Here is a 72,089-nt window from a genome sequence, read left to right as displayed (position 1 = left end):
CAAGATCTAACCGCAAGGCAGCAGCGAGGCTGGGGGAGGGGCGCCCACCATTGCTGAGGCTTAAGTAGGTAAACAAAGCCGCTGGGAAGCTCGAACTGGGTGGAGCTCACAGCAGCTCAAGGAAACCTGCCTGTCTCTGTAGACTCCACCTCTGGGGACAGGGCACAGCTAAAAAACAACAGGGGAAGCAGCAGAGGCCTCTGCAGATGCGAACGACTGTGTCTGACAGCTTTGAAGAGAGCAGTGGATCTCCCAACACGGAGGTTGAGATCTGAGAACGGACAGACTGCCTGCTCAAGTGGGTCCCTGACCCCTGAGTAGCCTAACTGGGAGACATCCCCCACTAGAGGCCGTCTGACACCCCACACCTCACAGGGTGGAGTACACCCCTGAGAGGAAGCTTCCAAAGTAAGAATCAGACAGGTACACTCGCTGTTCAGCAATATTCTATCTTCTGCAACCTCTGCTGCTGATACCCAGGCAAACAGGGTCTGGAGTGGACCTCAAGCAATCTCCAACAGACCTATAGCTGAGGGTCCTGACTGTCAGAAGGAAAACTATCAAACAGGAAGGACACCTATACCAAAACCCCATCAGTACGTCACCACCATCAAAGACCAGAGACAGATAAAACCACAAAGATGGGGAAAAAGCAGGGTAGAAAAGCTGGAAATTCAAAAAATAAGAGCGCATCTCCCCCTGCAAAGGAGCACAGCCCATCGCCAGCAATGGATCAAAGCTGGTCAGAGGACGACTTTGACGAGATGAGAGAAGAAGGCTTCAGTCCATCAAACTTCTCAGAGCTAAAGGAGGAATTACGTACCCAGCGCAAAGAAACTAAAAATCTTGAAAAAAGAGTGGAAGAATTGACAGCTAGACTAATTAATGCAGAGAAGGTCATAAACGAAATGACAGAGATGAAAACCATGACACGAGAAATACGTGACAAATGCGCAAGCTTCAGTAACCGACTCGATCAACTGGAAGAAAGAGTATCAGTGATTGAGGATCAAATGAATGAAATGAAGCAAGAAGAGAAACCAAAAGAAAAAAGAAGAAAAAGAAATGAACAAAGCCTGCAAGAAGTATGGGATTATGTAAAAAGACCAAATCTATGTCTGATTGGGGTGCCTGAAAGTGAGGGGGAAAATGGAACCAAGTTGGAAAACACTCTTCAGGATATCATCCAGGAGAACTTCCCCAACCTAGTAGGGCAGGCCAACATTCAAATTCAGGAAATACAGAGAACGCCACAAAGATACTCCTCCAGAAGAGCAACTCCAAGACACATAATTGCCAGATTCACCAAAGTTGAAATGAAGGAAAAAATCTTAAGGGCAGCCAGAGAGAAAGGTCGGGTTACCCACAAAGGGAAGCCCATCAGACTAACAGCAGATCTCTCCGCAGAAACTCTACAAGCCAGAAGAGAGTGGGGGCCAATATTCAACGTTCTTAAAGAAAAGAATTTTAAACCCAGAATTTCATATCCAGCCAAACGAAGTTTCATCAGTGAAGGAGAAATAAAATCCTTTACAGATAAGCAAATGCTTAGAGATTTTGTCACCACCAGGCCTGCCTTACAAGAGACCCTGAAGGAAGCCCTAAACATGGAAAGGAACAACCGGTACCAGCCATTGCAAAAGCATGCCAAAATGTAAAGACCATCGAGGCTAGGAAGAAACTGCATCAACTAACGAGCAAAATAACCAGTTAATATCATAATGGCAGGATCAAGTTCACACATAACATTAACCTTAAATGTAAATGGACTAAATGCTCCAATTAAAAGACACAGACTGGCAAACTGGATAAAGAGTCAAGACCCATCAATCTGCTGTATTCAGGAGACCCATCTCACATGTAGAGACGTACATAGGCTCAAAATAAAGGGATGGAAGAAGATCTACCAAGCAAATGGAGAACAAAAAAAAGCAGGGATTGCAATCCTAGTCTCTGATAAAACAGACTTTAAACCATCAAAGATCAAAAGAGACAAAGAAGGCCATTACATAATGGTAAAGGGATCAATTCAACAGGAAGAGCTAACTCTCCTAAATATATATGCACCCAATACAGGAGCACCCAGATTCATAAAGCAAGTCCTCAGAGACTTACAAAGAGACTTAGACTCCCATACAATAATAATGGGAGACTTCAACACTCCACTGTCAACATTAGACAGATCAACGAGACAAAGTTAACAAGGATATCCAGGAATTGAACTCATCTCTGCACCAAGCGGACCTAATAGACATCTATAGAACTCTCCACCCCAAATCAACAGAATATACATTCTTCTCAGCACCACATCGCACTTATTCCAAAATTGACCACATAATTGGAAGTAAAGCACTCCTCCGCAAATGTACAAGAACAGAAATTATAACAAACTGTCTCTCAGACCACAGTGCAATCAAACTAGAACTCAGGATGAAGAAACTCAATCAAAACCGCTCAACTACATGGAAACTGAACAACCTGCTCCTGAATGACTACTGGGTACATAACGAAATGAAAGCAGAAATAAAGATGTTCTTTGAAATCAATGAGAACAAAGATACAACGTATCAGAATCTCTGGGACACATTTAAAGCAGTGTGTAGAGGGAAATTTATAGCACTAAGTGCCCACAAGAGAAAGCACGGAAGATCTAAAATTGACACTCTAACATCACAATTAAAAGAACTAGAGAGGCAAGGGCAAACACATTCAAAAGCTAGCAGAAGGCAAGAAATGACTAAGATCAGAGCAGAACTGAAGGAGATAGAGATACAAAAAACCCTCCAAAAAATCAATGAATCCAGGAGTTGGTTTTTTGAAAAGATCAACAAAATTGACAGACCGCTAGCAAGACTAATAAAGAAGAAAAGAGAGAGGAATCAAATAGATGCAATCAAAAATGATAAAGGGGATATCACCACCGACCCCACAGAAATACAAACTACCATCAGAGAATACTCTAAACACCTCTACGCAAATCAACTAGAAAATCTAGAAGAAATGGATAATTTCCTGGACACTTACACCCTCCCAAGACTAAACCAGGAAGAAGTTGAATCCCTGAATAGACCAATAGTAGGCTCTGAAATTGAGGCAACAATCAATAGCCTACCCACCAAAAAAAGTCCAGGACCAGATGGATTCACAGCTGAATTCTACCAGAGGTACAAGGAGGAGCTGGTACCATTCCTCCTGAAACTATTCCAATCAATAGAAAAAGAGGGAATCCTCCCTAACTCATTTTATGAGGCCAACATCATCCTGATACCAAAGCCTGGCAGAGACACAACAAAAAAAGAGAATTTTAGACCAATATCCCTGATGAACATCGATGCAAAAATCCTCAATAAAATACTGGCAAACCAGATTCAGCAGCACATCAAAAAGCTTATCTACCATGATCAAGTGGGCTTCATCCCTTGGATGCAAGGCTGGTTCAACATTCGCAAATCAATAAACGTAATCCAGCATAGAAACAGAACCAAAGACAAGAACCACATGATTATCTCAATAGATGCAGAAAAGGCATTTGACAAAATTCAACAGCCCTTCATGCTAAAAACGCTCAATAAATCTGGTATTGATGGAACGTACCTCAAAATAATAAGAGCTATTTATGACAAACCCACAGCCAATATCATACTGAATGGGCAAAAACTGGAAAAATTCCCTTTGAAATCTGGCACAAGACAGGGATGCCCTCTCTCACCACTCCTATTCAACATAGTGTTGGAAGTTCTGGCTAGGGCAATCAGGCAAGAGAAAGAAATCAAGGGTATCCAGTTAGGAAAAGAAGAAGTCAAATTGTCCCTGTTTGCAGATGACATGATTGTATATTTAGAAAACCCCATCGTCTCAGCCCAAAATCTCCCTAAGCAGATAAGCAACTTCAGCAAAGTCTCAGGATACAAAATCAATGTGCAAAAATCACAAGCATTCTTATACACCAGTAACAGACAAACAGAGAGCCAAATCAGGAATGAACTTCCATTCACAATTGCTTCAAAGAGAATAAAATACCTAGGAATCCAACTTACAAGGGAAGTGAAGGACCTCTTCCAGGAGAACTACAAACCACTGCTCAGTGAAATCAAAGAGGACACAAACAAATGGAAGAACATACCATGCTCATGGATAGGAAGAATCAATATCGTGAAAATGGCCATACTCCCCAAGGTTATTTATAGATTCAATGCCATCCCCATCAAGCTACCAATGAGTTTCTTCACAGAATTGGAAAAAACGGCTTTAAAGTTCATATGGAACCAAAAAAGAGCCCACATTGCCAAGACAATCCTAAGTCAAAAGGACAAAGCTGGAGGCGTCACGCTACCTGACTTCAAACTATACTACAAGGCTACAGTAACCAAAACAGCATGGTACTGCTACCAAAACAGAGATATAGACCAATGGAACAGAACAGAGTCCTCAGGAATAATACCACACATCTACAGCCATCTGATCTTCACAAACCTGAGAGAAACAAGAAATGGGGAATGGATTCCCTATTTAATAAATGGTGCTGGGAAAATTGGCTAGCCATAAGTAAAAAGTTGAAACTGGATCCTTTCCTTACTCCTTATACGAAGATTAATTCAAGATGGATTAGAGACTTAAATGTTAGACCTAATACCATAAAATCCCTAGAAGAAAATCTAGGTAGTACCATTCAGGACATAGGCATGGGCAAGGAGTTCATGTCTAAAACACCAAAAGCAACGGCAGCAAAAGCCAGAATTGACAAATGGGATATGATTAAACTAAGGAGCTTCTGCACAGCAAAAGAAACTACCATCAGAGTGAACAGGCAACCTGCAGAATGGGAGAAAATTTTTGCAATCTACTCATCTGACAAAGGGCTAATATCCAGAATCTACAAAGAACTCAAACAAATTTACAAGAAAAAAACAACCCCATCAAAAAGTGGGCAAAGGATATGAACAGACATTTCTCAAAAGAAGACATTCATACAGCCAACAGACACATGAAAAAATGCTCATCATCATTCGCCATCAGAGAAATGCAAATCAAAACCACAATGAGATACCATCTCACACCAGTTAGAATGGCAATCATTAAAAAATCAGGAAACAGCAGGTGTTGGAGAGGATGTGGAGAAATAGGAACACTTTTACACTGTTGGTGGGATTGTAAACTAGTTCAACCATTACGGAAAACAGTATGGCAATTCCTCAAGGATCTAGAACTAGATGTACCATATGACCCAGCCATCCCACTACTGGGTATATACCCAAAGGATTATAAATTATTCTACTACAAAGACACATGCACACGTATGTTTATTGCGGCACTATTCACAATAGCAAAGACTTGGGATCAACCCAAATGTCCATCTGTGACAGACTGGATTAAGAAAATGTGGCACATATACACCATGGAATACTATACAGCCATGAAAATGGATGAGTTTGCGTCCTTTGTAGGGACATGGATGCAGCTGGAAACCATCATTCTTAGCAAACTATCACAAGAAGAGAAAACCAAACACCGCATGTTCTCACTCATAGGTGGGAACTGAACAATGAGATCACTTGGACTCGGGAAGGGGAACATCACACACTGGGGCCTGTCATGGGGAGGGGGTAGGGAGGAGGGATTGCATTGGGGAGTTATACATGATATAAATGACGAATTGATGGGTGCTGACGAGTTGATGGGTGCAGCACACCAACATGGCACAAGTATACATATGTAACAAACCTGCACGTTATGCACATGTACCCTAGAACTTGAAGTATAAAAAAAAAAAAAAAAAAAAAAGACGTGTTATTACCCTTATTCCTCAGAGAATGCAAACAATGAGAGAAGGAGAGTTTATTTGTAGACCTTTTCTAGGAAGTCTTGTGGATGAAGAGTGTTAGGAGGATGAGAGAAACAGAACAAGATAAGAATTGCAGATGGTTGGTCATCCTGGAAACTAAGCCTCGATTTAGGTGCAGAATCTGGTCACAACATTTAGAACTTCATTTTATTTGAAATAAGTAGCACGATAAGATGTTATTTTCTTGCTGAGTGAATGAGTCCTGAAATTCAAGTCTTTGGGAGTAAGTTCATAGATCACTCTATTTTTCTATCCATCTATTCATCCATTTATTCATCCAGGTGTTTAATACGCATTTTGTGATGATTCTGCGTAATATACTATGTTAATCTCTATGATTGCAAACATGGAAAAGATAAGGTTTCTGGTTTGGAGAAGCTCAAAATCCAGAAGAGGAGATGTATAGCAATTACAGATGTGGGTGGTCTCTTTTTCTTAAATAGGCAAAACCTCAAAAGAAGGCCAGATGAATAAAACTAAACGTGGTTTCTAGAGCCACTCTAGAAACTTGGGTAAACATTTAAAGGCTATTCAGTACCATATTGAGAGGTCCTTGACCATGCCCTCTTGTTTCTATTATCAGGTTGTTTAGTTTTATTCTAATGTGGCTAGCACGTAATTCCTATTTCAAAACCTTCAGATATATTTTAACTTTTTTCTATAAAGTCAAAACCAGTCCACTATCTGAAATAATTGTGCTTGAGCATCTTTTTTTTTTTTTTTTTTTTTGAGACAGAGTTTCACTCTTGTCACCCAGCTGGAGTGCAGTGGTGCCATCTTGGCCCACTGCAACCTCTGCCTCCTGGGTTCAAGCGATTCTCCTGCCTGAGCCTCCCAAGTAGCTGGGATTACAGGCGTCCATCACCACATCTGTCTAATTTTTGTATTTTTAGTAGAGACAGGGTATAACTGTGTTGGCCAGGGTGGTCTTGAACTGCTGACCTCAGGTGATCCACCCTACTTGTCTCCAAAAGTGCTGGGATTACAGGTGTGAGCCACTGCCCCAGGCCGCTTGAGTATCTTTTAGTAAATAGGCCCAGTTACCAGACTCAACAAGAGTCTAGTGAAATAGGACTAAAGCAGGACCTTCCAAAATACGTGGATAGAGGGCAGGCTAATGAGTAGTTTCCATTCAAAACATTTCCTTTGAGAATATGTTCTACATTTATCTAATAGGGTTGAAGGAAACTCAAGTAAGGCATGTTTTGTCATGGTTTGTTACTTTCTCTTCTAGGGAGGGGAGTTGATCATTTTATATTTGACTAGTTATACAAAAATTCATGTGTAGAGAGCAAAGTTAACTGGCAACAAGTTTTAGATTTCCTGATGTGATGGTTTAATAATCTTTGTAGTTTGGTACCTGCTTACCTGGCTTGCCCTTAATGTGGCTCAGAAATGAGCTATGTATATTCTTATCTTTTATACTTTACCTCTCCTATAAGAGTAAAATTATCATGCATTAGGGCACAATCAGATTTCAGTCTTATCAGTATTATACCTCTTCCACTCACTCATCCTTACGAAATGTTTACTAAGTCACTATAAAGTACAGTGGACTACACTTAAATTAGGCTTCTCTTCCTTTTTCTTCCCACCCTCCCTCTCTCTCTTTTTCTTCCCTCCTTTCCTATTCCCTCTCCTACCCTTTCTTTCCCTTCACTTCCCTTCCCTTCCCTCCTTCCTATAATGAGAAATTTTTATCAGAGAATATTTGAAAACTACATAAGAAAGTAAAAATTTCTGAAGAAGGTAAAGATTATATTTTAATGTGTTTCTTTCTACTTGCTATATAAGTATATATCCATAGGTAAGTGTGTATGCATGCTTTCTAAAAATATGATTTTCTACTGTTTTATAACCTTTCTTGTTTGTTTAAAATACGAGCATCTTTTTAAAAACTATTTTCTGCAACATAATTTCTTGTCTGTATTCCAGTGCATGGCTTTACTAAGGCTAATTTACCAATCCTGTGGTTATTTCTAAATTATAAACTTTTCTGGGACCTCGTTTGATTAAGATTTTACGTATATAAATACTTTTTTTGTATGTGGTTTTGAGATGGAGTCTCGCTCTGTCGCCCAGGCTGGAGTGCAGTGGCACAATCTCGGCTCACTGCAAGCTCTGCATTCTGGGTTCACGCCATTCTCCTGCCTCAGCCTCCCAAGTAGCTGGGACTACAGGTGCCCGCCACCACGCCTGGCTATTTTTTTTTTTTTTTTGTATTTTTAGTAGAGACAGAGTTTCACCCTTTTGACCAGGATGGTCTCGATTTCCTGACCTCATGATTCACCCACCTCGGCCTCCCAACGTGCTGGGATTACAGGCGTGAGCCACTGCGCCCGGCCTGTATAAATAATTTTATTTGAATATACATTCCTATAAATGGAATAACTAGAACAAAGAATATTCATATATGAGGCCTCTATTGGGAATACAGATCTCCAAATTCTCCTGTATAAATATACAAATTTATACTTCTTGCATATGTATGCCTGCATCACAGTATCAAACTCCTGTTTACAAAAGCTGACTCATGGTGTGTCTTATCCATTTTTAAAGAAAACAACTTAATATTCATTGTAGAAGAAAAAAATTAATTTAACTCAGTTTTATAACAAAGAAGTGTAACTTCCCTTTAATAAATATCAGTGGTCTATAAAGGCAATCTAGTTGAAAAGATAAGTATTAATTATAATTTCTTCAATAATGTGAATTGATATGAAATGATAAATATGAACAAAAATTATTAATATCACAATTTTTTGATAGGAAAACTGACTATAAAAGAAGTTAAAAGTTTTGCAGAACATTGTATAGCTTGTTGGCAGTGGAGCCAATAAGAATTCAGGAGGCTTGTGCTCTTTCTGCTATATGTATACCTTACTCCATTCCAAATAGTAGCTTATTTAATACTCTACCTAATTCACTGATTTTATTTTTTTCATATATGAGAATTAAAGTGTAAAATGAGCAGATGATTTGGACAGTCTTACCCTCTTATTTTTGGTAGAATCCCTATGATACCTGTTCTCTACTATACATCAATTCTTTTTATGACTAGGGACTTCTTTTGATTTATGTATACTTCTGTAAAACTGAACAAGGGCATATATTTATGTATTCATTCAACAAATATATCTTGAGTGTCTCCTCTGTGCCATGTGCTTGTGCTATGCTATGGATAGAGAGCGAAAGTCAGATCTCACGAAACTCATAGCCTACATGTGAAAATACTGATATGGGTAATTGCGATAAACTGGGATAGCCCCTAGACAGAGACACACACTTGACTCTGGAAATACCAAGAAATATCTAACCTGCAACAAACCTTTGTCTAAGATATGAGAAACCTGATATTCAATCCAAGTTGAATATCAATGGAGGCATGAACAAAAGCTATGTTCTGAAGCTTTAGTGTTGTGCTAATCGCATAATTCATCACTTAATTACATTCTGTTTCCAAAACACTGTTGTAAGGTGGCTATGTGGATAGTGTTGAGTATGGTTTCTGAGATTAATTTCTTTTTGGCTAAAACCTGTTTTCCTCCTGGCTTGGGCAAATTTCTTATCTTTTTAAAGCCCCATAGTCCTCAGTTTTAAAATGGAAATAATGGTTGCACCCACCTCAAAGGGCTATTTTGGGGATTAACCGAAACAATCTATACAAAGTATGTTTTAATATGTTTTCTGTCCTGCAGTCAATAAGCAATATATGCTATTATTATCACTTCTCTCATATACTATAAATTAATTTTATTGTAGACATGATACAGCTTTTTCATAGTAAGAGAACCACTGGGATGAAGGCTCAGAAGTGCATTGATTCTTATTCTTATTCTTGATGTGTTCACTTAATTTTCTTGGAACACCTATTTCTTTCTGAAAATTGGAGATAGGCCTGGAGAATGAGATTGGGCTACATGGTCTCATGGGTTCCATTGATACCTGCCTCATTTGTCTTCCCGATAGGCCCTAGCATTCTGCACTACTGTAATAACTGAAGACATTCTAAGAAATTAATCAGGCAAGAATAGCAGGTTAGGGCAGCTGATAGTGTGTTAGAAGCAGTTCAAGTCTATAACGTGGAGGTCTTTAGATTGACAATAAGTACAATGTTCGCCAAAAGCTCTGACAAGCCTGATAAAGGGTTAATGGGGCTTTAGGCTGGCACATAGACCATGGTGTCTTCCTTTTGCTCAGAGCCCATGTGGAGGCTGAGTCTAGTTTTGGGTAAGGAATTATGCAAGGCCAGTGTTGGCAAGGGTGAGATGGCCAGAGCGGAGGAATGGAGCATCGGAATGGTGAAGATTCTGGGAATCATATTGTGTTAAGAAACTGGAGCTTGTGAATTTAGGAAAAGACAAATTCAAGGAGTAGAGGGCTGGAAGAACACGGAGTATTCTCTAACAGTTGAACACTTTGGCAAAGGGTTTAGATGTACTCAGAGTGGTCCTCAGGCAGAGCTATGGCTAATGGTGGAGGTTCCCGGGAGAAATATTTTAGTTCAAGTCAGTGATATAATTCTATACAATTAGAGCTCTGGTTTTTTTAAACTTATTTATTTAAACTTTTTTCTTTTTAAAAAATTGGTGGATATACTTTAAGTTCTGGGATACATGTGGAGAACATGCAGGTTTGTTATGTAGGTGTACGTGTGCCATGGTGGTTTGCTGCATCCAGCAACCCGTCATCTGCATTAGGTATTCTAATGGTATCCCTCCCTTTATCCCTCACCCTCCAACAGGCCCTGGTGTGTGATATCCCCTCCCTGTGCCTATGTGTTCTCATTGTTCAACTCCCACTTATGAGTGAAAACATGCCGTGTTTGGTTTTCTGTTCCTGTGTTAGTTTGCTGAGAATGATGGTTTCCAGCTTCATCCATGTCCCTTCAAAGGACGTGAATTCATCCTTTATTATGGCTGCGTAGTATTCCATGGTGTACATGTGCCACATTTTCTTTATCCAGTCTGTCATTCGTGGGCATTTGAGTTGGTTCCAAGTCTTTACTATTGTGAATAGTGCTGCAATAAACATACGTGTGCATGCGTCTTTATAGCAGAATGATTTATAATCCTTTGTGTATATACCTGGTAATGGGATTGCTGGGTCAAACGGTATTTTTAGTTCTAGATCCTTGAGGAATTGCCACACTGTCTTCCACAATGGTTGAACTAATTTACACTCCCACCAACAGTGTAAAAGTGTTCCTACTTCTCCACATCATCTTCTCTGTTGTTTCCTGACTTTTCAATGATCAGGTTCTAACTGGTGTAAGATGGCATCTCGTTGTGGTTTTGATTTGCATTTCTCTAATGACCAGTGATGATGAGCTTTTTTTCATATGTTTGTTGTCTGCATAAATGTCTTCTTTTGAAAAGTGTCTGTTCATATCCTTCACCCACTTTCTGATGGGGTTGTTTGTGTTTTTCTTGTAAATTTGTTTAAGTTCCTTGTAGATGCTGGTTATTAGCCTTTTGTCAGATGGATAGATTGCAAAACTTTTCTCCCATTCTGCAGGTTGCCTGTTCACTCTGATGATAGTTTCTTTTGTTGTGCAGAAGCCCTTTAGTTTAATTAGATCCCATTTGTCAAGTTTAGCTTTTGGTGCTATTTGCTTTTGGTGTTTTAGTCATGAAGTCTTTGCCCATGCCTATATCAAAAAACAAAACAAACAAACAAAGGAACACAAAATTTAGGGGTGTCAAAGTAAGTATCAATATTATTTTTATATTTATAGGCTCAATGTTTTTACATTGAAAGTAGACCTAAATAGTTTTGTTGTCTGTTTCTCATCCATTTCTAATATTTAAATATAACAAAGTCTAATTGAAAACATGTAAGAAGAAGTTTCCTCACACTGGAATTGCTCATCTGGGAAAAGATAATATTAACTCTGCTGTGATAAAATTGAGCTAAGACTGAGTTTTAATCCTTTGAAAATTATCTGTAAAGTCCTAGATAAAAGTCGTCTTAAGAGAATATTATGCAAAGATAAAACTATCTTTCATAAATGAAACTTCTCACTAGAACTCTAAGAGTTTAGGAAGCCAAGGTCCTGCTTTAATAATTTTTAAAAAATTACTTGGTTTATCTACTGTAGCCTTGTTGCCATAAGCACAGTGAATATCTACTTGGGTTTTGGTGACTGGTCTAAGTATGAAAGATTAGGAGGAATGAGCTTTCATTCCAAAAATCTCTAATCAAAGAATGGCTTCTCCTACATCCCTTGGAATAGAGCCACTGCTTCTGTATCCTCCCTTAACAGGGAGAGAAAGAGATAGTACTAGAATCATAAGAGGGTCTTTATGATTATTCTTCAATCTGCATATGGTCAAAACAAAATTTAGAAGAATTAGAACATTTAATAGGGCCTGGGGCTTCACAGCTCTGGTTATTGACTTCTGTTCCCTGACATTCTCTTTTTCTGACTTCTTTGCCTGGTGAAGATTCTCAAAATTGGTTTCAGCTATACTGTGGCTTTGTGCTACTTTTAAGTCAGTTAAGCATTACCAGAAAACATTAAAAAACACACAGGAGACAGCTGTAATTGCAAATTGTTCACATTTATAACATGTTCATTTCTACTTGGAGGAAGAGAAATGTGCTGAAGTATATATCATCAATTTAATAGGCAAAGTCAATAGGTAGATATTATGTTCTGTTAATGGTTGTGGGGGAAAACAGTCACCCTCAGTTGTTTGCTTCTGGGAGTGTAATTTTGTATATATGTCTGTATAAAGAAGTATAAGCTAGTATAAACATCGATTTGGCAATGTCCATCAAAAATAAAAATGGGGACTTTTGACCATTGATTAATTCTACTTGATCTTATCTAATATCTTGAACATGTGTGAAATAATGTATGTATAAGAACATTCACTGTAAAATCATTTGTAATAGTAAACAACAAAATACCATGAATTGGTTGTTAAAAATAAAATTTCTAACATGTCAATAAAGTGAATTTTTGGTACTAAAAAATTGGTGGATAAAATTGTTCATACTTATTGTGTGCAATATATTTTGGGTATATATACATTATAGATTGACTAAACCTATCTAATTAATGTGTGTATTCTCTCACATAATTATAATTTTAGTGGTGAGAACACTTAACATCCACTGTCAGCATCTTTCAAGAATACAATATATTCTTATTAACCACAGTCACCATGTTGTACAATAGATCTCTTGAATGAATTCCTTCTATCTAACTGAAATTTTGTATCCTTTGACGAACATCTCTCCAACTTTCTCCCCTCCAACCACCCCAGTTCCTGGTAACTACCATTCCACTCTCTAGTTCTATGAGATCAACTTTTTAATATTTCACTCATAAGTGAGATTATGTGGTATTTGTCTTTCTGTACCTGGCTTATTTCGCTTAATATGGTGCTTTATTAAAAGGTTTTTTTGGTGGGGTAATAAGTAGCCTGCACCAGGAGTGCTTTCAGTAAAGATAAGATTCTCTCAAACCTGCTCCATGCAAAGAATAACTAGGCTTCCTCATAAAAATAAAGAATTCTGGACTCTCCACTAGAGTTCTGATTAAGTAGATCAGAGAAATGTCATAGGTATAAGTAATTTTTATCCTGTGTATTATGAAATTTCTATGAGCAAGAAGGTTTGGGAAAGACTTCACTGTTTATCTGCCAGGAATGTAATAAGACAGTTCTTCAGTTTGTTGGGAGTATTTTTTCTATGATGTTGAAGACTCATTTTAAATTTCTGATAGATTCTTAATATATTTAGCAATCAACTTTATTATAATCATTGTAGCAAAAATATTTTAAAAAAAACATGTTAATTTGATACACAGCAAGTAATATACCCACGTGGAAAATGTGTTTTATCTTGAGAAAATAATTTTAGAAAGTTTAGAAATAATTTAGCCCTCAATATTCAGGCTTGAAAAAAGGCACATGTTTTCATACTTTAAAATGTGATTTTCCTGTATGGCATCCCGCAAAAATAAATGTGTTTTGCTAGTTAATATGATGGATATTTTAAAAAATGATACCCCAAGGTTTGAAAGACATATAGGTTTACAGAATATAAACTATTAAAGTTTGAACAATTTTTATATCCAAAATTTGGAATATACTTTTTTTGTGTGATTGAGAAAAAATTAGTTCCTGACATTTTAGGCTGTGCAAGTGATGGCTGTTAGAGGAAACATCCACTTTTAAATTATTGTTTTACAAGGTTGGCTACAGTAACCATCCAGGGACCTGTGTGCATCTGACTTTGTGTCAGATTTATTTCTGTGATAATTGAACCAGCCCTGGAGTAGTGTCAGAAATTTTATTTTGCAAAATGAAGAAAAATGTGTTGAACTATAAACTAAGGGATCATTCAGAAATTCCTTCCAGTTATCAGTAACAAAACCAATTTATCAGTGTAAACTATTACTTTCTTTTGCTTCCAGAGGAGGTAAAGTGGAAATTTAGAAATAAAAACACCAGCATTTATTCTGGAGAAACAATAGAAATGAGGAGGATTCATATGCTGGCCGTTAGGTAAAACAAGGAAGCTTATGAGGTAGGGGAAGTGACAACTAGGTAACTTAGAAGACAATGTAACAAATCGCCTCTGCAATGCTGTCATGGTTTTACTGACTCTTAAACTCTCTCAGATCACAAGTGTGAGGAAACTCAGGCAGCCTATTCAGAGAACCACCAGACAAAGAACTACAGTCATTCACTACAAGTCAGTGAGACACTGAAGGTTTCCAAGAACTTGAGACGGGATCCTTCTTCCCTTTCAGACACAAACTCATGAAAGACCTTGAGCCAGAAGCAACCAGCTAAGCCCTTTCAGAATTCCTGACTAGAGAAACTGAGATAAAAACTGTTTTTTGGTTTAGATACTAAGTTTTCAGGTAACTTGTTATACAACAATAGGTAACTAATACAGTCATTTGCCCTCACTGGTCCCTTTATGTACCTCTCAGGTAGTCTTTTGGGCCCAACTTTTCTGTCCAACTTAATTATTGCATCCTTTAAAATAAATGTTTAGGTATTGAGAGATGGTTCAAGAAATATTTTAGAAGAGCTTTTAGATAAATTTATACTCCCTCTAGTTTAAATCTTATCTCTGTTATGAAAATGAAGTACGCTACTATATAAGGGAGAATCAAGAAGTACTTCTATTTTGTTTTCTGATATAATTAATTGTATATATGGGGTTAGTAAAAATACTCTTATTTAATGTAATTTAGCTGAAAACACCCCAAATTATACATTCCAATGAATTCCAATTTACCTTGTCTTTATATAACTCAATTACATATTATACTTTGAGAGATGATTAGAAAGAAATCTTGAGATTCTTGTGAAATGCCTTTTTTTCCCACCTATTACCAGGAGAATATTTTTGCTGCATTTAAGGTATCTTATTCTTGGCAAGAGTATTCTAAAAGTGATGCTATGCCCTTCTCAGTGTATCATATCAAGGATTACATGAAATCCATATTTTTCATGGTTGATAATGCCAACTTTGACCTCTTAGTTGAGGTGGGGTCTTTAGGTTTTGTTAATATATTGTTTTTTTATTATGCAATTTATAAGTACTTTGAGAATATGAAAATATAATACTTCTGATCATATATTTGCCCATGAATCACAGTTTACAATAATTATTACTGTGGTGTTTGCCAAATGGTGATTTTCTATTACTGTCATTCCTTCTACGGTTATTAATTGGAATTCTACTATAAAAAAGAGTGTTCCGTTTTCCCTTTAGCTTATGTATTCAGTTATGTATAAAGGAATTCTTTGGTACTAGTTTTGTAACTTTCTTGAAAATATGAAACTATTTCAAAATAAAAAGTTAGAAAATAAAAATCTTAAAATCTTTTAATTTTCAAATGAAGAATGCATAGAGGGATTTGGTAACTTAATGTAGAGTAAGCCCATTTTATAAATTCAGATATTTTCAAATATTATGTGCATCACTGAATATCATCAAAATCATTAACTTTATCAATCCTGACAATATAATCTCTTTTAGAAGACAATCATTGCATATAGAAGTTTTAGCTAAATATCTTGATGGTAGACATTGCCCTCAGTTATTAAGATTCATTCTTGTAAATTTTCTCTCAGTCTGTGCATTTCCCGCTTGTATCTCCAAATGGTAAATAATGAAAAAATTCATTTCAAAAAAAATGTTCAAGAAGGACTGTTGCTGAGTGTCTAATTTTATCCCAGTTTTTCCAATGCTAGAATAAACACAAAAAAATAGAGAAATGGCCAAACTAAGAACTGTTTTTAAAGTTTGTATTTTGAAGTCTCTAATTTTCTTATTCTAGATTCATATACTATGAAGAAAACCAGAATTTATTGAGTTTGTGTCATACAGCTGACTCTATTTTAGGTATTTGCTCATATTGTAGACAATATTAATCGATACTGATGGCATTTTCACATTTATAAGATTAATGCCACATTCACCTTTATAAGATTAAAGCAACTTAAAAATACTTTAGGTTCGGGGGTACATATGCAGGTTTGTTACATGGATATATTGTGTGATGCTGAGGTTTGGGCTTTGATTGAACACATGACCTGAGTAGCGAACATAGTACCCAAGAGGTAGATTTTTTTTAACCTTTCCTCCATTTCCTCCCTCCCTCCCTCCTCCCTTTTTGGAGTACCTAATTCCTATTGTTCCCATCTTTATGTCCATGTGTATGCAATGTTTAGTTCTTACTTATAAATGAGAACATGCAGTATTTGGTTTTCTATTTCTGAGTTGTTAGGATATAATGGTCTCCAGCTGCATCCATGTTGCTGCAGAGGACATGATTTCATTCATTTTATGGCTGCATAGTATTCTGTGGTGTATGTGTGCCACATTTTCTTAAAAACGATGTTTGTGATGAATATTATTAATATTATTTACATTTTATAGATGAGAATGTGGAATCAGAGGAGTTAGTTATCTTTTCTATGTCTCCAGCTAGAATTAAGAGAATCCCAGTTTGTAAACCCCATGGTTTTTCCTTTTTCCTAAAATATCTGTGTCTTTTTATTTCTACAAAGAATGTGCTTAAGTAAGTTATGCCATATTTATTGAAACTACAATAATTCTCATCTGTATCTTGTGTCTTTGTTTTCTAATACCTTTTATTTTACTAAGTTCTTTGGTCCCTTTTCAGATTCATTTTATTATTAATTACTTGCTCAAAGTGGAAGCTTGGAACAAATAAGTTTTCTCTAAATTTAGTTTTGATGGGGATGTTTTGCAGGAATAGCAATAGAAAGGAAATGGAGATCTTCATTCCTGTGTTTATGGTTGCCCAATATTATTAAAGGCCGACTATGTTTAATAAAAGTATAGCTTCTATTCTTTGCAATATATGTTGCAAAAAGTGTTTCTTTTGGGGGAGGTAAGTAACACGTAGGAGGAAAGCTGAACCTGCTTTCTTTTACCAGTAATATTAGTAGCTCTCTCTGCTTTCAATTGACTGGTGTTGATCAGCTAAGAGGTGCCCAAGGTCATTGTCCATGGCTTTGTCTTGGGAAGGAAGTCTCAGGAAGCTTTTTCAGTCAGTTTGGATACTGTTTTTCAGTCAGTTTGATGAAGTAGCAGCACTGGTTGTTTAGGAAAAAAAAAAAAAGAAATGGAAATACATTATTATATTAGTTTGTTCTCACACTGCTATAAAGAACTACCACAGACTGGGTAATTTATAAAGAAAAGAGGTTTAATTGGCTCATGGTTCTGCATGCTGTACAGGAAGCATGGCCGGGAAGGCCTCAGGAAACTTACAATCATGGTGGAAGGCGAAGGGGAAGCAGGTACATCTTACATGGCCAGAGCAGGAGAAAGAGCGAGAAAAGGGAAGTGCTACACACTTTTAGACAACCGTATCTCATGAAAACTCACTATCATGAGAACAGCAAGGGGGAAATATGCCCCCATAATCCAATCAGCTTTCACAAGGCCCCTCTTTCAGCATTGGGGATTACAATTTGACATGACATTTGGGCGGGAACACAAATTCAAACCATATCAATTACTGAAGACATTTGTAGTGAGGTGTTACAAGGGATTTTTATAAATGACAAGAGACACAGTTGGAAGGTACTTGGAGAAGATAGAAAATACGGGAAATACTTGAGATAATTACACCTTTTGATGCATCAACCTGTAGGTGAGTGACAGGTTCAATCCATCAAATTATTACTTGTGATGAAGCCGAGAAAGGGCCATCTGAAAAACCCAAAGAAACTGTCTGTATGGCAGTCTTATTTAGATGACACTTTACTGATGGTGTATTTTCATCTCATTGTGTTTAATGAACAGGAATAGCCTGTAAATAAGGAAAATACAAATTTCCAAAGAGCCTAGTCAAGATTCTCACCAAAAAAGGACATCTTCATGGTAACGATACAATCGTGCCAAGTCTCTTGTGTAATTGATTCATGGTTCATTCTCTTCCTTTGTTCTTTTGCCAGTGCTGTGTCTCCTCTTCTCCTTGATCTTTAAAAATGTGTGTATTCAGATAAGAGATATGATCCTTGCTTCTTAGAGAAGAAAATTCATATTGTACTCTCCCCTTTCAAAAAAAGATGCTTGTTAAAAGATTAAAGATACAATACAAATTCCAAATACATTTGTACTGCTAGAAACAAACAAAATATTCTATTAAAGATGATGCTTTTCTTTTTAAAGTATGGATGAGTATCCAGGGCTTGTTTTTCACAGTCATAAACTATGCCTTTTTTAGAAGTTGAAAGTATTATGAAGGCAAGGACAAAATATTTTAAATTAAATTATCTATAGTACTTTGTACACAGCAGTCCAATAAATATTTGTTAACACTGATTAATGCCTTTGTGTGGAGCCAATGAATTAATGTGTAGCACCTTCAGGAATTAAAGAATTGCTAAATTAGATTTTTAGCAAAAAAAAAATAAATAAATTGGTGAGGTAATGAATATGTTAAATAGCTTGATTAAATCTTTCTATAATGTGTACATAGATCAAAGTATCACAGTGTACCCTCATAAATATACATAATTATTACTTTTCAATTAAAAATAAATAAATTTTAAAAATGAAGATACAGTGGCTTAGATCTTAAGAGTTATTCATAGCATGCTGGCAAATGGCCTAGTGTCCCAGTCTTTATTCTGTTTTGAATCATCCTGTATTCTCTTAAAAATGTAGAACTCTGATGACACTGTTTATTTCCCACGTAGATCACAGCAAACCTTTTAGAGCTAAATGAACAAAGACATGAATCAGAACATTAAGCATATTCTGGACTCTGAGTCTGAAAGAAATGGACATTCTAGGTTATAAACTTAATTGGATAAAATAGCAGTCAGCCAGCACTCTTAATTTTGAAAAATGTGCAATAACAGAGGGTGTTACAAGTGCATGATAAATAAGGCACTCTTAGGACATCCTCTGAGAAAAACATCACTTGAAAATTCAGAGTTATAACTTGGAGTAATTAGAGAGAAACACACTGGTTTTCAAAAGTGTCCTTAGAATAGGCACCTTACCTTTCCCTGTAATTCATTGGATTTGGAATGTCTATTCAATCTAATAATTCAGACAATATTTATGGAATGATCTCTCCACATTACGAACCAGGTGACCAACAAAGATGACTATGTCACACTTTGCCTTTTTAAAGGAGCACATTATCTCAAAGAAATGTATCTAATTAAAATGCTTATTATTGTATGAAATGATATATACTCATCAATGTACATTTCAGGGAAATGTGGAGAAGACATTAGGATAAAATTCTTACAAAACTAAACAGGTTCTCACCATATGATCCAGCAGTTGCGTTCTTTGGTATTTTTCCAAATAGATTGAAAACTTCTGTCAACACAAAAACATGCACATGGATGTTTACAGCCACTTTACCCATAATTGTCAAAACTTGAAAACAACCAAAATGTTCTTCAGTAGGTAAATGGATGAATATGCTGTGGTTCAGACAGATAATTAATTATTATTCAGTTTCAAAAGGAAATGAGCTATGGAAAGACATAAAGAAACATTAAATGCATATTACTAAGTGAAAGAAGCCAATCTGAAGGGGTTACATACTTTATGATTCCACATATATGCTATTCTGGAAAAGCCAAAACTATGAATATAGTAAAAAGATCAGTAGCTGCCAGGAGGGAATAGGGGAGGGAGAGATGAATAGGTTAGGAACACATAAGATTTTTAGGACAATGAAAATACTTTGTATGGTATTACAGTGGTGGATACATGTCACTGTATATCTGCCCAAACCCATAGAATGTATAAAACCAAAAGGGGATGCTATTGCAAACTGTAGACTTTGGGTTATAATGATTTCTATGTATTTGTTCATTGATTATAATAAAAAGACTACTCTGGTGTGGAATACTGATAGTGGAGAGGCTGTGCATGTTTGGGGCAGGGGATATGTGAAAACTATACATTTTTGTCAATTTGACTGTGAACCTAAAACTGCTCTAAGAAGTTCAGCCTATTAAAAATGACCAGACATTTAAAAGAAAATCTAGTAAAGACCAAAATGCATTTGTATTTCTACACTGAGAATACTTACCCAATACCAACTTTTATGCATACCCCTTTACTCTCCGACCAAAAAAAAAAAAAAAAAAAAAAAAAAATCCAAGTTCTTCTATCCAACCACTGGCGTGTTTAGGAGATTTGTCTATTGCATTCCGGTGTTTTCTATATATAATTTATATACATGAATGAAATCATGTTATTTGTATATTTTTAGCCTATAATAGCTCAAGGGGACATATGAAGGAGGATTACAGCAGATAAAAGATTACACGCAAGAAGAATGATGGGTATAAAAGAAGGGTTGGGCATCAGATTTCGATGGTGAAAGTCAACTTTTCTTTGGGAAATGAGGAAGAAGGAAAGTGAAATTCAATTTAAGAGTTCTTTCTAATCTGAAATATGTTGTTGGAAAGTTAAGTTAGAACCTGTATTAATTTCCTAAGGATTGCCATAACAAATTACCGTAAACTTGAAAGGTATCAACCAACAGAAAGTTACTGTGTCACTGCTCTTTGTGCTAGAAATCTGAACTTAAAGTGTCACTTAAGTGCCAGATGGATTCACAGCCACATTCTACCAGAGGTATAAGGTAGAATTGGTACCAATTTGATACTATTCCAAAAAAAAAAAAAAAAAATACAATCAAGGAGGAAGGACTCCTCCCTAACTCATTCTATGAAACCAGCATCACCCTGATACCCAAACCTGGCAGAGTCATCCAAATTGGAAAAGATGTCAAACTATCTCTCTTTGCTAATGATATGATTCTATACCTAGCAATTCTAATGACTCCCAAAAGCTCCTGGAACTGATAAAGGACATCAGTAAAGCTTCAGGATGCAAAAATCAATGTACAAAAATCAGTAATATTTCTATACAACAGTAACATTCAAGCTGACAGCCAAATCAAGAACACAATCCCATGTACAGTGGCCACAAAAAGAATTAAATACCTAGGAATAGATCTAATTAAGGAGGTGAAAGATGTCTACAAGGAAAGCTACAAAACACTGCTGAAAACAGTCAGAGATGAGAATCACATGAAAAAATATTTCATGCTCATGGATCGAAGGGATTAATATCTTTAAAATGTTTAAAATGGTCATATTGCCCAAAGCAATATACAGGTTTAATGGTATTCTTACCAAACTACTGTCATTTTCTTTTCTTTTTCTTTTCTTTTTTTTTTTTTTGAGACGGAGTCTTGCTCTGCCGCCCAGACTGGAGTGCAGTGGCTGGATCTCAGCTCACTGCAAGCTCCGCCTCCCGGGTTTAAGCCATTCTCCTGCCTCAGCCTCCCGAGTAGCTGGGACTACAGGCACCCGCCACCTCGCCCGGCTAGTTTTTTGTATTTTTTTTTTTTTTTTTTTCTGACACGGAGTCTTGCTCTGCCGCCCAGGCTGGAGTGCAGTGTCCGGTTCTCAGCTCACTGCAAGCTCCGCCTCCCGGGTTTACGCCATTCTCCTGCCTCAGCCTCCCGGGTAGCTGGGACTACAGGCGCCCCCCACCTCGCCCGGCTAGTTTTTTTGTATTTTTTAGTAGAGACGGGGTTTCACCGTATTAGCCAGGATGGTCTCGATCTCCTGACCTCGTGATCCGCCCGTCTCGGCCTCCCAAAGTGCTAGGATTACAGGCTTGAGCCACCGCGCCCAGCCAGTTTTTTTGTATTTTTAAGTAGAGACAGGGTTTCACCGTATTAGCCAGGATGGTCTCGATCTCCTGACCTCGTGATCCGCCCGTCTCAGCCTCCCAAAGTGCTGGGATTACAGGTTTGAGCCATCGCGCCCGGCCTGTCATTTTCCAAAGTTAGAAAACACTTAAAAAATTCATATGTAACCAAAACACAGCCTGAATAGTGAAAGCAATCCTAAACAAAAAGAACAAAGCCAGAGGCATCATATTATTCAATTTCAAAATATATTATAAGGCTAGAGTAACCAAAACAGCATGGTACTGGTACAAAACAGACATATGGACCAATAGAACAGAATAGAGAACCCATAAATAAAGTTGCATGTCTGTAGCCATCTGATCTTCAAGACTGACAAAAATAAGCAATGGGGAAAGAACTCCCTAGTCATTAAATAGTCCTGGGATAATCAGCTAGCTATATCCAGAAAAGTGAACCTGGACCCCTAGCTTTCACCATACACAAAAATTAAGATGGATTTGATTTTAATATAAGATCTCAAACTATAAGAATCCTAGAATAAAGCTTAGGAAACCCCATTCTGGACATCAGCCTTGAGAAACAATTTATGACTAAGTGCTCAAAAGCAATTGCAATGAAAACAAATTTTGACAAGTGGAACCTAATTAAACCCAACAGCCTCTGCACAGCAGAAGAATCTGTCAACAGAGTAAACAGATAACTTACAGAGTGGGAGGAAATATTCACAAAATATGCATCCAGCAAGTATCTAATATCCAGAACTTATAAGGAACTTAATTTGACACCTAAAAACCAAATAACTGCGTAAAAAGTGGGCAAAAGACATGAACAGACACTTCTCAAAAGATGACATACAGGCAGCCAATGAACATATGAAAACATGCTCAGCATCACTTATCATCACAAAACAAGAATCAAAGCCACAATGAGATAACATCTCACACTAGTCAGGATGGCTGTTATTGAAAAGTCAAAAAACAACATACAAGTTTGCAGAGAAAAGGGAATGTTTATACACTGTTGATGGAAAAGTAAATTAGTTCAGCCACTGTGAAAAGCAGTGTGTGTATATACTATTTAGATACTAAAAAACTGTTAAATATTAGAAACTGTTAAACTTTTTACCAAAGTGACTGTGCAGTTTTGCATTCCTGCCATCAGTGTATGAGAACTCCACTTACTTTACGTCCCCATCAATACACAATATCGTCAGACTTTAATTTTAGTTTTAATTTTAGTTATTTTAATAAGTGTGCAGTAGTATCTCTTTGTGGTTTTAATTTCCATTTACCTGATGACTAATGATGTTGAGCATCTTTTTGTATATTTTAGTTTAATAAACTTTTGTTCAAATCTTGCTCATTGTTTGTTGGGTTGGTTGTATTCTTATAATCAAATTGTAAGATTTCTTTATGCAGTTTGGATACAAGTCATCTGTCAAATACATGTAGTGTGATTTGTTTTATTCTTTAGCTTTTCAGTTTTTAACTGAGTGTTGTTTTTGGATGAAGTCTAATTTATTGTGTTTTTCTTTTATAATCTGCACTTTTCTAAGTTCTACTTTGGAAATTTGAGTCTATCCCAGCGTCACAAAAATTTTCTGCCATATTTTCATCTAGACATTTTCTAGTTTAACCTATAGTCTTAGGACCATGATGCACACCAAGCTGTTTTTTGTGTGAGATATAATGTAAGAATCAAGGTTTACTTTTTGCGAAGTGGATATATAATTTTTCCATTACTAAATGTTAAAATAATATTCTTTCCCCATTGAATAACCTTACACCTTTGTTCAGAATCAATTATCATATTTGTATGAGTGTATTTTGGACTCTATTCCATTCCATTTCTCTCTGCATATTGCTGTGCCAATACCATATTGTCTTGATTATTACAGCTTCATAGTGAGCCTTGAAATCAAGGACAGTCAGCTCTCCGTATCTTTGGGCTCCAAAGCTTTGAATTCACCAAATGTGGATGAAAAATACTTGAAAAAAATTGTGTACACTGAACATGTACTGACTTTTTCTTATTATTTTCTAACAATGCAGTATAACAACTGTTTACATAGCATTTACATTGTATTAGGCATTATAAGTAATCTAGAGATGATTTAAAATATATGGGAAGATGTACATAGGTTATATGCAATTACTGTGCCATTTTGTAAGAAGTACTTGAGCATCTACAGATTTTGGTACTCATGGGAGGTCCTAGAACCCATTTTCCATGGTTACCAAGGGGCAACTGCAGCATAAGTTCCCCAATTTTGTCCTAGTTTTTGATAATTATTTTAGTTATTCTAGATCTTTTCATTTCCATACGAATATTAGAATTGACATATAAATTTCTTTTTAAAAAGTCTCCTGAGATTTTTTAGGAGTAGGAGGGATTGCATTAAGTCTATAAATCAATTTGGGAAAAAGAAATTCAATTTTAACCATATTGGTTCATCAGTTCAATGGAGATGGTATATCTCTATTTAGGTTTTCTTTAAAGTATTTTAGCCAGGCTTTACAATTTTCAGTGTACCCATACTTTAAAAACCTGCTGTGTATCAAATGCATTTCTGAGATAACTGTATCGGCTGTTACTGTTTTAGTTGTTAAACAAATGAAATAATTATATTTTCTGTCTTTTAAGTAGCAAACTTACTGCAAAGTCCTGAATCATAGGGGCTGACTACACCAAATGTATTTCTAGGTATCACTGCTGATAAGGTTCCACTTTGAAGAGGACATGATATTTGAACTCAAAAATATTGGATTAATATTTATTTAATGTACACTTACGGAATACCTAGTATACATTAAGCATTATTTTAGATGCTGAAGTTGTAGCAGTAAGCTAAAACAAAATTCCTCTTTTTATGGAGCTTGAGTTTTGAACTTTTTTAAGAGAGGTAAATCATTGATATGTAAAGTTGATTATATAGCCAGGTAATAACAATTTAAAGCAAAAGGGGTGTGCAAGATCAAATCATTAAAATGTGAAACAAAAGGATACTGTGAATATAATATTTATTAATGGAGAAGAGACTTTAAAATCATGTCATGTAAATATTATAAGCGTTATATAGACTTGTGCATTAACATTTTTCAAAATCTGAAATTGAGAGGATGGATGAATCTAAAACATCAATTATTTCTTAACAGTAGGCTTGAGGGAAAACATTGGTAGTATATTAGTTTAAAACCTATCCAGCAGTATTAGTCATTAAAATGTTCACAATTATGCAGACCTGACGTTTAAACATGTGGAATAAATGTACTGGAAACTATAAAGTGATTCACCCAGGGTTCAGCCTTAGAGTTTAAAAGGATGTCATCATAATTCAACTAACATTATTTTGTTAGAGTTATGTCTAATTTATCCTGAACCACTAAATATGTAATTAGTGAGAGTGAGAATGTTTTTGGCTGTGGTGATTTGTAATAAAATGTGCTAGAAAACATAAAACTGAATAGCATATTTGACATTAAAACTAGGGAAAAGCAGCAGAATACTGGTTTTCTCATACTATCCTTAGTATCAGGAATTTTCGGGAGGGAAACCCTAATGTTGCTAAAATTATCTACTTAAAATTAGTTCTCCATTCATAATTTTTAATATAGATTTAATATTTTAGAAGTGATGCTTTGAAATTCATTTAGGAATATGAACTATTTTTAATGAATATATGTCACCTAGTATATGTAATTTGCTAATTTTATTACATAAATTATTTCATCTAATCCTATTAGTAACTCTATAAGGTAGGTATTACCATCACTCCATTTCATAGATAGGAAACTAAAATTGAGGGAGGCTAATATATATTCATGGTTGCACAGCTAGTGAGAGAGAGAGAGAGAAGAGAGTGAGAGCGAGAGCAAGAGCGAGCGAGAGAGAGAGAGAGAGAGAGAGAGGTGGCGCCAGTATTTGGACTCAGGCACAATTAGTTTTAAAGCTCCTGTTCTTCAACACTGCACAACTCTAGTCAACAGTTACTCTGTTGCATAGTGAATTAACAATAGTAGAGGTTATGGAATTTGTTCCTTTAAAAATGAATGTTTCGGAAATAAGCCCTAAAATATGTATCTTTACCAGTAGTTTTGCTTAAGGAGTTGAAGGAAATAATATAGACTGTCACACAGAATGTAGTTGACTGGTTATCTTAACTGCTTCTCTTAAAGATCTAGGAATTACTTCAATGTTGTTATCCATTTAGAAGTTCTTATGGAACTCATAAGAACTTATGGAATTGAGTTTTAGTATTTAGTATTATGGAACTCATTCTTATGGAACTGAGTTTTAGTATTTTTGGTTAATTTATAAAATACAGAACTATAAGTTCAAGTTAGTTGTAAAAACACAAGGATAAAGTGAAGCTGAGAAATCTCTGTATAATTGTTGTTACTGTACTTGCAGAAAAATAATGCTATCAGTGCTTTGCATGAGAAAAGTACAATTAAGAATATATAAATATACTGCTTTAAGGAAATTAAATGAAAAACACAACATTAAAACACAATAAAAGTAAAGACATATAATTAAAAGTTTGAGGTCCAAATTAATAGGAAATTTAGAAGAAATTTTATTTAGCCTTAAAATAATACCGTGGAGGCTGGGCACGATGGCTAATGCCTGTAATCCCAGCACTTGGGAGGCCGAGACAAGCAGATCACGAGGTCAGGAGTTCAAGACCAGCCTGGCCAACATGGTGAAACCCCATCACAACTAAAGATACAAAAATTAGCCAGGTGTTGTGATAGGCGCCTGTAATCCCAGCTACTCGGGAGGCTGAGGCAGGAGAATCACTTGAAACCGAAAGGCGGAGGTTGCAGTGAGCCAGGATCATGCCATTGCATTCCAGCCTGGGCAACAAGAGTGAAACTCTGTCTCAAATAATAATGTGGAAAGGTTTATTACTATAAAACAATAGAAATATTGGTTTGAAAAATGTTACATCTGGGAATAATGAAAGTGCTTGTTTCTATTTTGCTGAGAATACAAAAAATGAAATTAAACGAATACAAAGAATGAAAGTACTTGTTGCCATTTTGTTAAATAGAAATGTTTTTAAATTTGAGGGAAAAGGTTGATGAAAAAATGGGGAAATGTGTCAAATTTTAGGTTCAAGGTAATATATTCAGGGAAGGATCTTATGAATACTTCTATTGCTCAAAAAAGATTTATATAGGGCTGGGAACAGACTAGTGCAGATCCATCAAGAGTATATTATCAGTAGAGGATACTTTTGAACACGGCATAGAAGATTAGGAAAGGACACGCAGAAAGTTAAAGAAGAAGATATTCAGATGAGTAACAGGAGAGGAGATTTACATGGTAACTTCCATATAAAGTGGAAGTAGTGACTTTGAAGTGCCTTTAAAAACAGAAAGATAGCAAGTCAATTGTTTTTCATATATGTTTAAAGTAGCAGAATCAAAAGCCTGGGATTAGGAAATAGTGGAGGAGTGAGCTACTGTTCCACTGTACACAGGGAGGATGAATGCAAAGGGAGGTAGGTGCAGATTTATGCATAATGCAGCATCAATGCTTCATGCTAGACTGCTGAACTACACTTGCTAATTAACTAGACATGGAGTTTTAGAGGCCAAGGTAAACATGGATATTTTGCATATCTGTGTCCTGGATCACAGAAAACCAACACAGTCTCAGCAAGATAGAAGACTAAATCAGTTTCTTGGAGCTCATGGAAGAAATTAGCACAACCATTTTCTTCCAATTGTGATGAGTCCAACATTTGGCTTGGAAAGACACTTAAGCTGTATCCACTTACTTCTGATACTGAGATCTCATCCAGACAACATATCTGTCTGGAAGGCAGCAGTGTAGCTGGCGGAAGTTTGGAGTCCTCAGTAGCAGTGAGGGAGCCCATTTGTAGGTCAGAGTCCATGATGATTTTATGCTGAAATAATTTAATCAGAGCAGTTCAAAAATCATTTCAAAGCTGAAGTGTAGTAGCTAGGGATTTAGGTTTACAGACTGAAGAAATAGAAGCTTCTTTTGTGAAACAAATTATTTTATTCTGGTAAGAGCACAATCTGAGTTCTACCCTCTTAAATTTTATGTGTACAGTATAGTATTGTTTAAGTATCATCTCGTACAGCAGATCTCTTGCTTAACTGAAACTTTATGCTTCTTGATCAGTAGGTCTCCATTCCCCCTCCACCTCTGCTTCAGCAATCACCATACCACTCTCTGATTCTCTGAATTTGAATATTTTAGATACTTCTTTTGTCTTTCTATGACTTGCTTATGTCACTTAAGATAATATCCTTAAGGTTCATGCATGTCATCCCATACTGCAGAATTTCCTTGTTTTAAGGCTGAATAATATTCCATTGCATGTATATGCCACATTTTCTTTATCCATTCATCTGTCAAAGGACATTTAGGTTGTTTTTACATCTTGGGTATTGTGAATAGTGACCATGGGAGTGCTAATATCTCTTTGAGATTCTGATTTGAATGTTATTGGACACTTAGAATTGAGATTGCTGGAAACTTCTTTTTTAAAGTTGAATGACTATTTTGAGCACCCTTTCTCAGAGCCCTTTGCCAATTCCTGTGTAGTGCAAAACTCCAGCAGGTAAACCCCACATGTAGACATTGTTATGAAAAGTATCTCCCAGAGCTGCACAATACCCTGTCATTCAGTCAGGATGAAAACAAAACAACAAACCAAAACAAATCTCAGCCATTCTAACTCTACACCCCTTTCCCTCTAAGGCCGTCTCTAAATGCTAGGGAGCGGCAGGGGTCAGCCATCTGATTTTTTGTGCTTTTTTGTTTTTTTGGAGATGGAATCTCGCTCTGTCACCCAGGCTGGAATGCAGTGGTGCAGTCTCGGCTCACTGCAACCTCCACCTCCCAGGTTCAAGCAATTCTCCTGCCTCAGCCTCCCAAGTAGCTGGGACTACAGGCGCACACTGCCACGCCCAGCTAATTTTTTGTATTTTAGTGGAGACGGGTTTCACCATGTTGCCCAGGTTGGTCGAACTCCTGAGCTCAGGCAATCCACCCGCCTCGGCCTCCCAGAGTGCTGGGATTACAGGTGTGAGCCACTTCGCCCGGCCGGACCCATCTGATTTTTTAATGTAGTTTGCTTATGCTCACATCTTTGAAATATTGTCTGATGTACTTTGCTCAATGATCCTTGCAAATCTGGCATGTGATAAATACTGTGAGGGAAGCTGTATAAGGCCCCCTGCTGGAGGCAGGAATGAAATTAGAGCCCATAATTGGTAGATAAACTTTGCTCATATTAGGCTTCTCAAGATTTTTTTTCTAAAGGTTTTACCTTTACATGACTAGTCATTTTTAAAAAAAAATTATTATTATTATTATTTTGGACTCTGGCAGTAGCATTTGGCAGCACCTGCTGGTAAATTAAGTAGAAGTTGACAGTGTGACACCTGAAGTACTCATCTTTTATGTTAATCTTTTCCTGGTTCAGTAATGTTATAATTTTATAAAATTGTGCTGTAATCTAGTGTTAACTCTGAGCTGAAGCCTAATGTAGAAATGACTGATTTTGAGCTCATACATTGTTTAAAACCGTAATTATAATTATTATTTAGTAGTATTGCATTTCTGTTTCTTCTGTTAATCTGTATTCCTATCTACCTACTTACCTATTTCTATGCTATTAAAATTTTTACTTGAATTTATTTTTTTCTGTATCATAACCTAAGAACAATATTTAAGGGTGACAATCTCCACTTCTCTAACTTGCTGGTAAGTAACTATCACTTTGGGCAAGTCACTTAACCTTTCTGGATGTCATTTCCTTATCTGAAAAATGATGTTGAAGCAAATAATTTCAAAAAATTCTCTTAAAATGTGTGATTCTGAGAATTTATGATTCTAAGGTATCAAAAGCCAAATATAGACAGTTATTAGGACACAGAAAATTGCTCAGTTACCGGCCCCAAAGAACTTGTATTCCACTGGGAAGGGTGTAAGGGTGTGGTCATCATACTTTAAAGCATCATAGTAGCTGCAGTATTATATGGGGACAGAAAAAGTGATTAAATCAAGTACCTCTCACTCAGAAGCCCAAATCAGAACTGCAATAAATGACAGCAAAGTTGAAATAGGCAGCTTGGTTTCGGGGTAGGATCTGTATTCCTTTGCTAAATAAAAAGCAACAATAAAATTGAAATGAAAACTGTAAAACGTATGAAGAAGAATATAAGGAATCTTAGGAAATGATTTTGTAGAAATAGGAGAGGAACTAAGTCTTACAGGGACCTATGTCAGTGCTAAGGAATTTGTTAAAACAACTAAAAGCTGGGAGTCATTGAAATGTTTTAGTGAAGAGAGTGACCTAGATCCAAATTTTAGGCTAACTGTACTGGTGGTGGTGAGGACGCCTCTGAGAAGGCAAGATCAGTCACAGCAAAGGGAGGAGACAGGTGTTGTCTGTGGCGGTAGATAGAGAGAGACGATCATGCGATCTAACTGTGAGCAGCTGGAAAGAGGGTGTCTGGGCCTCCATGGGGGAAAAGCAAGCAAGACATTCTGAAATTCCTTAGGTCTCAGTTCCCCATCTCCTGAACCACATCATATCCAGCTTGAGATTGGGGCCACGATGTCTATTTCTTTTTAATCCTCTATTAACTTCTAGTAGATGCTGGCTTCATAGTTAGTGCTTGGTAAACATTTTTCATTTATTTTGACCAATTACACCAAAATGAGACAGTCCATTTTGTGTTGCCGTAAAAGAATATCTGAGACTAGGTAATTTACAAAGGAAAGAGGCTTACGTAGCTCATGTTTTTGAAGGCTGAGAATCTCAAGGGCATGTCCCCAGCTTCTGGTGAGCTCTTTCATGCCGCTCATATGATGGAGAAGGTCAAAGGGGAAGTGGAGGTATAGGAAGAGATGGAAACCTGAGGGATGTCCTGGCTTTGTAACACCCCACTGTCTCAAAAACGAATCCAGTCTCACAAAAGTGAGAACTCACTACCATGAAAACAGCACCAAGCCATGCATGAGGGATGCACCCTATAACCCAAACACCTCCCACCAGACTCCAGCTCCCAACACCACCACAATTGGGAATCAAATTTCAACATGAGTTTTGGTGGGGTCAAATAAACCATAGCAGCAATATTCTGACCTGCTGATGTTTTCATATGCCTGTGTTCTACCGGTATATTCCAGAGGGTTCCTGACACTGTGTCGGCAATTACTGGGGGCTTTGTGAAATCCAGCCCTCTTTATTATAACATCAATAAAACTGACTTGATAATAGCTATTGATGTCAGTAAAGTTTAAATGTTTTACCACAGTCATTATGTCATTGGGATGCTAATTGACATTAATACTAGACCCAATTTATGACTAATTTTTTATTGCTATTTTATGAACCCCACATAGGCAAGGAAAGGTGTGTTCTCCACAAAGGCAAAAAAAAAAAAAAGTGCCGCACATAACTTTTCTGTTCCCTCTATATCAGTATGCAAAATAATAGCTACATCTATTCAGAGTTGTTCAAAGTTGACATTTCACTGTAAATATATGAAACTGTGACAGAAGTTTTTATATCCATAGTGTCTGTGATCCACTGACATAGACCAATGCAATGGCTCCCAAACTCACAGGCCCATTAAAGTAGTAAAGTCTATGAAATATTCTCATTAGTTCAGAAAGTCTAATAAATAGGATTGATATATTTACTCAAAATAATGCAACAGTGTCTATTGAACCGTATTTCTTGCTTGAGCTAAAATTATGCATCAACTCAATATGGTGACATTCTTTATCTCATGTTTATTTTTGTTGAACAGTTTATACACACACACACTTACACAAATAGAACACTGTTATTTACTATATGCCATTTGGTAATCAAATCCTTGAAAACATGAAATCCAAGGCACATAAATAGTAAAAAGAATCCTTGGAAGTAAACAAAAATTAGAATTTCAGACACACATAGCATAATTCAGTCTCCATGAATTCATGCCTAATCAGAAAATATGAAGATGCAGAATATTTATCAATAAATACTTTGTAAGTGTCACTATGTTCATGCACTGTTTTGGAGCTCATGATACATCAGCAGAATGGAAGCAAATCCTTCTAGTGGTGCTTACATTCTAGTGAGAATGATACAATACTGACAAAGGCAGTTTATTGGATTGTGCTGATTTGGGAGTGAAGAAATATTGATGATCTAAAGAGGAGGTGGTATCTCAATGATTATATTTTTAAAAAAAACTATAGAAATTGGAGCACAATAGAGATTCTAGGTGGGTGTCATGGGTGCCAGGCTTCCTTTAGTAATTTTCTGCAAAGCGAGTTTCCTTTTCTATCAGTATGTATTTTTTGACATGAAGACCAAGGCAGGGTGCTTCTCATTTCCAAAGAACTGTATCATTTCTCTGGTGAATGAGATTATTTTCTGGGTGGCCTATTTTATGTCTCTTCTATTCCACCTAAGTACAATTGTACTGTGTGCTATTTATTGATTAGTTGTACTGTGAAAGGGACAGAAAATATTACATATTGATAACCTGTGTGGGGGTTTATTCATTAAGCTATAGGCTCTTGTTCCTTTTAGGAACAAACATCAAGCAAAAGTTCCTTTGGAAATTTTGTCTCTGGAATCTGCTCCTTTCAAAGAAAACAAAGCCATATTCTGTGGGCAATTTATGGCTCCTTCATAAAAGCACTGCAGCATCTAAACTCCCATAGCATCTGGCAGCTGGCTGCATTTTATTTTATTTGGATGAGTAACAATATATTTTAAAATGTAATACAATTTAAATGCTGATAAAGGTGCTTGAATATTTGTTAGAAAATAGTCACAGTATTATATATTTTTAAAAATCAGGAATATATTGAAAGATTATCTTGTTAATTCTCTCTTTAAAAATGCATTTTGTAGAGAAATTTGACCAGCATGATTCAGATTGCATGTCTACATGAAATAAATTTATCATCCTCTTATTAAATTATCCTCACTCGTTACCTCCATAGACATAACTTTAAAGCAAATGGGGCTAATTGCATGCATAGGGTATTAATATTTAATCACCTTAGTATTTCATTATCTAAGGATGTTTATGTAACTTTTTGTGCTTTTAGACTTTCTCTCAGAAAACCACTAAAGAGGATACATTACAAGGTATTATACATTATTAACATTTGAGTTTGGACACGATCAAAAATAGACTGAAAGTATTTAGATAGCTCTGTGATACTCCATTGTTCATTAGTGTGCATGTAGTTAATTTTGAGTGCTTTTTACTTGCAAATGTTTCATGCATTTAATAGGTTCAATAATTTTCAACAGACTGTGGAAGCGTGGATTAATTATAAAATAATTTAATTCAAAAACTGAAATGGCTGAAAGAGATAGGAGATGTCTTAGCCTACTCAGCTTAGTGAATGATTTATGTCATAGGTGGAGCAAAATTTATTCTTTATTTTCCCAGAGGGCTGGGGTTATGCAACTGCTCTGGCTAGACTTCTCTCCCACCAGTGGTTTTAGGAGACCAGATTATACTTTTAGGGTTCTTTGTAGGAAGGCTGAGGAAAGAGCCAATGCAATGATGGAATGCCACGAGAGATGTGACCCAGTGCCTCTTCTGTAACATCTGAGTCTTTAGTAAACTTCACTAAAGTGACAAGATGGTTGACTTACATTTTTTTTTTTTTTTATTTTTTAGAGATAACTGTTATTGAAACCAGATGCAAGAGCAGAGACAATGAAAGATTGGTGAAGTAAGGATGCGTGAATAGAAAGTAGAAGCCCCAGGCTGTGATAGTAGAGTTTGGATCGAGTTCAAGAGTAGTTGGCTTCACTTTACAGGGCTTCAGTTATATTGAACAACAACCATTTTTATTCTTCCTACCTATGGCTCTCTTCTCACCTCTATAACTTAAGTTTATCATTTATTTTCAGTTCTCATCAGTTGTTCTGCTTTCATAAAACTGAGACTTCCAGCAGATACCCAAAATTAAATTTCTTGTTGCTATTCTATGATGATTCTGTGCTGATTTCTCGTTTAACAAAACTAAGTGGATCTCTTCTATTTCAGCATTCTGTATCACATTCATTTAATAATGACTCTAATAATAAACTTCACATTTTGCCATCATTCTACTTTGACTTAGTAAGAAGTGTAACATTCTGCATCTTCACCAACAATGCAGCCATAAAAAAGAGCATCAACATGAGATAACCTATCTACCTACGCACCAACGCACGTCTTTGCTAGGTGAGTTTCTCCCTCTAATGTGTAAAAAGTAAAGAGAAATAAAAGCCTAAGGATGTAATTAATGTCACTTTTGCATATCTTTTCTATAATTCAATTTTTAAAAAATCTGTGTGTGCATAGTTAAGACAGTAGATTTGTAGCACTTTTAAGAATATGTCCAACGGCTTTGAGTTTAGAAGACAGTAGCGTAATCAGAAACTTTCCAGAACAGTTTTCAAGGTTCGATTTAATCTCAGGGCCTACAAATCTAGCCAGGCATATTTAGCTCACTTTCCCGGATCGCTGTAGACAGGCATACAATAGATGGGCAAGAATGATTCTGGTGTCCATCAGTACATGGTACATTATACTCTTGGAAAGTCCCTACCTATTTTCCTCATTTTTTTAAAAGAGGGTAATTTCTCTTGCCATTTAAAATCTCTTCTGTAAGCATTTATTCTTGCAAGAAATACCATCTTTAATATTCCATGATCAATTCTTGTTTCTGCCTATAGTGTGAAATGAGTAGTAATTTCTCTCACTAACAAGTTTTCTTTGTTAACTAGGGTTTCAATGACAAATTACCATAGAGTGGGTGGCTTAAACAACAGACATTTATTTCTCACAGTTTTGGAGACTGGGAAGCCGAAGATCAAGGCATCAGCAGATTCAGTCTGTTGAGCGCCCTCTTCCCTGATTTATAGACAGCCACCTTCTTCATGTATCTTCACATGTTGGAGAGAAACAGCTCTCATCTCTTTATGTCCTTATAAGGGCACTGATCCCATCATGGGTAACTCCATCCTCATGACCTCATCTGAACCTAATTACCCTCCACAGGCTCCATCTCACAATAACAAAACAAGTTTTATCTTTATAGGGTTTTAAAGATTTTATACTGCTACATTTAATTTACATTTAATACTGCCATTTAATCACATTGAGTGTGTCTAATTAATGGATATAAAGAGATAAAAGACAGATTGAGTTAAAGAGACCAGTGCACTCAGACTGTGTGCTACTTGGCTAAAATTAAATTCCGGTTTCATCTTTGGCCACACAGCCCTTTTTGTGTTTTCTGGACTGCTTCTCTTGTTATGTTGAATAATAGAGATCCCCAATCTTGAGTTTAAAAAAGGATACTTTTTAATGCCTAAGGGCTTTGAGGCCAAATACATTTGTTTTGGCGAGAAACATTTCTGGGAGGGTCTGGGAGGAATGTGGCAGCAAAGGGCAAATACTAAGTTGGGGCATAGCCAGCTCAGAGAAAGGAAAGGAGCACAGATGAGGAAATCCTGGAGCATGGGAGGAATCCAGAGGCCAAATGCTGCTTCCTAAGCTGGATATCAGCAGGAACCAAAGAAAGCAGAAATGAACCTGATTACTTTAGGAGTCTTGATCTCCCTGGTATCTCTCTCCTTCCCTTTTTTCCTTTCTCCCTCTCTTCCAGCCATCTCTCATAGACCCTACTTCCAGTATTTATTGAGCAATTCTTTGATGCTGGACTTTAAGTCATGGGGATACAAGGTGACACTGATCTTGAGGAGTGAACTGATAACTGTGATAAAAATCATGAGGGGATGAGTACAGGGTGCTTGAAAGGCATGTCAAAAAGGGCACACCTCAAGATTAGGAGGTAGTAAAACCTTCTAAGACAGAGGGGCAGAACATGGTTTTAGGGTGGTTTTAAGTGGTTCATAAAACAGTCAATATAACTAGAATCCAGAGTAATTAGTTGTATGTGTTGGGGGTGGCGGAGGAGGAGCAGTGCAATGAATAGATACATTACAAGGTATGGCTTAGAAACCCAAAGTTGGAGAAATAATTAGGGACCAGTCATAAAGCTCTTTTAAAATATAATAATTTGGACATTATCTTGAGGACATTAGGGACCTGCTGAAGGGTTTTAATCAAGAAATGATATGGTTAGATGTGTGTTTTCAAAAGATCACTTTGGCTGCCACATAGAGAAAGGATCAGGAGGAAATGAAATTTATCTATTATTCATTAAGGTATTGAAATTCGTTGGAAAGCATTTTCACAGACAAGCCATCTCTTCATTTGCTCAACAAATGTAAAAGAGAGATTTACACCTTTTGTTTTATGACTTAGAAAGGCCATATTTAAAACAAATAAAAAAGAAAAAGCAGCCATGTTTGTGCATGCAAGATGCTTACTTTTCCGATGTGAAAAGTAGTTTTCTAACATTTTCCCCCCACATATCTCCAGGCACATATATTTTCTATCACTAAAACATTTTAATTCTGTATAGATTTTTTTTTTTTTAAAGAAAAGCAGTAGTAACCAAAAAAAAAAAAAAAAAAAAAACCCACTGAAAAAACCATTAAGAGTAACCTACATGACCCTTTGCTAAATGTTGTCTGAAATGGAAATGTGTCCATATGAAGGCTTGTGAAAGTTATTTGCCGAGGCTTGAGCAATGCCTCTCATTTTAGAGTCATCCTTAGTTGATGAAGACCAAACACCAGTCTGTCTGACACTGAGCTCTGAGCCGTAGCATAGAGCTCTCCAACTGATAATGGTGATTTGGTTTTTATCACAGGGCCATTACTTCTTGCTTCAAGGTCTTTATGAACAGTAGAGTGGTAAGAGCAACCACAAGGGATTGACATTATGAGTTTTCAATTTGGAACTTTTCTCTTTCCAAGACAAGTCACAGAGATGGCATTTGGCTCTGCTTCCTCAGGGAATTGCTCACAGCACAGAATTATCACACAGTTTAACACAGTTGGCAGTCTGGGCTCAAGAGGAAACAGAAAAAGATTGGAGAGGATAAACAGCAGGTAGGTCGAACACAGGCTAAGACAGGGACATGGAGAATAAAGAATCTCATTATAAGTTTAGAGATATTTTAAATATCTAGAGGCTTCCTTTCACACTCAAATTCTGTTAAAAATGCAAAGTAGTATTTCATTATTAATCTTCCTATGACCACTTTTAATGTGAGCTTCTAAAACCTCTTCTAACTTATTACTTCTTTCCATCTTTACATTTTTTTGGAGATTAATAGTATAATATATGACTGTCATTTGGCAGCTGAGGAAACTGAGGTGCAGAAATATCAAGTAGCTTACCAAAGGTCAAATAATTAACAACACGGCAAGGATAAGACTCCAGTTCTGTTTTCTAATCTTAGTCTCTTTTTACTTAGTGGCAGTCAAAGCATATTTGGATATATTCATTAAGTTCTGCAAAGAATAAAAGCAAAGAATCCATCCATAATGTCTATGGTTTGATTATTTGAGCATCACTCCCAATCACCTTTCTGAAGAGTGAGAAAATATTATTAAAGGTGAAGAAAATAATAGAATAAGAAAAGATTTGATTGAAGAGCTTTATTATCAGCATCTTTTCTTAATTTTTCTCTTTTTTTTCTGCCTACACACGAGTTCCCTGTCACCACTCCTGTTTATTTCTTTGCTTTAAGAAGTGAAGAGAGAAAATTGAAAAGAACAGACATGGAAATCTCAGAAACATTTTATTTATTTATTTTTCATTTTTGTGAGTCCGTAGTAGGTGTATGTATTTATGGGTTACATGACATTTTGATACAACATGTAGTATGTAATTATCACATCATGAAAAATGGGGTATCCATCCCCTTAAGCATTTATCCTTTGTGTTGTAAACAATTCAATTATATTGTTTTAGTTAGCTTAAAATGTGCAATTACATTATTTTGACTACAGTCATCCTGTTGTGCTATCAAGTACTAGGTACCATTCATTCTTTCTAACTATTTTATATACTCATTAACCATACCCATCTCCCCCCAGCCCTCCACTACCTTTCCAAGCCCCTGGTAACCATCCTACTCTCTATCTCCATGTGTTCAATTGTTTTGAGTTTTGCATCCCACAGATAAGTGAGAATATGTGATGTCTGGCTTTTTGTGCTGGGCTTATTTCACTTAACATAATGACCTCCAATTCCATCCACATTGTTGCAAACGACAGGATACAATTATTTTTTATGGCTGAATGGTACTCTATTGTGTATAAGTACCATATTTTCATTATCCATTTATCTGTTGATAAACCTTAGGTTGCTTCTGAATCTTGGCTATTGTGAACAGTGCTGCAATAAACATGGGAGTGCAGATATCTCTTTTTTATACTGATTTCCCTTCTTTTTGGTATATACCCAACAGTGGGAGTGCTATATCATATGGTAGCTCTATTTTTGTTTGTTTGTTTGTTTGTTTGTTTGTTTTTGAGACAGAGTCTCGCTCAATTGCCCATGCTGGAGTGCAGTGGTATGATCTCGGCTCACTGCAACTTCTGCCTCTCAGGCCCAAGCCAATCTTCTGCCTCAGCCTCCCAAGTAGCTAGGATTACAGGTGCTCACCACTACACTTGGCTAATTTTTATATTTTTAGTAGAGATGGGGGTTTCACCATGTTGGCGAGGCTGGTCTTGAACTCCTGACCTCAAGTGATCCGCCCCCTTCAGCCTCCCAAAGTGCTGGGATTACAGGCGTGAGCTACTGCACCCCGCTGGTAGCTCTATTTTTAGTTTTTAAGGAGCCTCCAAACTCTTCTCCATAGTTGTTGTACTAATTTACATTCTCATCAATAGTGTAGGAGAATTCCCTTTTCTTCACATCCTGGTCAGCATTTGCTTCTGCCTGTCTTTTGGATAAAAGTCATTTTCCTGTGGTGAGATGATATCTCAAGGCAGTTGTCATTTGCATTTCTCTGATGATCAATATGTTGAATACTTTTTCATAAAAATGCCTGTTTGCCTGTTTGTATGTTTCCTTTTCAGAAATGTGTATTCAAATCATTTGCTCATTTTTTGACTGGATTATTAGATTTTTCCTATGGAGTTGTTTGAACATTTTACATATTTTGGTTATTAATCCCCTGTCAGATAGTTTGCAAATATGTTCTCCAATTCTGTGGTTCTCTGCTTACTTAGTTGACTGTTTACTTAGCTGAGTAGAAACTTTTTAATTTGATGTGATCCTATTTGTCGTTTTTTGCTTTGGTTACCTGTGTTTGGTTATTACTCAAGAAATTTTTGCCCAAACTAATGTCCTGGAGAGTTTCCCTAATGTTTTCTTTAGTAGTGAGAAATTTGTTTAACCTAAATATGAGAGTATCAAATATGTCCACAGCGTTAGGGTAGACCCTAAAGAGGGGAAACAGAGTTAGGTTTACTGGAGTGCTTGCATCAGTGAATTTCATTCAGTTCCCATAGTACGTATGGGAACTACTGGGAGGATTCAAGAAAAAATCTAAAACCATCAGACAAAATTCTCTCATTACAGAAGGTTGCCATCTAACCAGGGAAACACACTGTATACATTTGAAATAGCTAAGTAACAGCACAGGATAATATGTGATAGGTGTAAAAATGAGTGAGTTTGGTTACATTTCATTTTGCTAAAAGTATTTTAAAAATCCCTTCAAACTATGAAGCAAAAAGGGAATTACAAGGATATCAGAGTATCCTTGCCCAAGGCAGGATATGCAACTAAACATCGTAAGAGACTGAAAGACTGTTAGAAAGCTAGTCAGCAGCTGCCCTGAAATCTCATCTCTGCTGTCTTCTGCACACCTGCTTTCTTCTTTTTCCATAGATAGGATTTTATTGCTTCATTGTGCACATATCTAAAAATGGCATTTCTGTGATTCTCTACTTTATACATTTTAAATTTAAATAATCGAGTCAGAGTGATTAGCTATCTCTGAGGCCGAATTCCAGTTATTAGGACAGAGATCCTGACTGGTCATCACGGGACAAAGTTTTACAATCTGATTCAGTTATCTGTGGCTGTGTGGCAGCGCCACATATACAAAAGAAATGCTGCTATAGACATCTAGGAGAAAGGGGAAGTTATTTAAAAAAAAAAAAAACTCAATCCTAGCAGGATATTTAAAACTGTTTATTGGAGAAACTAGTAAAGACATTCAGAAAAAAAACAAGTTATGAACTAAGATATGTTGCTAGAAAGCCATGGGAAACTGGTGGAGTATGAATAATCCGTAACATCTGGATAGATGAAGGAGAATGGAGACAAGCGACAGTTATAGATAGAACAAGAGAAATGGCAGGAAGGTGGAGATGAGTCAGGTATGTTTAGCAAGTAATGGGCAATTGGGTCTTCCTGGAGCTGAGTTCATGTTGTAGAGTTTTGAGAAAACTGTCAAATACTGCTTATACGTGGGCCCATTGGGGTGGATTTCTGGTTTCTTTTTATGTTTGTAGATGTAGCTTTAGAAGTTGTCAGCATTAAAGAGCTAGCTTCTCTCAACTAACTCATGAAAAGAGATGAGCTTATTCAGGGATATATTTTTGAAATGCGTAGGGAAGAGAACTAATGATAAAACACAGATGATCATCTATGCTGTAGGTATGGGAAATGGAAGAGAACCCTGAGGAAAAGCCTGAAAGGAATGGCTGCAGCGATGGAAGGCAATGGTGTCATAGAGTGCAAATAAGATAATTTCGAGCACAGAGTAGTCAACAGGTCAGTCCCAGAATTAAAATAAAGTAAGACTGGATAAGTATTCACTGGATTTAACAATTAGGAAGTGACTAGAGACTTTACATACAAATATGTGGATAATCTGTGGAGAAGACAAATATGTAGGTCAGTGTGCAAATGGTAGGACATGGACAATGGAGAAATAGACTGCACCATTCAGAAGATATCCGTGAGAAGGAGAGGAGTGGAGAGAAACCACTGGGAACTGGACATGGAGGCAAAGAACTGGGGAAAGGTTTAATAGAGGGGAGAAAATTGAGCATGTTTGTTAACTGAAAAGAAAAAAATAATGCGGGGAATTTATAAGAGGATTTGAGTGTTTGGAATTTTGGGGGGTGCATTTTGGTAGAAACAGTTGGTTAAGACTGAGAAGAGGTTATTTGATTTGAAAATTAAAACCATAAAGGGATGTTCCATATTGCTTGTTGGTTTCTCACTTCTGTTTACACAATGATATTAAATCCATCAAACCAAGGTGTAAGTTCAGCCGCCCAAATATTGTTGATCCACTCTTCAGAATTGGGGAATTGGAGCTACAAAATTAAATAGTTTGCTGGAGGTTACACAGTTATTATGGTACAAGAATTCAAACTCAGGTTCCAAAACTTTACTTCTGGTGCTCATTTGGTTTTATCAAAATTTCCAGTATTTGCATATCTACAGTTTTAGTGGATAACTACAGTTATAATGAGAGTACAGGACAGATTTCATGGTTTTAGGTGAGTGGTGAAGTAGAAATTACACGTATAGACCATGTTTTGGGAAGCTTAAAAGTAAAAGCAAAGCAAACTTGAAGACAGTAGGGATGTGGCACTTTTTATGGCTTCCCACCTTGTGGTGAAAGGAGAAGTACCAGTGGTGATGACAGTGTCATAAGGAGAAGTACCAGTGGTGGAGTTCCTGGGGATGAGGAAGAAAAAAATGGTCAAGTGCAAAGTTCTGATAAAGACAGTATAGGTGGAGGAGTCAGCTTCAGAAAAGAATAGCCATGGGTCCACCTCAGTTAGAAATGATGACAAAGAGATGGGTGAAATGGTGACATTTTGAGACAAATTGGTTAACTAGCTCCTCTGTCCCTGTTTTCTCCTTTGACAATAGATAAAATGTGCAAGCCACAAGGCCGTCGTGAAAATAACATTAGAAACTATAGATATATAGCCAGGCGCGGTGGCTCAAGCCTGTAATCCCAGCACTTTGGGAGGCCGAGACGGGCGGATCACGAGGTCAGGAGATCGAGACCACCCTGGCTAACACGGTGAAACCCCGTCTCTACTAAAAAATACAAAAAACTAGCCGGGCGAGGTGACAGGCGCCTGTATTCCCAGCTACTCGGGAGGCTGAGGCAGGACAATGGTGTGAACCCAGGAGGCGGAGCTTGCAGTGAGCTGAGTCTGGCCACTGCACTCCAGCCTGGGCGACAGAGTGAGACTCTGTCTCAAAAAAAAAAAAAAAAAAACTATAGAACTATAGATATATATAACTGCTTAGATCACAGTAAGGATTGAATTTTTGGTGGCTGTAACTGTCATTACAAATGATAGTACACTAGAGACAGTGGTACTCACCTACCATTCCATCAGCTTGCTGACATTTTTATACTCCTCGCAGGGAGCTGGGTCTACATGACTCATTTTAGTCAATGGGCTGTGAGGGAAAGTGATGTAAATTCCTTCTGGAACAAAATTGTAAAGATCTAGTGTGTGACTTTTCCAGGTGTCTTTTCCTCTAACCAGCAAAAATGGAACATTCCAGATGGTAGAGACATTGTCAGCATGCATAGAATACAGTTCCCCTTTAAGTGCCTCCCTGACTAACATTAGTCATATAATGTGATGAAAAACACACACTTTTCTTATGTTTCACGGTTAATTTGCTGAGTCTGCATTACCTGGCCTATCCTGTTACTACTACCACTAGGCTAATGGCAATTTCACATCTCATACATCTTGTTTCTAAGAATACATGTTAAACTAGAGCTTAGCTATAAAATATTCCTATTGAACATTTTGAAAATCCACTGTAAAGTTCAGTGTACTTACATTCTCTTCGAGGCAATTCATATGAGCACCAGGTGTACTTCACTGAAAGCTTAGAACACAAGTTTAATAATAATAACAATAGCAAACATTTTTTGAACAATCCTTCGTTCAGATGTAGTTTAGCCTCACAAATAGATTATGAGTTGAGTTCTACAATTAGCTTCATTTTACAAATGAGAGAACTGAGGCTCTGGGAGGAGAGGTTAATTACTTTACTAAAAACATAGAGCTAATGAGTCGTAAAGCCAGAATTCTAAATAAGATGCTAGAATTCCTACTTTCAATCAGTACATTATACTTTTCCCTTACTCGGTTATATCTACCCTAGGGAGTTTTACAGTCTCTGGAAAGAATTCTAAAATTGTAGGCCATGGATTGGACGCATCAGAGTTAGCTGAGAAACTTATACAAAAATAGATATTCTTGAGCACTTCCCAGACTTGCTGAATAAGAGGCTCTGTGCACAGAAATTTACAATAAAGGCTGATTCTGACAAACGATGACAGGTATTTCTGTTTGTCAACCAGAGATAGCATGCTGTGGAACTCACTTGGTTCCAGAAACTTTAAAACATGTGGTTCTTGGCTGGGTGCAGTCGCTCACGCCTGTAATCCCAGCACTTTGGGAGGCCGAGGCGGGCAGATAACCTGAGGTCAGGAGTTCAAGACCAGCCTGGCCAACATGGTGAAACCCCGTCTCTACTAAAAATATAAAAACTAGCTGGGTGTGGTGGTGGACGCCCGTAATCCCAGCTACTCATGAGGCTGAGGCAGGAGAATTACTTGAACCCAGAAGACAGAGGTTACAGTGAGTTGACACAGTGCCACTGTACTCCAGCCTCGGTGACACAGTGAGACTCTGTCTCAAAAACAAAAAAACAAACAAAAAACCATATGGTTCTCTACACATTAAAAACAATTGTGAATATTTTTCACTATTTCAATTATTTATGTTAAGACTTTACCATTATTTCTTTGTCACGTTAGCTAAAATTTTCATGAGCAACAATCACATAACATGGGACTGAATTGTATCTTATTTCTAGTTTATTTACTTTAGGAGACGATTATTGTCTCTCCATTGTGTCTCAGAACATGTTGAGAATGTCTCTACTTTTCTTGTCCATGGCCAGCAATTCCTTTCAGCTCGACATCTTGCTCTGAGCCACATGACTACTGTTGTTATGGAATCTAATGGTGGCCTTGGCATTGGTGGTCAGCTTGCTACTCAGTTACCTTCTCTCTTCCACTCCTTTTTAGTACTCTTTAATGAGAACTTAAGAGTCCAGTGTTATTCTTGATCCTGAAATGCATTTATTATCAGACTCTGAGCAATATGGAAACATACATTTTGGACAACCCTTAGATAAAGATGAAGTTATCCCAGCAAACATAAATGTTTGTAAGTTTCAGTTTCTTTTTCTGTCTACCTCTTCCCCTCCATCACATGCCTAGATGAGAAGCTATGCTCATCTCTGGGATAACAGATTTTTTCTGGATTAGCCCAGAAAGGAAAACACACACACACACACACCATCACCACCACCACCACCATCACCACATACCAACTGGCACCTTCATATTGAGTTATATTTGGCCCATTAAAAAAAGGAAAACACAAGAAAGCAAGCAACATCTGTATAATCATTTGCCACTATGACATTGGACATAACATGTTCTTTGAGGTCACATTCCCTGAGAACCTGATTGAGGGATCACTGGCAACCATGAGATCTGAACATTTCAGTGAGGTAGCTGTAACAGGTTCTTTTTGCTGAGCTTTCATTTTACTCTTGTTAAATATTTTCAGGGCCTATAACCTGTAGAAAGCTATTAACACTCCTATCTATACTCAAGATAGCTAAATGTAAAATCAAAAGTTATTTTAAGCATCTGTGTAACACACAGGATTTTTTCTGCTTGCTTTGCATAATTTCTGCACTCAGCAATACTATCAAAGAAAAAATGAGCTCTTTTCTTTCAGCTGTTATATGCCTGGTTTGTTAAATAAGATCCCCTAGCCTCATTAGATCAAGAAAGAAGACTCTGACCTCTTGTGGAGTCTAGGGGGAGCATTTTATTGCCAGAAGAACCATATGGCCCAAAGTCCATAGGAATATATATTCTCTGATCACAGCAGCTAGGTAGGAGTGGCTTCTTTGTACTCTGACTCTGACATCCAACATCATCATCATGTGTCTGCTGTGATCTTAAAACTCATAGATATTGCCCTGTTGTATGATGTGTAATTTATTCAGTATGTTTATTTAATGCACAGTGTATGTCAGGCATTTATTATGTGCCTAACATTACAGAGTTAAACAAAACCCAGTGACTGCCTTTAAGGAGTATAGCCTTCTAAGGCATTGCATAAAAGTAAACACATAATTATGATGTAATGTGAAATAGCATTAGCAGAGATTTGTACATAGTGTTTTTAAATCTCAGATGTATTTGTATATACCTTTTCTTCCTAACTAGTAAAATTTCAGAATACATTTACTTTTTAATTTATTCACTGTGTCCATTTCCATAGTAACTTGAATTTGTTTGAATGGTCTTCAGTATTTGTTTATTTTGTTTCACTTTGGATTTTATTTTTTAATACTTCCTAACTGTAAGAGTATAACCTCTAGAATTCCTTAAATATTATTTTTATTGAAATTAAAACAGACACAGAAGATAAACTACCTCAGAAATTTACATGTCAATGAAGTATCTCAAAATGAACATGACCATGTAACTACACCCTGGAGTGGTGTGCTGGAGATGGCTTGCATTAATTTTTGAGAGTTAATTGTTAAATATTCTGGTTGTTCAACTGCTTGAAATTGAGCATGGCAGAAATATTCGAATATCATGTCTTTTGCTTCCAGGAAGCAAGTTGCTAAACATTTATTATCATAGATTAATCTCTGCAGATTATTAAAGAGAGCATCACCAGCTTCCCTGTAGCCATGCCTGTACCTATTTCCAATTACTAATCACTCCATCTTCAAGTTAATCACTAACTTGCATTCTAATACAGCAGGTTAATTTTACTGTTTTGGAATCATACATTAAGAGAAAAGAAAAGATTCACTGGAGTCTGAAAACTTAAGCAATTTTGGCAACTCTCTTTAAATAAACAAAAACGAAATTATAAATACAAAATTAGGTACAGAGCCTTAGATGAAATCTGAGCAAGTTAAGGGAGCTTCATTATCTTCATAGTAAATCCAACTGCATTAGGGTATGTATGCTTTTTTTGTCCGACTTCTTTCACTTAGCTCTATAAGAAATCCATCTATGCTTTTGCACATAGCAGAGGCCATGCGTATGGCCTCTTTGTTGTTTCAGTTTACCATTATGTGGTTTATTCTACTGCTAAGCGTTATTGTTTTTAATTTGAGGCTCCCACCAGTAATCTTTCTTTAATGGTGCATCACATGACTTTTGGTGCGCAAATGTTGCACTGTGTTAGGAGTATACCTATGATTGAAATTGTGGCATCGCAGCCTGTTCATACATTCAGCTGTAGTAGACATTGCCAAATAGTTTTCCTGAGTGGTGGTACAAGTGTACAGTCCCAAAAGCAGTGTATAGAAGTTTCAGTTCTACATTCTTGACAAAACAAGGTATTGTGAGAATTACATTTTGGCCATTTTAGGATTTGTGTGATGACCCATTAGCTTTAAATTATTTTCACATGAGTTTTGGCCCTTTGGATATTTTTTTCTGTGAATTGTTTTGTGCATTGAAAAAAATTAAATTATCTATTTTTAATGATTTATAGGAGTTCTTTTTGTATTATGGATATAAGTTCTTCGAGGGGTATATCCAATGCAAATATTTTCTCTATTCATTACTTTGGGTTTTTTTTCTTAAAGGTTTTTTGTTTGTTTGTTTGTTTTTTAAACAATGCAAAGTTCTTAATTTTGTAGAAATAATTAAACATTTTAATAGCTAGTGCATTATGCATTGTGTTTCTGAAAAATTTATCTACCCAAGATCATTAAAGATATTCCCCTACGTTACTTTCTAAAAGCTTTATTGTTTTACCTTTCAATTACTGAAAAACACCTATCATTATTATGGAAGATTTTCCTATATCTCTTTTAGTTTGGTCAAGTTTTGCTTTATATAATTTGAACCCATCATTCATTGCAGAAAAATTTAGACTTATATTCCTGGTGAATTGGTGTTCCTTCATCTTCTGTGATGTGTCTTGCCTCAAAAACTGTCTTTATTTGTGTGCTTATAATAATGTCCTTGCATTTAGTATTCACATTGTAAACTTTTCACTTCCTTCTACTTTCAATCTATTTCATCCTTATGTTTAAGGTGTATCTATTGTGTGTACTGTTGTTTTTCTTTTTAATCCAGTCTGACAAGTTTTGTCATTTAATAAGAGTATTTAATTCATTTACATTTAATAAAGCTACTTATATATCTGAACTTAAATCTGCTACCTTCCAATTTGATTTATATTTCTCCAATATGTTCTGTGTTCCTTTTTCTATGGTTTCTTTCTTATTGTATAGATCATTTTAAATAGTTTATGTTTTTCCCTATTGCTTGTTAGTTATGCATGTGTTTATTTTTGTATTACAAGAAAAAAAAAGGTTTGTTTTTCCTTTGTATGCTGAAAGAGATTGCATAGAATTGGAATTAGTTGTTGTTATGTGTATGATAGAATTCACCAATGAAGCATCTGTCCCTGAAGGTTTGGTGGTGGTGGTGGTGTGGGGGGAAAATAATTATGAACTTGATTTCTTTAGCTATTAAACTACTATTTCTCCTTGAGTTAGTTTTGGTCGTTTTTTGTGCCTTTCAAAAGTTGACTACTTCATTTAAGTTTTTGACTTTATTGCCGTTATATTTTCATAATATTATCATTTTAATGCATGTAGGATTGTTTGTGATTTTCTCTCTTCCATTCTTAACGTAGGTAGCTTTTGCCTTTTTCTTTGAATAATGTAGCTTGAGGTTAATCTTTTTTATGTATGAGTTTTTGGTTTTATTGTTGTTCTCCATTGTTTTTCTCTTTTCTATTTCATTGATTTCTGCTCTGTTTATTCCTCCTGCTTACTTTGAGTTTAGTTTGTTTTTTTCTTGCTTTTAAGGTAGAACTTCAGATGACCAGTCTTAGGTCTTTATTATTTTAAAGTTATAATTTTTAAAAATGTATTGAGAATTGTTTTATGCACCAGCACAGGCCTGTCTTGGAGAGTGTTTCATGTGCACTTAGAAAAAAAATGTGTATTCTCCACATGACTTGAGTATACCAAAATGTTAATTAGATGCGTACTTATTTTGTTCCTACTCATTCTATGCGTTACTGAGGAAGGAGTCTTGAAATTTCTAGCTCTAACGGTTGGATTTGTTTTATCTCTTTATGTCTGTTAGTTTTTGTTTCTCGTATTTTAAAGCTCTAATTTTAGGTACATAAACATTTATGTATTTTTATTTCTTCTTAAAGAGTTGGCTCTTTTAAATAGTTAATGATAATAGCCTTAGTGCCCTTTTAACAGAGGCCCAAAAGAGACCCCTCACCCTTTCTGCCTTCTGAGGACAAAGCTGGAAAGTGCTGTTTATGAACTAGAAAGCAGTTCCTCATCAGACAGTGAATCTACCAATGCCTTGGTTTTAGACTTCTCAGCTTCCAGAGCTATGAAAAATAAATTTATATTGTTTATAAGCTACTCAGTTGATAGTATTTTGTTATGGTATCCCAAACAAACTAAGAATATATTAACACTTTAAAAAATTATTTAAAAATTAGTTTATAATATGGTAAATACTAGTAGATAGAACCCATATAAACAAGCTCTTTAGAGTCCTCAACAATTTTAGACTAAAGGCTTTCTAATGGAAAACCACTGCTCTAAGTTTTATTATAGGCACCTTTAGGATTACCACTTAGTCTACCTGCAAGTAACATTATTCCTCATTTTGTATAGTATGAGAGCCTTAAAACAGTACACTTTCATTTGTTCCCTCCGTTTTTTGTGCTGTTATGATTATACACTTTATATATGTAGAATGTTTTATCTTTACATATTATTTTACATTACCCTACACATTTACCATTTTGAGTAATCTTTATTTCTCTAGGAAGATACAAAAATTTCCTTCAGGTGTCATTTTTTCTTTTCTGCCCAAAGAATTTCCTTTAACATTTCCTGGAGTGTGGCCTGCTGTCAATGAATTCTCCCCAGACAGAGAAATCTTTATGAGTCATAAAGATCAGTTAGTTTTGATGAGTGACAGAATTAGAGCACACATACAAAATAGGAGAGAGAGATTTTAGAGCCAGAGTTGGCAAGATTTAGCAACTCATTGAATTGAATTGAGTGTAACATGCTAACACACCTCTTAAACATCATAGCCAATGAAATAAGAATAAAAGGGTGAATACTGAGAAAGTATATTCAAACACATTATTATAATTGGCAGATTGTAAGATTGTCTATTCGGAAAACCCAGCCCAGAATCCACCAAAAATCACAAAACTTATTAATTGAGTTAATGTAGGTGTATAAATATAAAGCTTTCCTATATACAAGAAATAACCTGTTGGAATATACAATGGTAAACAACATCAGAAGCAAGAAATAACCTGTTAGAATATATAATAGTAAACAGCAGCAGCAGCAACAAAAACAGTTACAAAAATGCTTGGTCAAAATACAACAAGCACCTAAAACACCTGGGGTAAGAAGCAAGCTAATAAGGAATGTAAAGAGTCAATGAGAGGACAACTATAAAGGACTTGAAGGAAAAATTAATAATTAGAAAGATATACTTTGAAATATGAGGTTTAATATTTTAAATTTGTTCATGATCAACAAATCTAGATTGAATTAATCCACAATAAAAAATCAAGTGGATCGATTTGGTGACGAGATAAAATGATCCTAAAGCTTACTTTGAATGAATGAGAGCACAATATGAACAACACATTTTTCTAAATGATAAGGACACTTGTCCTATCAAATATTGACACATATTATAAAGTCACAATAATACCAGTACCAGAAGGAATAGATGTATTAGTGAAATAAAATAAAAATCATGGCCATATTTAAGTGTATATTGGGATTTATTTTATGATGAATATGGACCAAATTGGTGGGAAAATAACAGATGATAGTATTGAACAAAAATGTTGCAATTTTTTAAAAATAAAATTAGATCTCTGCTTCATAACATATGTTAAAATAAATTTCAACTCTTGAATCATTTTTACTAAATTTTTTGGCATCTTTGGATACAGATTCAATGCTATTCTTATCAAGTAACCAACATCATTTTTCACAGAATTAGAAACAACTATTTTAAAATTTATAGGGAACCAAAAAAGAGCCTGAATAGCCAAAGCAATGCTAAGCAAAAAGAACAAAGCTGAAGGAATCACACTACCCAATTTCAAACCATATTATAAAACCACAGTACCCAAACAGCTTAATACTGGTACGAAAACAGACACATAGACCAGTGTAATAGAATAGAAAACTGAGAAATAAAGGCATACGTGTACAACCATCTGATCTCTGTCAAAGCCGATAAAAACAAGTAATAGGGAAAGGATTCTCTATTCCATGAATGGTGCTGGGATAACTGCCTAGCCATATGCAGAAGATCGAAGCTACACTCCTATGTTTTCCTGTATACAAAAATTAACCAAAATGAATTAAAGATTTGAAAGTAAGACCTCAAACTATAAAAATCATGGAAGACAACCCAGGAAATACACTTCTTGACACGGGCCGTGGCAAATAATTTTTTGGCTAAGTATGCAAAAACAGTTGCAAGAAAAACAAAAATAAACAAATGGGATATAATTAAACTAAAGAGCTTCTGTACAGCAAAACTAAACTATCAACAGAGAAAACAGACAACCTACAGACTGGGAGTATGTATTTGTAAACTATGCATCTGACAAAGGCCTAATATCCAGAATCTATAGGGAACTTAAAGAAATCGATTACCAAAAAAAAAAAAAAAAAACCCCAAATAGCCCCATTAAAAAAATGGGTGAAGGATGTGAACAGACAGTTGTCAAAAGAAGACATGCAAGTGGCCAACATAACAAAATACTCATTATCACTAATCATTAAGGAAATGCAAATCAAAAACCACAATGAGATATCATCTCACACCAGTCAAAATGGCTACTGAAAAGTAAAAAAAAACAACAGATGTTGGTGAGGTTGTGGAGAAAAAGGAATACTTACATACTCTTGATGGGAATGTAAATTAGTCCAGCCACTGTGGAAAGCAGTCTGGAGATTTCTCAAAGAACTTAAAACAGAGCTACCATTTGACCCAGCAATCCCCTTATCCAAATGAAAATAAATCATTCTGCCAAAAAGACACGTGCACTTGTGTGTTTTTTGCTGTGCTCTTCAAATAGCAAAGACATAGAATCAACTCAAGTGCCCACCAGTGATAGACTGGATAAAGAAAATGTGGTAAATGTATACCATGGAACACTATGCAGCCATAAAAAAGAATGAAATCATGTCCTTTGCTGCATCATGGATGGAGCTGAAAGCCATAATCTTAAGCAAATTAATACAGGAACAGAAAACCAAAGACTACATGTTCTCAGTTAAAAGTGGGAGCTAAGCATTGAGCACATTGACCTAGTCAATTTTGCGGACTACAAAAGGGTGGAAGGGGGTAAGCCTGGGTTAAAAAAACACCTATCAGGTGCCATACTTACTACTTGGGTGATGGGATCTATACCCCAAATCTCAGCATCTTGCAATATTCTCATTTAACAGATTTGCACATGTACCCCATTATCTAAAAATTTGAAAAGAAAAAGTTCTAGACAGATTAGAGATTTGAATGTAAAAAATAAAACCAACACATTGCTAGAAAAAAATGTAAGTAGATATCTATTGTCTTGAGTTTGAGGATTTTCTAACATAATAACAGAGAAACAGGAAGAAAATGACTTATTTGGGCTCATTTAAATTGTGTGAATCTAAAGCCGAATACCATAAAATTGTATTTATGAATTTAAAATGAAATTGACAACTCATAAAAGCTTATAATAGACAAGGTGTAAATATAATTAATATATGAACCCAGTTTAGAAATATGGGAAAATGTGTATATGCTAATTTGAAAATGGACAAAGCATGTATTCTGGTAACTTGTAAATTAAATATGATGGACAAAGAGGCAGATGGCAAAATTTTTAACCTCAGAAGTCATGAAAGAAGATGTTAGAGGTAAAGATTAGGCCACTTGAAAGAGCATGCAGGATAGGTCACACAAGGGAAAATAAAAACAGAAAAGAACAAGGAAAATGTCAAAGATAAGATGTGTGATAAGTTGTATTTCTTTTTATTATAAACACTTCATCCTCCTGGGTGAAATATATTAATAGTTTCCTCCACAATGGAGTCAGTTTGGCCATGTGATTTTCTTTGGCCAAAGAAGTTTTACAAACTACTTTGTTCTTTGTCAGATTTTTTTTTCTCTCTTGGCTACCATGATGGAGACTGTAACAAATGAAGACTGCTTAGTTCACGTGGATCCAGAGTGAAAAGTTCATGCAGCAGACCCACAGTCAAACTGTGTTGGAAACATAACCTGGATGAGACAAATACCTTTGTTGTTGTAAGTCACTGAAACAATGGGGTGATTTGTTACTTTGTTATACCCTAGTGTGTCCTGACTGATACATCTGGCCTACTTCATGTTTCTGACTTCTTGTCAAATTGACCAACCAGGTAGAGCAAAGATTGTAAATAGAAAATATAACCTGTCAAATAATGTGTACAAGAAAGAGAAGGTTTAGTAGGAGAGAAATGTTAACAGATTAGCTCATTGTGAGTGGGAAGATGTAGGCAGTAAGTGATGAGAAATAAATGCAGTGAAGAGGGATAATAGAGAGTTGTCAGTTACAACTCTCTATTGTCAGTGCCTCAATTAGAAGTTTGTATTGGGTTGAGGATTCTACTTGAATAACAGTATTTCAGCTTGGAAACTACTGCTGTCTGGTTTTATGTTAGTTATATAATTTTTAAGTGTTATAAACTCTCTTGGTTTCTTCACCCTTCTTCCTCTTTTATTCTCAAGATTTATTTTGATGCCAAGTCAATAACAACAAGAAAAACAAACGTATTGGAGTTCCTTCAGTTTGGAGTTCTTATTTGGTTTATTTTAATTCACTGTTTCTGATCTGATATATTGATCTTTCTACTTATTTATTGTTTAATTCCTTCATTCACATCATGGTATACATAAAGATAATACTTACACAGCAGTTACAGGTAAATAGAGGAGGCTGTTCATACCGGGACATTACCTAACTGGGCTGGCCAGACTGTTCCATGAGCAGAGAGGATCCATGCCTTGGCATACCTGTAACTCATTGAAGGTACCATTGTTGGAAAGCTCTGTGATAAGTAATAGCCTGAAGTAAGCAATTGTACAAATGATTTAGCAGAAAGTTTATTCTGGCTAAATTATGATCCCTCTAGCTTATTTATTTAATTCTATCAAGAAGAAGTGCAATGAGATGGACATTATTCATATTGCCCACCTTTTTTTTTTTTTTTTTTCTGACAGGGTCCCACTCTGTAGCCCATGCTGGAGTGTGGTGGCAGTATCTCGGCTTACTGAAACCTATACTTTCTGGGTTCAAGTGATTTTCCCACCTCAGTCTACCAAGTAGCTGAAACTATAGGCATATGCCACCACACCTGGCCAATGTTTGTATTTTTAGTAGAGAGAGGGTTTTTCCATGTTGGCCAGGCTGGTCTTGAACCCCTGAGCTCAAGTAATCCACCTGCCTCAGCCTCCTAAAGTGCTGGGATTACAGGCATGACCCCCATGCCCAGCCATATTCATCTGTTTCTTAAAAGTAATCCATTAAAAGTGATGGTAATAAAGTTGTTAAGATATGTCTTCTATTTCAGGAATGGGCCTGAACTGGCCTCCCATCTCAGGATATTAACTTGGATTTACACAATTCAGTTGCTCAAACATTCCAGTAGTTACTGCTAGAGGCTTGCTTTATCCTTGCGTGTTCTAATTATCACATTTCCATAATCTAAATATTCCTGGATTCGAGTATAATTTCTCTTTCCTGAGATAAACTCACATTCTACTCCCGGACATACCTATTTCTCCAGTTCTCTCGCTCACATTAGTATGTGTCATTTTGCTCAATTGTATTCTGTTTTTTCCTTTAAAATATACTTGTCAGGTATGCTATAAAAATAATTCATGGTAAATTGATATTTTATGTGCCCCTCTCTTAAACATTGAGAGATTATTTCTGTACTTTCCTAATACAAATTTATTATGTTTCCTAATTATCATTATCTAAATTATTTAAATAAATATAAATTATTTAATAAAATATAAATTATATGAGAAAAGAAATGGGATGGAGCAAGAGCATGCTAAATTATCAGTGATCCCATTCTGTTTCTGTTCCAATTATATCAATCATAGAACTTGTAAGAGCCCTAAACTAGAGTTTTACCAGTAGAATCCTAATAACTTTTTTTGACATAGCAGCTGTCCATTTTCCAGGGGCGTCTGAAGAACAGAATGATGGCCACAGAGAATGTAGGTAACAGAGAAGCTATGTGTTAGTATAAAGCGTTTTGTATCATAAATAGGACTAGAATGCAGGTGCCCACAGTAGTACCCTACTGCTGGACTAATAAAGTGTGCTGGCTCAGCAGTCGTAAAGCTCAGAGTTGCTATTTTTGTTGAAAGATTTCAGACCCATGGTGTGAGACTGAGACACAAACTTGTTTGCCTCTTAGGATGGCAAATACACATGTTTCTTTGAAGTGCATTAAGTGTGGTGACACAGGATATGTGCACATCACAAGGACAGTGGCATAGCAGGTTGGAGATATCCTGAATGTGAGTACTAACTGCTTTTCTTTCTCGCTATTTAATCTTATTTTTTTCTCTTAACTGCCTTGTCTAACCTTTGCTGGATCCTTTCTCTCTTTTGACTTCCTTAATAACAGTGAACCTAATGTTGCAGACTTTAGTCCTTATTTTTTCCTTCTCTTCATTTTGAAGTTCAGTATCAGTTACATTTGATAACACCTACATCTGTGTCCCTAGATCAAAGTTTTCTACTGGGGTCCAGTATTGTATCTTTAATCCCCAACATCTCAAGTTCAACTCGTGCTAAATGAGTTCATAATTGCACCTCTAATGTACAACTAATGGTACCATCATTCACAGAAACAATGAAACTCAACAGCCAACGTGTCATCACATTGCTTCCTTTTCCTTTGCTCCCTCTAGCTTATTTATTTAATTCTTATTAGTTGTATTTCTTGAATATTTCTTGCATGTGTCCCCTCCTCTTCATCCCCATCTGTACTGGCCCTTATCACCTCTCACATGGACTATTATAATAACCCCTTGGCTCGAGCTTTCTCCCACTCCAATGTGTCCTTCATAATGTCTTACCCTCTACACAAAGGATCGTGATTCTAAAACACAAATCAGATCCCATCACTTCCCAAGTTTCTCCACTGTCTGGTCCTCAGCATTTGTATTTGTGTGCACACAGGACCTCTGTGACCTGGCATCTCTACTTATCCTGCTGAATCTTCACCTGTATCACTCAGTGCCCCTGGAAGTGAGTACACTCTGCTGCTTCATACCTCTTGGCCATGCATATGCTTCTCATCTGAAGCAGCCCTTCACTCCTTGTCCACTGGCCAAACCCCAGTTTTCTATTTAGAAATCAGCCCAAACACCCACCGTGCAATTCCTGGTTCTTCTTGTGGTTGTATGTTTGGGCTGTCACAGTGTTTTTCTTTCTCAAGCCTCATTTTAGCTATTACCATAGGCAGTTGTAAGTTTGGTTACTGGTCAAATTTTACAATAGACTGTATGCCTCTTTTGAAAAACAACCATGTCCCAGACTCAGTTCAGTGCCTGGCACATAGTAGATAATCAACAAGCAAGTGTTAAGTATATGAATGAGTAAAGAGATGCATAAATTTTTGGTTTTAAAATAATTCGGTACCTCCCCTCTTTCTGCTGTACTAGGAGCAATAGTTTGGAGGTGTCTTGGTGATGGCTTTATTTTATTTACCTATGGGATTACCAAAGTTATGGCACTTCATAGCTGGTGTGGTGGCACAGGTACTGGTGAGGGCCAAGAACTGGCTATGCTAGATTTCTTTCACTTATTTGTACTTTCATGGATTTGAAACATGTTTTTCTATTCTGGTTACTGCCTTGCATGTCCAGATAGAGACAAAAGTGATTGGTATTAAAAAGTATTGTTTGATGACATTTTAAAAGAATCTTTGGGTCTTCTAGAAAAAAAATTGGTTGTGGTTTTTAAATATAAATATAAATGCAAAATCTGTACTGTCTGAGTAATCTGTACAAAGTTTATATAGTAACCTATGTCTAAGATGGCCTGAAAAATGTAGCTGATTTTAAGCAATTCAGACATTACAGATCATACAATAATGTATTTTTTCAGTCTCTGGGAGGCAGAACTATAACAGACTCTTGGGGACACAAAGGGGGCTTATTTTTTTAAACAAAACATGATGTTATACTAAGAGCAAACTATTGTTTTTGACAAGGCATGTAAGAATTCAGTTAGATCTGACTCAAATGAAAATGAAATCCACAGCTTTTTGATTCAAAAGCTGTGGACGTTGCCTAGTTGTGAAATGAAGGGTCCGTGAGGTTGTAGTCATGGCAACCAGTGTGAGGGAGTTGAGCTTTGAGTGCCCTTGTCCTCCATCACTGTCAAGTTACAGATTCTGTATTTGGAGGAATGGTGTTGGTAAGTTAGTAACAGGAAAGCACCAACTGAACCGTTTCCCACCAACAAACCTGTATTTTGTATAATGAACTAATGGTTATGACTGTTAAGGTACTCTCCTACAAGGTTACAAATTGTAATTATTTCCAATAAAAAACCAGAAGCTAGCTGGGTGCAGTGACTCGCGCTTGTAATCCCAGGGCTTTGGGAGGCCGAGGCAGGTGGATCATGAGGTCAGGAGTTAGAGACCAGCCTGATCAACACAGTGAAACCCTGTCTCTACTAAAAATACAAAAATTATCTGGGCGTGGTGGTGGGCACCTGTAATCCCAGCTACTTGGGAGGCTGAGGCAGGAGAATTACTTGAATCCGGGAGGCGGAGGTTGCAGTGAGCCAAGATTGCACCACTGCACTCCAGCCTGGGCGACAGAGCTAGACTCCATCTCAAAAAGACCTGGTGCGGTGGCTCATGCTTGTAATCCCAGCACTTTGGGAGGCCGAGGAGGGCAGATCATGAGGTCAGGAGATTGGGAAACCAGGAGATTGGGATAGCCAGGCATTGTGGCGGGCACCCATAGTCCCAGCTACTCAGGAGGCTGAGGGAGAAGAATGGCGTGAGGCAGAGCTTGCAGTGAGCTGAGATTGCACCACTGCACTGCAGCCTGGGTGACAGGGCGAGACTCCATCTCAAGCCAAAAACAAACCAACAAAAAAAAGCCTGAAGCTTTTGGTTTTAGTTTTCCTGCTCTTTAAGAATAGATCTTGCAAAGGTTATTCTTAATTCGTTGCCTTTCCACGTGGGCCTGTGTGTTGGGAAGCTGTTAGTTCTGGCTGTATCATGAAGAGTGTCCTGTCATTTTCCTGTCTGTCCCTGCCTTGGTTACTCTCTTAACAGCCCCACGCAATAAGCTGTCGGCATCTGAAGAAAGAACTGATGGTACAACAAATTTCTCAATGTAGGGATGAGACGGAGGGGACACACAGTTGCTTTCAGGAGGTTTGCCTGAAGTTCTTTTCAGTAAAGATTAGATCCACACCCTTGACAGGCTCCACAGAGCCGGCAGTGGTTTCCGAAGCAGAATCTTGGTTCCAGCTTTTCCGAAAGCTTCCTCTTACTTTTCTTCTCTTCATTCCCTCTTCACCATCATCATAATGATGTGTACACAGGAAGCTCTTGTGGATTAGTTAACATCACTTAATGATGGTTAGGGTAGAAAAGAATGTTGGAAACATTAGAAAAGTGGAATAATAGTCACATAATAATAATTTCTGAGCTCTTAATGTAAAACTTTGTGCTAAACACTTTGTATACTATTAGTTCTTTCAATTCTCAGTAAACCAATGAAGCAGATACTATCATCTCTATATTGCAAATGAGAAAATTGATTCTCTGGAAAGTTTCACAACTTGTCCCAAGGTCAGCAATTAGCATGTGTCAGAACGAGGACCTCAGCTTTTCTGGATCCAAAGCCTGGAGAAGCCGATTTTTCTTTTGAGCAAAATAAATTTATTTCATGGCAGCTCTACCATTCTGGAGGCTGGAAGTCGAAGATCACGGTGCCAGCACAATCAGGCTCTGGTGAGGGACCTCAGCTTGCAGATGGCACATTCTTACTGTGTCCTTACACAGTAGAGAGAGTGATCTCACTCTTCCTCTTTTTATAAAGGCACTAACCCCTCATGGTGGCTCCACCAAAGGCCCTATCTCCAAATACCATCACAGCAGGGTTTAGGTCCTCAACATATTAATTTCATAACACGAAGCTGGCAACTAGCCCAAGGCAAGAACTTTGCAGTACCAGTGCAGTTCCCCTATAGAGTCCTGTATGCTAGACTTGCTGAGGGTGGGCTTCCTAAAATGCACATAAGAATATTCCATATGGTTATAGGGAATGATCTCAAAAGAGGCAGTTTGAAAAGTTTTAATAAAAAATAACTATGTTGGGTTTGAATGTGAAATAATATGAAAACATACAATAAAAGAATCAGTATCTTTAACCTACCAGATCCCTAGTTTGACAGCTCACAGACTAGTAATCTTAGTACATTTTTTGTATCCATCCAGAAATAGTCTATACATTTGTGAGAATGCCTTTTCTTTTCAGGGCAGTTTGATCGTATCTATGACAAATTTACTATTCATGTGTATTTTGACCTAGTAATTGTATGTATAGATACATTAGCACAAGGGACTAAAGAGCTATATAGAGGGACATTTAATACATGATGCATGCCATTTATCCTATTTATTTGTCCTGTCTTCACTGAAACGAAAACAAACAAACCTGGGTTTCTTAACCTTTCTATTGCCTCTCAACACCAGGTATTTATGGAATTAGGCTGTCAGATTGACCTTAACATGATGCTTGCCTTCTGAATAAGCCTTTCTATTTATTATAGGCCAAGTTCATTAATTTAGTCAGTAAAATTTATTGAATACTTCATACGTGTCATGCAGCATTTGAGGCACTTGAAATATTTGTGAATTAAACAGATTAGAACTCGGCTTCTATAATTTAGTGAAAGATAAAAGTCAAGCAAAAAAACAAACAAATAAGATTATTGTAGGTGGTTATTCATGTTCTGAAGGGAGAAAACCCAGTGGTGGAAGGTGACTTTAAGTATATATTCAAGAAGATAAGGTGATTAGGGAATAACTACTTATGAGGGAAACATTTGCTGTATGACTTGAATGATGGGAAAGGGGCACCCCATCATGAATTAGGCTGGGACATTATCTAGCAAAAGTTCTGAGAGAGGAACTTACTTAGCATGTTTTAGGAATTGAAAGGTCAGCATAAATGAGGCAAAGGAGAAATGAAAAAAAGAATGGCACAAGATAAAATTGAAGAAGTGAGCAAGGGTCAGATCATGTGGGATAATGCAGACCTCATAAAAAGATTAGATTTTATCCTAAAGGCAAAAAGGAAATTTTAGAAGGTATTAAGCAGAGTAGTGGCATGATCTGATTTATGACATTATAACAATTCCACAGACTGTAGAGAATGGATTATAAAGAAAGGATAAGAATGGAAACAGGGAGATCTGTAAGCAAATTATTAGTGTAGCCTGGATTAGAAATAATGGTAGCTTGGATTGGGCTGGTGGCAGTGGCACTAGGGAGAACTGGACAGATTCAGGTTACATTTTGAGGGTACTGTTAATAGAACTCACTGATATATTGGATATGCAAGTGTGAAGGGCAGGGAGGATTAAGGACAACTATGGTTAAGGACAACTCTGCAGGTCATTATGTTAAGTGAAATAACCTGATACAGAACAACAACCATCACACTTTCTGACTTATCTGTGGGAACTAAAAATTAAAACAGTTGAACTCATGGAGACAGAGGGTAGAAGGTTGGTTATGGAAAGGCTGGGAAGGGTGGTGGAGAGTGGGGGGGCATGGTGGAAGGTAAGTGGAGATGGTTAATGGGTACAAAAAATTAGTTACAATGAATAAGAACTAGTATTCACTACCATAACAAGTCACTGTAGTAAAAAATAATTTGGTACACTTAAAATTAACTGAAAGATTGAGTTTCTTAGACCTGAGTTCTAGTTTGATTGCACTGTGGTCTGAGAGACAGTTTGTTATAATTTCTGTTCTTTTACATTTGCGGAGGAGTGCTTTACTTCCAATTATGTGGTCAATTTTGGAATAAGTGTGATGTGGTGCTGAGAAGAATGTATATTCTGTTAATTTGGGGTGGAGAGTTCTATAGTTGTCTATTAGGTCCGCTTGGTGCAGAGATGAGTTCAATTCCTGGATATCCTTTTTAACTTTCTGTCTCGTTGATCTGTCTAATGTTGACAGTGGAGTGTTGGAGTCTCCCATTATTATTGTATGGGAGTCTAAGTCTCTTTGTAAGTCTCTAAGGACTTGCTTTATGAATCTGGGTGCTCCTGTGTTGGGTGCATATATATTTAGGATAGTTAGCTCTTCCTGTTGAATTGATCCCTTTACCATTATGTAATGGCCTTCTTTGTCTCTTTTGATCTTTGATGGTTTAAAGTCTGTTTTATCGAGACTAGGATTGCAACCCCTGTTTTTTTTTGTTCTCCATTTGCTTGGTAGATCTTCCTCCATCCCTTTATTTTGAGCCTATGTATGTCTCTGCATGTGAGATGGGTCTCCTGAATACAGCAGACTGATGGGTCTTGGCTCTTTATCCAGTTTGCCAGTCTGTGTCTTTTAATTGGAGCATTTAGTCCATTTATATTTAAGGTTAATATTGTTATGTGTGAACTTGATCCTGCCATTATGATATTAACTGGTTATTTTGCTCGTTAGTTGATGCAGTTTCTTCCTAGCCTCGATGGTCTTTACATTTTGGCATGTTTTTGCAATGGCTGGTACCGGTTGTTCCTTTCCATGTTTAGGGCTTCCTTCAGGGTCTCTTGTAAGGCAGGCCTGGTGGTGACAAAATCTCTAAGCATTTGCTTATCTGTAAAGGATTTTATTTCTCCTTCACTGATGAAACTTCGTTTGGCTGGATATGAAATTCTGGGTTTAAAATTCTTTTCTTTAAGAACGTTGAATATTGGCCCCCACTCTCTTTTGGCTTGTAGAGTTTTTGCCGAGAGATCTGCTGTTAGTCTGATGGGCTTCCCTTTGTGGGTAACCCGACCTTTCTCTCTGGCTGCCCTTAAGATTTTTTCCTTCATTTCAACTTTGGTGAATCTGGCAATTATGTGTCTTGGAGTTGCTCTTCTGGAGGAGTATCTTTGTGGCGTTCTCTGTATTTCCTGAATTTGAATGTTGGCCTGCCCTACTAGGTTGGGGAAGTTCTCCTGGATGATATCCTGAAACCGCTCAACTACATGGAAACTGAACAACCTGCTCCTGAATGACTACTGGGTACATAACGAAATGAAAGCAGAAATAAAGATGTTCTTTGAAACCAATGAGAACAAAGATACAACATACCAGAATCTCTGGGACACATTTAAAGCAGTGTGTAGTGGGAAATTTATAGCACTAAATGCCCACAAGAGAAAGCAGGAAAGATCTAAAATTGACACCCTAACATCACAATTAAAAGAACTAGAGAGGCAAGAGCAAACACATTCAAAAGCTAGCAGAAGGCAAGAAATAACTAAGATCAGAGCAGAACTGAAGGAGATGGAGACACAAAAAACCCTCCAAAAAATCAATGAATCCAGGAGTTGGTTTTTTGAAAAGATCAACAAAATTGACAGACCGCTAGCAAGACTAATAAAGAAGAAAAGAGAGAGGAATCAAATAGATGCAATCAAAAATGATAAAGGGGATATCACCACCGACCCCACAGAAATACAAACTACCATCAGAGAACACTATAAACACCTCTACGCAAATCAACTAGAAAATCTAGAAGAAATGGATAATTTCCTGGACACTTACACTCTCCCAAGACTAAACCAGAAAGAAGTTTAATCCCTGAATAGACCAATAGCAGGCTCTGAAATTGAGGCAACAATCAATAGCCTACCCACCAAAAAAAGTCCAGGACCAGATGGATTCACAGCTGAATTCTACCAGAGGTACAAGGAGGAGCTGGTACCATTCCTTCTGAAACTATTCCAATCAATAGAAAAAGAGGGAATCCTCCCTAATTCATTTTATGAGGCCAACATCATCCTGATACCAAAGCCTGGCAGAGACACAACAAAAAAAGAGAATTTTAGACCAATATCCCTGATGAACATCGATGCAAAAATCCTCAATAAAATACTGGCAAACCGGATTCAGCAGCACATCAAAAAGCTTATCCACCATGATCAAGTGGGCTTCATCCCTGGGATGCAAGGATGCTGGTTCAACATTCACAAATCAATAAATGTAATCCAGCATATAAACAGAACCAAAGTCAAGAACCACATGATTATCTCAATAGATGCAGAAAAGGCATTTGACAAAATTCAACAGCCCTTCATGCTAAAAACGCTCAATAAATTCGGTATTGATGGAACATACCTCAAAATAATAAGAGCTATTTATGACAAACCCACAGCTAATATCATACTGAATGGGCAAAAACTGGAAAAATTCCCTTTGAAAACTGGCAGAAGACAGGGATGCCCTCTCTCACCACTCGTATTCAACATAGTGTTGGAAGTTCTGGCTAGGGCAATCAGGCAAGAGAAAGAAATCAAGGGTATTCAGTTAGGAAAAGAATTGTCCCTGTTTGCAGATGACATGATTGTATATTTAGAAAACCCCATTGTCTCAGCCCAAAATCTCCTTAAGCTGATAAGCAACTTCAGCAAAGTCTCAGGATACAAAATTAATGTGCAAAAATCACAAGCATTCTTATACACCAGTAACAGACAAGCAGAGAGCCAAATCAGGAATGAACTTCCATTCACAATTGCTTCAAAGAGAATAAAATACCTAGGAATCCAACTTACAAGGGATGTCAAGGACCTCTTCAAGGAGAACTACAAACCACTGCTCAGTGAAATAAAAGAGGACACAAACAAATGGAAGAACATACCATGCTCATGGATAGGAAGAATCAATATCGTGAAAATGGCCATACTGCCCAAGGTTATTTATAGATTCAATGCCATCCCCATCAAGCTACCAATGAGTTTCTTCACAGAATTGGAAAAAACTGCTTTAAAGTTCATATGGAACCAAAAAAGAGCCCGCATTGCCAAGACAATCCTAAGTCAAAAGGACAAAGCTGGAGGCGTCACGTTACCTGACTTCAAACTATACTACAAGGCTACAGTAACCAAAACAGCATGGTACTGGTACCAAAACAGAGCTATAGACCAATGGAACAGAACAGAGTCCTCAGAAATAATACCACACATCTACAGCCATCTGATCTTTGACAAACCTGAGAGAAACAAGAAATGGGGAAAGGATTCCCTATTTAATAAATGGTGCTGGGAATATTGGCTAGCCATAAGTAGAAAGCTGAAACTGGATCCTTTCCTTACTCCTTATACGAAGATTAATTCAAGATGGATTAGATACTTAAATGTTAGACCTAATACCATAAAAACCCTAGAAGAAAATCTAGGTAGTACCATTCAGAACATAGGCATGGGCAAGGACTTCATGTCTAAAACACCAAAAGCAATGGCAGCAAAAGCCAAAACTGACAAATGGGATCTAATTCAAGTAAAGAGCTTCTGCACAGCAAAAGAAACTACCATCAGAGTGAACAGGCAACCTACAGAATGGGAGAAATTTTTGCAATCTACTCATCTGACAAAGGGCTAATATCCAGAATCTACAAAGAACTCAAACAAATATACAAGAAAAAAACAACCCCATCAAAAAGTGGGGAAAGGATATGAACAGACATTTCTCAAAAGAAGACATTCATACAGCCAACAGACACATGAAAAAATGCTCATCATCACTCGCCATCAGAGAAATGCAAATGAAAACCACAATGAGATACCATCTCACACCAGTTAGAACGGCAATCATTAAAAAATCAGGAAACAACAGGTGTTGGAGAGGATGTGGAGAAATAGGAACACTTTTACACTGTTGGTGGGATTGTAAACTAGTTCAACCATTATGGAAAACAGTATGGCAATTCCTCAAGGATCTAGAACTAGATGTACCATATGACCCAGCCATCCCACTACTGGGTATATACCCAAAGGATTATAAATTATTCTACTACAAAGACACATGCACACGTATGTTTATTGCAGCACTATTCACAATAGCAAAGACTTGGAATCAACCCAAATGTCCATCTGTGACAGACTGGATTAAGAAAATGTGGCACATATACACCATGGAATACTATGCAGCCATAAAAAAGGATGAGTTTGCGTCCTTTGTAGGGACATGGATGCAGCTGGAAACCATCATTCTTAGCCAACTATCACAAGAAGAGAAAACCAAACACCGCATGTTCTCACTTATAGGTGGGAACTGAACAATGAGATCACTTGGACTCGGGAAGGGGAACATCACACACTGGGGCATATCATGGGGAGGGGGAAGGGGGGAGGGATTGCATTGGGGAGTTATACATGATATAAATGATGAATTGATGGGTGCTGACGAGTTGATGGGTGCAGCACACCAACATGGCACAAATATACATATGTAACAAACCTGCACGTTATGCACATGTACCCTAGAACTTAACGTATAATAAAAATAAAAATAAAAAAAATAAAAATAAAAATAAAAATAAATTAACTGAAGGAATATAATTAGATTGTTTGAAACACAAAAGATAAATTCTTGAGGAGATGGATATTCCATTTTTACTCCAATGTGATAATTACACATGGCATGAAAGTATCAAAGTATCTCATATAGCCCATATAAATATATACACCTACTATGCACCTACACATATTTTTAAAATATTTAAAAAAGAAAAACGCAGGACAACTTTGAAACTTCAGCTTGAGTGACCAGGTGAATGAATGTGATATTTACTGAGATTACAGACAGGTGAATGAGAGAAGCAAATTGTGTACCAGTGACTTACTGGGTGCTGTTTACACAGTAACATTTAACAAAAATTTATCATACTGACATGTAGAAAAGTCACTGTACTTAGCTAGTTTCTCTAAAACTCCAGGTGAAAGCATCCACTGAGCAAAGCTTACTGACTAGAATCCTTTTGCCCTGTCTTTTGAAAAGGTCAGTTCTGTCCCATTCATCACTAAATAGGCATAATCACTTGTTCTCTAAATTGTAAAATTGCCTCCAGATAATTCACTGGCCTTCTGTAAAACCCTTATTAACCCACTGCAAGAAATACTCAGTTCCTAAGTGAAAACAATATTTGTGTATCAGTCAGAGCTGGAGAGGCCCATTGTCACTTTATGAAAATTAGCTTTCTTTTTCCTTGTGGTAAATTGCAGATTCTTGCAAATAATATAAAATGTGACTTATGTTCCATGTGATAAGGAAGATACCTCTGATCATCCAGATTGTCCAACAAGACAGACTTATTTTTTCACTCATATTTTAATTGCTGTAATGTCAGCCTCAGAGCTCATTAAAGTTTTTAAGGCACAATATCCTGGGTATAAAATATTTTTATTGAGAAAATGAATTTTCTCTTGCCTTGAGACTAGCTCTCTAATTAAAAGCACATACCATTAGTGCAAGTATATCACATTAAACATACACTCTGATGAATTGATAATTAATCTCAATCTTAAATCATAATCATTTTATTACTTTTCTGCAAGAAAGTAACCTCCAGTAAAAGGAGAAGGAGCGCAAAGACATTTCTAGAAATTGGACTGTTCTCAGCTGACTGAGGTTTCCTTAGACAGTCATGGTTTCCTAGTGGTTTATAATAATTTGGTTTTTGTTTTTTGTTCCTTTTGCAGCCAGCCAGCTGGCATTTGAACCTGCTGCCTCCAACCTGCCGTTCTACCCAGACTGTTATGTAACTGTTGATATTATATATAAAAATAGATAATATTGTTTAAATATTATTTTGTAATAATCCAAAAGCTTTTTATCTTCTTTGAAGGAGCTGCAAGAAAAGTTACATCTGTCATCATTAAAATATCCTCCATTTATTCTAGACATTATGGTGATTATATGAAGAGTGTGGTCTATATCTTACTGCAGACACTGAATAGCACCAGCGGAGAATGATCGTCTGCTGTTGTCACAGAATCAGCAGTTTTAGGCAGCATATAATACATTAGCTTTCAAATTTTCTTCATTAGAACGTCTCCAAGTTTAATTTACTCAACTGTATGGAGGTTAAAGATCTGCTGATAAAGCACTCATCATTAACAGTGATTATTCATTGTCACTCTTGAGTAGGCAAATTCCACTTTTGGAGATTTTCTCTGCTAGGAAGAATTAATGGGAGCTGAGGAAGCAGGGTAGGAAGCTCTGGGTCACAACTCTAAGGCTTCCTAAAAATGGAGAGAAATTACACACTGCATTATTATTGGCTGTAGTCACCCTACTGCACAATGGAACACCAAAACTTATTCTTCCCATCTCGTGGTATCTTTGTACCCATTGACTAACCTCTCGCAGTCCCCACTTTTCTCTTGCCCTCTTCAGCCTCTGGTAATCATTATTCTACTCTCACGTTCTACCATCTGACATATGATATATATACATGTCTTGAAACATTAGATTGCATCCCATAAATATGTACAATTATTATGTATCAATCATAAATTTTAAACATTAAATTTTTTAAAATGGAGATGAACCTAAGCACCACAGTCACGTGGGCAGAGTTGGTTTCTTGTCAGAGTAGGGAGGCAAAAGGCACAGGTCATAAGGAAGGCAGAGGTGACCAAGGCAGTCTCATGGCCTCTCACCTTGACTAAACTCTAGACAGGATTCTTCCTGACTTTAGATACCTGATTTCCCTTTTCTTAGAACATTTTCTTGAGAAAATTTGCAAGTGTACACTCTACCCTTTTGTACATTTTCTACCACTCAGGAATGTCTTTCTCAAAAGCCTGGGAGCCAGCCGGGCATGATGGCTCACGCCTGTAATCCCAGCATTTTGAGAGGCTGAGGCAGGCAGATAACTTGAGGTTAGGAGTTTGGGACCAGCCTGGCCAACATGAGGAAACCCCATCTCCATTAAAAATACAAAAAATTAGCCAGGCGTGGTGGTGGGTGCCTGTAGTCCCAGCTACTCAGGAGGCTGAGGTGGGAGAATCGCTTGAACCCCAGAGGCAGAGGTCCCATGAGCCAAGATTGTGCCACTGCATTCTAGCTTGGGTTACAGAGCAAGATTCCATCTCAAAAAAAAAAAAGAATAAAATGTCTGGGAGCCATCCCTTTAACAGGCCACCATCAAGACAGACAGAACCTGTCTCTCCCAATCTGTGTGAAGATAGGGGCCTAACTTTGGTAAGTATCAATCGATAAATAGAAATAGCCGAGTCACATTGACCAGTCTCCTCTATCTTTTGGAAATTTTTATTTGGAAAATCGGGCAAGTGGGTTTTGAGCATTTGCCTTCTTAAAAGTTCTAGTCTTAAGTAGATTATGACTCTACGATATTCCTCTCCATTATTTTAAGGAGTTCAGAGGAATCCTTAAATCCTTAAATTTGAAATGCTTTCAAAGTGAACCTTTCAAAGTAGATTTTACTGCTTCCTTCAGAATCACTTGGATAACTAATAAAATATAGATTTCTGGTCCATTCCAGAAAGTTTTAAAATTAAACTCTCAAGGCATTGGGCCTCAGAATGTCTCTTAAATAAGCCCCTCACTTCTTTCTTTTACACACTGAAATCTGAGTACAACTGCTCTATCGTAAGCAATTAAATCTTTATAAAAAGAATACGAATAGATCACACCACTGCAGTCCAACCTTGGCAACAGAGTGAGACTCCATCTCAAAAAATAAAAAAAATTAATAATACAAGTAGTTATAAAAAAGATACATTTTGAAAAATAGAAGAATTTTAATTTTTAAAATGATAAAAGCATAGAGGTGGAGATATTCAAAATATGTTGAATTTAGGTAGAAAAGAAATTTTAAATCATTGGATTTATCTCGCTGCCTGTATTCAGTTTTTCCCAAAAAGAACCTTATCAGTTGACAATATATTGTCCTCTTAACACTTTCTATTGAAGAAAATTCCAGAGTTTTTTTCACTTATCCATCAGAATGTACAGTGATTATGTTTTGCAGTCTTTCTTTGTAAATAATTTTGGCATACTTACCACAACTGAAAATTATTTTTTCTTGCTCTAGCCATTAGAGTTGTGGGAGAGTAGTTGTGGTCACAGGAAAACAGAGAAAAACTCTTCCTTTTTGTAGTTACTTTTTCAAGGGAAAAATTATATTTTAAAAAGTCAGGTTTTTTTTTTAGATCCTGTGATTTGTGGAACAAGAAAAATGGTGTCCTAAATCAGGCTCCTGATGGTCCACTGACTTAGCCAAGTGATTTGGTTTACTTTTGGAGGGCCCTCAGTCAGAGAAATTTATTCTTTTTCTTGATCATCTTATCCTCATGATTAATAACTTCTATTCTCTTTAACATCTATGCTGAAGGATGGCTCTGTCAGCAACTATTTACATTTGAGAGTATAAATTTATAATATTGCTTTGTTTCTTTCGGAAATCTTCAGGTTAGAAAATTTTCCATTGTGGAATAAAACATTTTCCACCATTAAATGAAGAAGATAAAGTCATTCTAGTAGCTAGAAGGCTTTTCTGGTACTCCTAAACTTTACCCTTCTCTTCCTTTCATGCCACTTTCTTTAAAACAAACCCGTCCCTAAGAAAAACTATCCATCCCAGGTCTTCTCCCTGGCAAAAAGAAAGTGGCTTCTCTTAATAGTCAATATGGAAAACCATGAATGAAAAGAAAAAAACCAAGTAAGGTACATATAAACAAACAGCCTTCCAGCTTGAAACAGTTTTCAGTCTTAGTTTCCATAATTTTTTGTCCTTTTCCTATCCATTATGCAGCATACAGTATTGGATTTGAAAGTGGATTGTCCCTGCCACAGCTTCCTACTGTCATGGGCAAGAGAAACCTGGCATGGAACTCGAATCCTTGAATTTGCTCTGACCTGAACTTGTGCCACAATTGAAATGTGCTATGCATTGGCTTCAGGATGGAGAAATAGGAGAAAGTGAGACTGCTAGAGACGGCTTATCCACACACACACACACAAACACGAATTCTGATAATTAGCAATCACTGGAGGAATACAGGAAATTATAAGCAGGCTAAATTTCTTTTTTGTTTTTATGTTCTTCTTGTCCCAATGTGGAAAGCCCCCTCTGTGTGAGAAGCTGTACTGCAGCCCTTGGTACAATTAAATGCTCAGCCCAGCACAAAAGCTGAAAGAACTCCTCTCAGAGCCTTTTGTTTTTTAGAAGTGGATAAGCAGGAGCTTGGCAAGACACTTAGTTTTTAAGAAACACTGTGCCCTAAAACACTTAGCATGTGAGGCTTCTGATACCCAGAAAATTATCTTGTACATACTCAGAGTAATGAACTTTGGAGGTTTTATCTGCTCTTATTACAAATTGCTTTTCTTCCTCTCTTCCTTCTCCTTTTCCTTCTCTTCCTTCTACTTCTTCTTCTTCTTCCATAAGGCTAAAGATCATGAAGTTTTGCTGCACAACAAAGTAAAATGGCATACCTGAATGTGTGGTGGAACTCTAGGTGGCTATAGAATACAGGACAATCCTATCCTAAAGTATAGAATACAGGGATAGGGATAGACAAATACTGATGAAGTGCAGGACAGGGGCTGTGGGGAGATGATTAGAGCAAAAGAGTAGACATTGACTCTGCACACATATAGAATCAAAGGTGGAATAACAGTTTTGCATCTGGGAAGGCCGTGAGCTGTGCCTGTCCTTCAGGGGCGGCCTTCACACCTGGCAGAGCTATTATTATTTTTTCCATGTTGGTTGAACAAGTGCTATGTGTCAAGTGTTGTGCTAGATCTGGAGGCTGCTGAGAGGAGTAGGTCGTGGCTATTATCTGCAAGGTTATGAAGTTATACACGTAGAAACTAAAAATTGCATTCAAATAGGATCCTAACCAATGAGGAAGTATAGAGTACTATGGGGCACAGAGGGAAATGTGAGAAATTTAAGGAGAATCAGAAAGTGCTCCACAGAAAAGAGGACATTTTAGCTGGGGCTTTAAGAAGGAGCAAATTAGCCCCAAAAGAATAATAATAAAACAATGGAGAAATGGCTTGCCTGCTTGAGGAAACAGCATGCCCAAAAGCATGTCATGGAAGAAAATGTTTTGTTTAAATAATATTGAAAACTTCCTTTCTGAGGAGAAAATAAAGTAGAGATGCGTTGAAGGAGGGGTGGAGAAGATGAGGCTAACCAGCAGTTATGCAGGAAGACAAGAGAAGTCTGAAGTTTTGCACTACTTGAGCATATGCAGAACTCATGGATTGGGATCTGGATGTATGGCCAGAAGGCCAAGAAGCAACACCAACTGTGTGGAAGCTGTGAGGTGAACTTAATTTTGAAGCATAGCTCTGGACCAGCAAGTGCTTCTTAGATGTTGCATTAGGTAGAAACCGACTCCAACTTGTCAAAAAGCAGCTTCCTAGACATGCCTTCTTAGAAAAGAAGCTGTAAATATGGGAATTAGCCAAATTCACTGAAATTTATTTAGTCTTTATGTGCAAAGTAGTATACCATGTGAAATTAATATGATGAACTGCTTGTCCAAAGAAGCTTTTAGTGTATCAAGGAAGAAAGACATCTACTTCAATTATTGTAAGAGATGGTAGCATGCTCTGCCTCAGCAGGGAAGGAGAGTGAGTGAACTGAGAGGCTATACAAGGCAATGTGCCAAATATTTACATGGAATTCTCAGGCTAAGTAGAGATTTTTGTCCATTTTGGAAATGAAAAATATGCTCAAAAGGCTATGAAACTCTCAAGGAAATTCAGTTAATAAGTGTCAGAGTCAAAATGAGCTCAGGTCTATCTGACACTGAAAGGTGCCTTTGTATCCAAATGTGGACTGCTTTAAATCAAGCAGAATATAAACATTTGGCTTCCAAAGAATAATAGAAAGTTCTCAAAGCATCTCAGTCTTCAGCGCTTTTGATCACCCCTCACCATCTTTCCACTCTTCGATATTTATCACCATTCCCATCTCATCCCTAAAAGCTTCCTGCCCTGCTTAGCCTAGAGTGATGTCTTCCTTTCCTAATGCCTGCAGCAGCTGCCCACATTCTAGGTGTCCAAACTGACCTGTGCTACCTCTCGTGTCTCCTTCCCAAGCACATCTTTCATGAGGCAACAGATATCTCAAGGTCTAGCTTCAGTGAGTTTCACAAGTAAAAAAAGTTACTGAAAATGAAAATTACATCAATTAATACAGCAATGGGTAAAGATATTAGCATGAAAGCAGCAAAGAGTGTCAAATCTGGAGAGGCCTGCAGTTGGGAGTAAGAGATGGTGCAAAAGTGACCTGAGTTGATTGCTGCTCAACTCAGTGGTGCCAGGCCCCAAAAGAGCTCCCTTCCTGGGGAAATGGAAGAATTATATAGATCTTGATATTAATATCTGATTCTAGATAAAGTGAATGGGATTTCTCTGAATTTTTTTAACATTTATTTTAGGTTTGGGGGTACATGTGAAGGGGTACAGGTTTCATGAGAATTTGTTGTACATATTATTTCATCAATCAGGTATGAAACCCAGTATCCAATGTTATGTTTTCTGCTCCTTTCCCACCTCTCACCCTTCCCCCTCAAGTAAACCCCAGTGTCATCATTGTCTTCTTTGTGTTCCTAAGTTCTTATCGTCTACCTCTCACTTATAAGTGAGAACATGTGGTATTTGGTTTTCTTTTTCTGTGTTAGTTTGCTAAGAATAATAGCCTCCAGTTCCACCCATGTTCTCGCAAAAGACAGGATCTCATTTTTTTTTTTTTTTTTTTTTTTTTTTTTTGAGACGTAGTCTTGCTCTGTCGCCCAGGCTGGAGTGCAGTGGCGCAGTCTTGGCTCACTGCAAGCTCTGCCTCCCGGGTTCACGCCATTCTCCTGCCTCAGCCTCCCAAGTAGCT

Source organism: Rhinopithecus roxellana, chromosome 17 (genome assembly GCF_007565055.1).
Source record: "Rhinopithecus roxellana isolate Shanxi Qingling chromosome 17, ASM756505v1, whole genome shotgun sequence".
Classification (NCBI taxonomy): Eukaryota; Metazoa; Chordata; class Mammalia; order Primates; family Cercopithecidae; genus Rhinopithecus; species Rhinopithecus roxellana.
Note: the sequence above shows the minus strand (reverse complement) of the source record.